This window comes from Pyrus communis, chromosome 2, assembly GCF_041283825.1.
Source record: "Pyrus communis isolate YQ-2024b chromosome 2, ASM4128382v1, whole genome shotgun sequence".
Taxonomy (NCBI): Eukaryota; Viridiplantae; Streptophyta; class Magnoliopsida; order Rosales; family Rosaceae; genus Pyrus; species Pyrus communis.
In genome coordinates this window covers 19,555,636-19,627,724 of record NC_142566.1, presented here as the reverse complement: position 1 = coordinate 19,627,724, position 72,089 = coordinate 19,555,636, and the positions used below count along the sequence as shown (strand labels likewise).

General features: G+C 37.0%; 4 protein-coding genes and 1 long non-coding RNA gene across 10 annotated transcripts; 3 read left to right on the top strand and 2 right to left on the bottom strand.

Moving 5' to 3' along the window:
• The first annotated feature begins 18,002 nt into the window (after nt 1-18,002).
• LOC137748765 (methyl jasmonate esterase 1) lies at nt 18,003-19,558 on the top strand. The gene is made up of 3 exons (XM_068488945.2): nt 18,003-18,549; nt 18,849-18,977; nt 19,058-19,558. Exons 1-3 carry the CDS (start codon nt 18,070-18,072, stop codon nt 19,343-19,345), a joined length of 897 nt encoding a protein of 298 aa, XP_068345046.2. The 5' UTR covers nt 18,003-18,069; the 3' UTR covers nt 19,346-19,558.
• A 13,005-nt stretch (nt 19,559-32,563) lies between these two features.
• LOC137748446 (methyl jasmonate esterase 1-like) lies at nt 32,564-34,415 on the top strand. Its single transcript, XM_068488596.2, has 3 exons — nt 32,564-33,065; nt 33,619-33,747; nt 33,973-34,415. Exons 1-3 carry the CDS (start codon nt 32,625-32,627, stop codon nt 34,243-34,245), a joined length of 843 nt encoding a protein of 280 aa, XP_068344697.2. The 5' UTR covers nt 32,564-32,624; the 3' UTR covers nt 34,246-34,415.
• A 7,718-nt stretch (nt 34,416-42,133) lies between these two features.
• On the top strand, nt 42,134-45,590 carry LOC137748405 (uncharacterized). 6 transcript variants are annotated; one of them, XR_015956707.1, is made up of 8 exons: nt 42,280-42,534; nt 42,699-42,806; nt 42,962-43,060; nt 43,195-43,301; nt 43,486-43,615; nt 43,723-43,790; nt 44,875-45,382; nt 45,558-45,590. It is a non-coding gene; the product is annotated as an uncharacterized LOC137748405 (long non-coding RNA). The 6 variants fall into 6 exon arrangements; XR_015956710.1 differs by having other exon boundaries at nt 42,284-42,534; nt 45,325-45,382; XR_015956706.1 differs by lacking the exons at nt 42,280-42,534; nt 45,558-45,590 and adding an exon at nt 42,134-42,272 and having other exon boundaries at nt 44,875-45,196.
• Nucleotides 45,591-47,549: 1,959 nt separating this feature from the next.
• Nucleotides 47,550-48,863, bottom strand: MES10 (methylesterase). The gene is made up of 3 exons (XM_068488501.2): nt 48,388-48,863; nt 48,049-48,189; nt 47,550-47,961 (listed from the first exon to the last, which is right to left on the bottom strand). Exons 1-3 carry the CDS (start codon nt 48,787-48,789, stop codon nt 47,680-47,682), a joined length of 825 nt encoding a protein of 274 aa, XP_068344602.2. The 5' UTR covers nt 48,790-48,863; the 3' UTR covers nt 47,550-47,679.
• A 6,406-nt stretch (nt 48,864-55,269) lies between these two features.
• On the bottom strand, nt 55,270-59,199 carry LOC137748175 (autophagy-related protein 101). Its single transcript, XM_068488282.2, has 7 exons — nt 58,980-59,199; nt 58,844-58,880; nt 58,005-58,090; nt 57,388-57,483; nt 57,054-57,219; nt 56,790-56,955; nt 55,270-55,678 (listed from the first exon to the last, which is right to left on the bottom strand). The coding sequence occupies exons 1-7, from the start codon at nt 59,010-59,012 to the stop codon at nt 55,603-55,605; spliced, it is 660 nt and encodes a 219-aa protein (XP_068344383.2). The 5' UTR covers nt 59,013-59,199; the 3' UTR covers nt 55,270-55,602.
• Nucleotides 59,200-72,089: the final 12,890 nt, after the last annotated feature.

The following is a 72,089-nucleotide window of genomic DNA, read 5'->3' as shown; positions in this document are numbered from 1 at the left end:
CAGTGCTTCGAAATCTTTGTCGTATGAAGAGTAAGTGCACATGATTAGTATAAAAGTATGAACAAAGGAATATCATAGCATGTAATTGAGAAATTGAAATTCTAAACGCAAAATTTATACGACAAATGAGACAAAATATTTCCTTTACTAAAATTTCGATTTATCAGAAATATCAAAGCAAAGAGAAAAGTAATACCCAGCAAAGATGAGAAAGTTAGGCTGCCCCAACCCCAAATGTGTATGTACGAAAATCCCACTCTCTAATTACAAACTAGACAAAAAAATTTCCAATACATGGCCATGTCTTCCCAAGTTTTACAACCCGGACACTTGCAACCACGCACGGATCTACGTGGTAAACTGGATGGAATGGCCCAGCCCTTCTCTCTAGCTATTTGTTCTCCTGTCGGGCAAATTCTTGCAGTTGTGGGCAATGCACTAGTAAAGGGGCTTTATAAAGGAAATTGATATTACAAAGGAAGTAGCAGAGCTATAAATACAAGGGAATGTCCAAAGTAATAAGGGAATAATTAAAAAGTAGGCTACAAAGCTTTTAAGAAGTTTCTTTTTTGCTAGAGCTGAGTGTAATTTTCTCCAATTCCTCTGCTGCCTTTTATAGAAGCTTTCTTTCTTCATAATTAAACCTTTCAAATTCAGTTCATTCCCCTTCATCCAAATTATTAATGTGGCGTTTTTCATAGGATGAGCTTCCACTTGGATACTTGAGCTTTGATCTTCTCAAATTTACAAATTTGGCTATGGAAAAGTGCATTTCACTGCAAAATTTGAATGAGCAAGACTTCATCAGTGTGAAACAGGTCATTTTCGCCCTTGTTGTGAACTTTGAATGAGCAAGAACTTTGAATGAACATGAATGTGCCCATCTTTGCCCCGCCAAAAGCACTTTCAAATCATTTGGGTCGCCACTGTTCATTCTTGTATAAAACATATACCCAACAACAATTTACGTTTTAAATATGACGTTCGGCTTTGGCCAGCCCGAACTATTTAATTTGGGTCCAAACCTTTATTTTAAAAAAAAAAAATTTTGGTCAAATGGCAAAATTCATTACCAAAGAAAACAAGTACAATAAAGGCTCACACACAGGTTAACTACAACAAAAGAAAAGGCCACAAACACACAAAAGACAAAGCCACAAGGCAAGCTTTGGAGCCCAGCCCACAAAAAACAACAATACAAGAGAACCTAAAAAAACTATTATTCCTACAGCTACAACCGTTGTCGCCATCACTATAAACTGCAAAACGAACTTCACGATCTGATGCCTCCCATGAGCACCTTGGATCACGCCATCAAGAACTCCAAAAGTGGTGAAGAACAAAGTCGCCACATCCTCCAAGGACCATCTCAAGTACCGCCACCACGAAACCAAAGAAGCACGCAGAAAGATAGAACCCACGCGCAACAACACCAATAAAGGCGAACATCGGGAAAGACCAACAAGGGCCAGCAAGGGTGGTGGTGCGAACACCCGAGCTAAAACTTTACACACCTTCTCGTAGATCCGTGACAAATCACGGAAAATAAAGACGGTCCCCGAACAAAATTGAGGATTGAACGAGAAAAGATGGAAGGGGATGATGGAGATGTTGAAGGGGAATGGGTTGGGGAGGATGGAAGAAAAGGAGGATTGGGAATTAGAGCTCAAAATGGTAAGATTAAAGGTCAAAAGAGAAAAGGGAGGAGATGATCTTGAAAGGCAGGGACGGGAAAAATTGCAAGCTACTAGAAAAGCAAAGAAAGGAAGAAGAAACAAGAGAGGCATGGGATTGCCACCGACTCTAGCAACACCTAGGGACGGCGGCGACGTATAATGATGGAATTGAGGACTACTCACACAAGACAGTGAGAAATACTCTCACAAAAGGAGAGAGTGGTTTATCAAAACTGACACATTGGTTTATCAAAACTGATACACGGGTCCAAACCTTTATTGGTATCGAGAATTAGGAAATTTTTTACATTGAAAACGTTTGGATGTTTTTCACATACAAAAAATTTAACCGATAGTCAACATACAAAAAATCGTACCTCAACATAATCCAACTTTTGAGCAAAGTTTACACTAAACCAAAAACCAAATACATGAAAATCGAAACTTGAGAACTTTATCTTTTGGGCAGATAAAGTAACATTCAACCCAATTCTCTTCCCGATCTCCAAAATAAAACTCAACCAACTATTACACTGAAGAATTAATTATATCAAAATTAGCTAGGATCAATTCAAACAACCAATGCCCTCACACCAAACATCATAAAAATCAAACATGCCCAGGAATAGAACCTTTTCCAACGTACAAAATTCAGAAGGCAGCTGCGGTGGAGATGAGGTAGAGCAGCAGCATTCCAACCTTATTCCAGCCGTTAAACTTGCAGATCCAATGAAACAACCAAAAAAAGTTCAACTGAACTTTTTCATTTGGCAAATTATTAGGATTTGTAGGCAAATACATAGTATGGACCACCAACTTGTTTCGATTTACACTTTTACCAAAAACAAGTAAACTTATTCTTGTTTTTTCTATTTTGTGTGCTTCTAATGCGCCGGGTCTTGAAGCAATGTCAGAAAATATCAGTTTTATCCCTCAAAGTTGTTCTTTATTTTGATCTTTAACCAATCTTCTTAATAATTTTTTTTTTTACCAAAACTCCTTCTAGAATATGTTGTTATACTCGATCAATCTCATTCACTATTTTATTTGCTCTAAATAAAAAATTAAATATAAATTCAATAATAATTTTGGTTAATAAAAAAAAAAAAAAAAAAAAAAACCAACTACATTACCTATGAAGTATTATTACTATCTTGTTTTTTGTTCTTGGCTATTAAGTTTGTCTCATAGTCACAGTTCATTTTTGCTTTCAGCATTAATTCCTTGAAATATATAAACACACTGATAGTTTTTACATTTCCTATATATACATAAACCTGAGATACAATCAGATAATACATGTCTTTCATTGTGATGTACCTATCGACTCTTAAACCAGGTAACAATATGAAGTTATCTAAACATCAACTATAACTATCATGGGATATGCAGCACGGAAAGGATTCTGATATTTTCAAAGTAAATTGTAAATTCCATGAGGGAATGAAGAAAAACTTTGGCAAGGAAGAGCCGCTTTGTATTTCACTGCATAAAAATATCCACTTTGTGCAACAACAAATGACACAACATTCAGTGTTTGGCTTTCAGGCGTTCGACTTGTCTTTAACTCCGGCATCCCTGCTGTGAGTTTATTTATTTGCTCTGGTATCTTACTGTGAGTATTTGTGTGGTTTCCTTCTCTTTTGATATGGATATCGGGGAAGAAATGATGGATGGCCTCAACATTACATTTGAAGATAGCTTGGACTTGGAGGAGAGATTTGACAATAACATCCATTTGGTTGGGAGGCTAATTGCAGATAACGAACCATCCCAAATGGTAGTCAAGGATGTCCTCAAGGCAGCATGGAATAAAATGGGGGTGGTCAGGGTTCAAAGGGCGAAAGCAAATATTTATGCCATCACAGTGGGGGAGGAACAAGTCGCCAGGAAAATTTTGGAGGGCAACCCGTGGTTCATCAGGGGTTATTCTTTCTCCGTGAAGTTCTGGCCATCTTTTCACTCGCTTGATGACATTACTGTAGATCAGGCCGTTTACTGGATACAAGCTCATGGGATACCCAAGAATTATTGTACAGTGAAGAATGCCACAAGTCTGGGGGCAAAAATTGGGGCAGTCCTTGAAGTGAAAGATCCAGCAGAGGTGGGATTTTGAGGTTTCCTGAGATTAAGGGTAGATTTCGACGCATTTTGATTGTTAATTACATATTGTTCGGTGCCATGTCCAACTTGGGGCTCCTATAAGATTTGATTCAAATATGAAGGATTGAGAACTTTCTCCTACCGATGTGGGAGGTTAGGCCACACGAGTGTGTGTAATAGTCCGACGCCACTGTTACCATCCGGAGAAACTCGATTTAATGGTGAACTCAGGACGAAATCTGCATCCAGGGAAAATTCCATGTTTTCCCCACAAAGAAGAGGAGCTGCGACGACCGGGGCCTATGAAAACCATTGGAGAAGAAAATGGGAACAAAGTGACGGTGGATTCTACGGTTTGCCGGACACGGATATGGATATTCCGACGAATAATTACTTGCAGCGCTGTCGGAATAAGGGTTTGGTCAGCATGGCAAGTACGTCTTGAATATCCATATCCGTATCCGGCAAGTACGTACAGCCTTGAGGACGGAATACATAGATGTGGCAAGTACGTCTGCAGGGTTGGTCTCCCATAGCAACCAGGAAAGGACGAGACACCTGGCAGAGACAAATTCTGAGGCAAAACATATCGCCACCTCACGAATGGGTACTCGACTTGACTTTGGCCATATGTGGCACCCTGACAGTTTTGGGACCCAGTATACCAACGAAACACTTACCATTGCTGTCAATGGACTCTCCCTAGAGAAAAATTGGTGTGATCCAAAACGAACCCCCCTTGGGCTTTTGAAAATGTAGGTGGGCTAATCTAGGCTTGGAGGAGGTGCGGGCCAGGCCCACAAGGTTTAACATGGTGGATTGTTTCCCCGTGGTACTAATATCTCGGAAGTGGACGCCCAAAGCTTGGTATTGGCGGCCCAAGTGGTCCAGGCCTCAAATCGGAACGTGAATGATAATGGGGGGCCTAGAGAGGAAGTGTTGGGTTGCGGGGAAAAGAGGCGAGTTACAGTGGATGGTGATAATACTCAGACGTTGACCCTAACAAGAAGAAATGAAGTGACGTGGAGCTCCCTACTCCACCAAGCAAGAAGCAGAAAACGGTGAAGTATCCTAATTGTGGACGCCCTCTATGGTTGAGCAATCTGAAAAAGAAAAGCTCCATAGTCAGGGGAGGTGGTCGAAAAGAGAGATCCACAGTATCCACTTATGTTGATCCCGGGCAACTGGAGGGCCAATTGTGCAAGGTGGTGGTCAACCCTTCAAAAGAATTAGAGGAAGCATAAAAGGTTTGGGTTGTTGGGCAAAGGACGTGGAGAAACAAAACTTGTATCATTGGTGAAGGCTGATGATGTTCAGCCCCGCCGAAAGCCATGAATATTTTAATTTGGAACTGCCGAAGGATTGGGAACCCTCAGAAAGTTCAGGCTTTGCAGGATCTTATCCGACAAAAAGTTCCTAAACTGGTGTTCTTATGTGAAACAAAGTGTAAGGCAGAGGTACTAAATGGCTTGAAGAGAGAACAGGGATTTAGAAGAGTTTTTTAGGTTAGTTCGAATGGACAATCAGGAGGTCTTGGTTTGTTCTGGACGGGTGATATTGACCTGAGAATTATCTCTTCATCAGATTGATATATTGACTCTGAAATATGAGCAATTAGTGATGCAGTTCGTTGGCGCTTCACAGGATTTTATGGGCACCTGGTAACTGAGGTACGGCATAATTCTTGGGATATCATGAGACGACTTGCCGCGAGTGATTCCCTTCCATGGCTCATAGGAGGGGATTTTAATGAGCTATTGGGCATCCACGAGAATGAAGGAGGACCCGTCCGTCCAATAAACCAGATAATGGCGTTTCAGAAAGCAATGTCTGACTGCCAACTACATGATCTAGGATTCTCAGGGACTCTTTACACTTGGATTACTACTAGGTCAGGGGTATCAAAGAACAACTAGACAAGATGCTTGCGACAGATAAGTGGAGGGATCTGTTCAGCAACGCTAAGGTCTCACATCTCGACCCTACCAAGTCTGACCATGTGCTCATTCTGTTGGAAATTGATGGACCACAGAACCATGTTAGGCACAGGGGTAAAGCGTTTCGGTTTGAAAACTTATGGGTTAATCATGAGGAGTGTGAAGGTATTATGCGTAATGCTTGCAACCAGCAGAGTACCGGTGTACCAATGTTTCAGATTGTAAACAAGATCAGGGCCACAAGAGTAGCTTTATTAAAGTGGCAGCAAACAGTTTTTAAAGGCAGGCAGGAGGAAATTAATGTTGTGCGACAAAAGTTGGGTTTCATCCTTGCCCAACCATTCACGGAAGATGCAGTGGCTGAACGAAATCGGTTAATGCAGCGGTTTGATCAATTATTGGGTCAGGAAGAAATATACTGAAGGCAAAGATTGTGTGCGTTATGGATCAAGGCTGGTGACCGTAATACACGATTTTTTTCATCAACGAACCAGGAATAGAAGGGCCAAGAATTCTAAAAAACGGTTGAAAAAGGAAAAAGGAGCCTGGGTCTGTGATGATGCAAGAATTGAATGCATGGTGATTTCATACTTTTAGGAAATATTTCAAACGGCGGGGAACAATCAGGATGATTATTGAGGCCGTGGACACTAAGGTAACGACAGAGATAACTAGCACGCTAGAAGCGGCAATCACTGATGAGGAGGTTCGAGATGCAGTATTCCAGATGCAACCGTCTAAAGCGCCGGGGCCCGACGGAATGAATCCTTTCTTTTTCCAAAAATTTTGTAATATCGTAGTGGGGATATAACGACTGCGATTAAAAACTTCCAAGCCACAGGGAGACTATTGAAGCAAATAAACTTCACACACGCGACCCTTATTCCCAAAACAAAGGAACCGGATGAGGTAGCTCAATTTAGGCCCATTAGTTTATGCAACGTATTGTTCCAAATCATCTCTAAAGTACTTGCGAATCGCCTTAAAGGGCATAGTTCGAATAATGCGCATTTGTGCCGGGTCGTCATATTGCAGATAATACCATTTTGGCGTCAGAGATAGCTAACTACCTGTTTAGACGGCGCTGTGGAAAAAAAGGTTTTGCCTCGATAAAGCTGTATATAAGTAAGGTGTAAGACCGAATTGAGTGGGGGTTCCTACATTGAATCCTTACTAAGATGGTTTTTTCTCAGCATTGGATCAAACTCATCATGCTTTGCGTGACTACGGTCTCTTATTCTGTTTTGGTGAATGGATGCCCACAGTGTTATATACTCCCATCGCGTGGATTACACCAGAGAGACCCTCTTTCACCGTACTTGTTTATTCTCTGTGTGGAGGGATTGTCAGCACTAATAGCTTAGAGGGTATGGCAGGGAATGATACAAGACGTCTCCATATGCAAGGAAGCATCGATGATTAGTCATTTGTTATTTGCAGATGACAATTTACTATTTTGTTGAGCGACGAAATCAGACTGCAGGCAAGTACAGGAGGTCTTAAAGATGTATGAACATGCTTTCGGGCAGAAGGTGAACCTCGAGAAAAATGAGTCTTGTTTTAGCAGAAATGTAAAGCGACCGGTACAACAAAAACTTGCTGGGATACTTGGTGTGAACCGTGTGGAGCGGCATGAGAAAGACCTTGGTATGCCAAAATTTATGGGAAGGAACAGAAGCTTGTGTTTTGGGTATCTAAAGGATCGTGTATGGAAGACATTAAAGAGTTGGAAGGGTTATATGCTAAGTGCGGCCGGGAAAGAGGTGTTGGTGAAGGCAGTGGCGCAAGCAATCCCAAACTACTCCATGAGCTGTTTTCTTCTTCCCAAAACCTTCTATGATGACTTAAACAAGTTAATTGCTTCCTATTGGTGGAGTGGTGACAAAGGAGAAAAGAAACTACATTGGTGCTCTTGGGAACACCTTTCTAATCCAAAAAATGAGGATGGTCTTGGGTTTTGACTCTTATATGTATTCAATTTGAGTATGCTAGCAAAGCAGGGATGGCGATTAATGGCAGACCATAGCTTTCTGGTTGCTACAGTTTTAAAGGTTCTGGAAAAGCATTTGCACGACAAGGAAAGTTCTAAGCTTGTAAGATGGCAGGTGGGCACTGGGTAATCCATCCGTATCTGGGATAACCCTTGGATCCCTATCCCATCTCGATTTCACCCATATCCGTCCAAACCAACGGGGTGCACGATGGCAACGGTAAATGAGTTGATTAATCCAAGTGCAAAAAGTTGGAAGATTAATATGCTAGAAAACCTCTTCTCTACTGAGGAGGTAAATTTGATCCGGACAATTCCATTAAGTGCTCGAAATCCGCCGGATCACTCGTTGTGGCATCACGAGAGACATGGAAGGTTTACGGTCTGGTCGGCCTACCATGTGGCGAGGAATTGGCTTCGGCCCACAAACCAGGCAGCATCATCCTCTAACGCTAATGGTTCTAAGATTTGGGCAAAAGTGTGGAACGCAAACGTGCCACCGAAAGTTAAAATCTGCATACGGCGACTGACTAATGAGTTGGTTCCTACTAGGGCTAACTTGGTGGCAAGACATATTACCAAGGATGTGGAGTGCGTACTGTGTGGTGGGTATGGGGAATCTACCATCCACCTAATGAAGGAATGCCATTATGCGAAATGTGTGTGGATAAGCTCGCAGGTGGGTCCACTTTTAAGGAACACTCACCTTCTATCCTTCCTGATATGGCTCAATGAGATTGTGGATCTGATACCTAAGGCAAGCTTTGATGTGTTTCTGATGGTTTGTTGGGCATTATGGGGGGCACGGAACAAGAAACTCTGGGACGATAAGCTGGTGTCTCCTGAGATATGCACTGCTAGTGCTATTCAATGGTGGTTGGAGTTTACCAAAATCACAAATCCAGGTGTGGAACAAGACAACAGATTGAGAAACACCCCCAGATGGACTGTCCCACCCCAGAGATGACTCAAGTTGAACATTGATGGGTCCTAGAATGCAGAGAGCTTAGTTGCTGGTTTCGGTGCCATTATCAGGGATGGTGATGGTCTATTTGTGGCTGCTAGTATTGGAAGTTTTGAAGACATAGCCTCCCTACTGCTCTCGGAAGCTATGGCAATGAGGGCAGGTTTGCTATAGGTGATTGACAGGGGTTATCAATTTCTTATTATTGAAACCGACTCGCTTCAGATTATAGTGGTGTTAAGGGATCTTATCCTCAATTTGTCACCCATAGGACAAGTTGTGGAGGATTGCAAAGCGTTACTCAATACAATCACTGAAGCAAATATCACCCACAGTCGCCGAAATGCAAACACTGCTGCTCACCACCTTGCAAAAGTCGGCCTGTCTTTGATGCAAAGCTGTGAATGGATCGATTCTCCACCTAGTATCATAACTGATATTATTGTTGAGGACTGTATGTAGTTCTACGTTTAGAGATAGATCAACCTTTGTAATGCAGTTAATGATGAAATAAATCCACTATTATATCTTTTAAAAAAAAAAAAAAATTTTGACACAACATTGCACTTTTCTATAGGTTGACCTTTTTATCATTTGAGAGTTGGGTCAATTAAGCTTCATTACAATTTACATAATATCAAAGTTGTGGATCAATGAATATTTTCTATTTGCCAAACAAATCGTGGATCAATCACCCGAAAACCTGAAAACTTTATTAAAAGAGCTAGCTAGCATCTCCAATTATAAAAAAAATTAAAAATTAAAAAAACAGTACCTGGTATTGCAAGTTAATCCCACTTTTCTTATATTCCAGATAGAGACACTTAGAAAACTAATCGATATAGCCGAAAACAATCACCTCAACAATAAGCACAGATGGATCCAAAACAAAAGAAACAACAATCCACGAAATACCACGAAAAAGCTTGTATCTCAGTTAGTCGAGAGGGAAAAAATAAAAAATAAAATAAAATAAAATAAAAAGGAAACCAATTATCGTTGCTATAAATATAAAATCAAAATTCAAGAGAAACCCACAATTCAAGAAATAATGACTTGCCTGATGTCATTTACATGCCCGAAATATAATTAAGAAACATAGGGTGTCAAAACAGACTTCCCTTTCATGTTCTCATAGTTTCCCTTTCATTTCAATCAATTCGGACGTACTCATCGCTTGATATACTTGTTTTATAACAAAATTTTCAGTATCATATGATTTTCTTCGTGTTCATGAGTTGATATTACATTTCATCACGCAGTAGTGCAGAAAGTGCTAACAGTTGGCCGTGCTTACTAATAGTAGCAATTGCATGGTTACCCAATACTTAACCATTATCTTATGACATCATAGCCAGTGATGGATCCAGGATTCTCACATTGGATAGTCCTAACCACCCAATGTAAAACGTCCAAAAAAAAAAAGAAATAAACAATAAACTTACAAAAATTAAATAATAGTATTTTTCATTCATAAATCTTGGTAAAAACAAAGCTAGGTCATCATGAATAAAATCCCTTCTTCTAATTTGTAAATATTTGCCACTTAGTACTACGGTTTAGTGGTATTCCTCTTCACTTGTAAGTGAGAGGTTTTAGATTCGATTCTCGCCAAAGGCTAATTTGAACCACATTATTGCTAGCCCATTGTGAGGCTAAGTCCACCCTCTCCCCCTTAGTGTATATAATATCGATTGTTCAAAAAAAAAATTTGTACATACTTTGATAACTTTTCACAATTTTACGGAAAAAGAAAAAAAAAAGGTTTTCTTTTGTTAAATATAAATAAAGGTAATGGTTCCTATTAAGATCATGTAGTATTATTGTATTAGTAGAGATAGAGTATACAATTCAAGTAAATCTTATTTCTATGAGAAAAAATGATTTAGATGTGATTACAAAATACAGGATTCTTAGCTCATAAAATAGGATTCACAATAAAAACTGGGACTTTGACCATTTCACCCAATAGAGATTTAACGAAAAAACAAAAACAAAAAACAAAATAGAGATTATAAAAATTAAAATTAAATAATAAGAAATAGAATAGTAGATGAGAAAGTGCTCTTCAAAAGCAATATTTTAGTAGCAATGGTAAGCCCATGTAGCAAATAAAATAAGAAAAAAAAGGAGTTTCAGCCTTCTTCCTCGCGGGAAAGCTGCAACTCCTCTACCTCCTCCAGGGATGCACTGCACCAGAATTTTGATTGTACCACGATCCATCCATAACTATGTCATTTAACAAAATAAATTTCCTAGGCATATCCCATATAGTCCTAAGCTTGAATCTGATCTCCCTATTGTAATATTTGGAAGGTCCCCGAAGGATCTTCATAGGTGTTTTTCTAGCATCCGGGTGGTTCTAGGACCACCTTGGTCCCTATATGAATCCACCCCTGATCATAACTACACTCATTGCTCTTAATTACTTAAATCGAGTGGTGCATGAGTATTACAAAAACATGCATGAGGGATTTACAAATGACTACTTGGAAGTAATCATTTACAAATCCAAGTAGTCATTTGTAAATCCCTCTTGCATACCTTGCAACATAGTTAATGCTCATATTGTGCATTTTTAATCCTTCCTATCTAACTTCTTGTGATCCTTGTCTTCATTTGCCTAAATTTCTTGAAATTTAAAAGTCTCTCACCCAAATGTACTCTTAGTGAAAGTGACAAAAGCGCATGGTTCTTTTTTATTTTTTGGTCAGAAGGTAGAGAAATTTCATAAAATAAGTCCAAATGGACATATCAAATAAGGATTGGCATACAGAAAGAAAACGCCACTTATGTAAGCAAAGCATGAGTAAATGTTCTTCCCTATAGCAAATTACAAATAGTACATAAAGAAAATAAACATGAAACGGTCTCAACCCAAAACAGATCCTCCACGAGGGCTTAAATAGTAGAGGCCCAAAGATGGCTAATAGAGAAAACCCTAAAAGCCTAGGTGAGGAATCAACTGCCACGGTTGCTTGAAAACCAGAAATGGTAGACATTTCACACTGCCAGATTTGCACCACAAAAGTAATAATTATTCACCCTTACTTCGGGCCATATACATACATTCACAATTGACAGATGAGGTAGACCATAATCTTTCAAAAGATTGGGCATGCTACCATCAATTGAAATATGGAGCAAAACCAGGCAGTGAAGGGGAAAAATAGGAAGAAAAAAAAAGGAAAGGTAAGGAGGGATGAGAGACGCTGGGTAAAGGAGAATGAGTGGAGGAAATAGGATGCAAGGGTATTGAGGAAGGGAACGAGGGTAGGGGGAGGTGAGGGGGATGGGTAGTGTGGTATTTGTAAGAGAGAAGAGATGACGGGAAGGGGTAAGGGGTAAGGAGGAGAACAAGACAAAGTGGGCAGAAAGTGAGGGGGAGGACTAGAGGAAAAGTGCAGTGGGGCTACCACCAAGCCGAAGTAAGAGGCAACGATTGAGTTGATTCAGAGCTTTAGGTTTTCGATGAGAGGGAAAAGGTTGTGATTGTTATCTATTTATTTATTTAATTTTGTTTGAGAAACTGGAAATGATATTACCAAGGAAAGAAGCCAAAGGAAACAAACAAAAGCCAACGCATGGTAAACATAAATGCAAAGATGTGGGGGCAGGGAACAAACGACACCACCACGTATGGCAAAAGTGTCACCCAACCCACACACAAAAATAGGCTAATTCGGAGGACAAGGTAATCCATCTTTGTTTAGAATTCTTACACGAAGATGGAAGTCGATCAACCCAAATAGAATCGCACATCTTCATAAATTGGTACAACGCAACAAAATCCACCGCTTCATTCCCCGATCTTGGGACCCAAGACCAGCTGCAAGTTTGTAATGAGGCACCAATATCCAACGCCCAAGACAGTGCAGGGAAGGCCTCCCAAAAAACGTTGTCAATAGAGTCCCGCAAGCAAGAAATGACATGCTTAGTCAAACTTCACAATGACATGGGCCAAGTGCACATGCTGGGCAAGGAGACAACCTTCGAGCATAGCAAGAGCCTCAGCCACAGTAGCACTTGATGCACTGACCTTCTTCTGCTTGACCGCAAGACATTTGCCTGTTGAATCTCGGAGCACCACACCAACGACTCCCTTAGAAATCCCTAGTTTCCAGCTTGCATCAACATTGATTTTGGCCATGTGAGTGAGTAGGGGAGTCTATGGAGGCCGCGACATTTGGGACCGCATAAAAGGGACAGTGGGCTTACTTAATAGGGTACCAAGCATCACGAACAACCCCACCTCCAAAGATATGGCATTGATCGTCTGAATAGGGGACAAAGGCTTGTGATTAAACACAGCCTTACAACGACTGTTGCATATGTTCCAGCAAGTGAAACAGCCGTCGTGAGGAAAAAGCCTTCTCTCTTCCTTACTTCTATAGCATTCATTTCCCACTTCAGTAATCCAAGCATCTAGGGTCATAACTGAGAAGCAGTCGACCCTATAGTTGAGAGGTCCCCCAAACCAAACACGTTCTACCCAAAGGCACATAAGTAGAAAATGTTTGATTGATTCTTCTTCCCCGTTGCAGATGAGGCAGATGGGGAAGGGTGCACATTAACGTTTGAAAAGATTAAGTTATGTTGCTAAGGCTCCACGAAGTCCCCGCCACATGAAATTCCGAACCTTAGGTGGGGCATCGATACTCCATATCCATTCCCAAACCCCGGGATCCACTTCCCAAGAAGACGAAGGGCCGCGTGACCTGAAGCGTTAAGCATTAGCATAAAGCCATCGATAACCGAATTTAACGGTATATTAACCCTGCGGTTTTACCGGCCAAATCAATCAATCATGATGATTGAGATTACTAACTTGAGTAACGAAAATGGCAAAGCACTCCCCATCAGGAATAATGGAGCAAATATTGTCCAACTGCCACTCCCGAGTCTCATGGTTGATAATGGTGGAAACTTTTTGGTTGACATCAAGAGTAGCCTCGAGGGTTGGCGTAGGGTGGCCTAGAGGGATGCCCGGGACCCATCTATCAAACCACAGCTTAGTTTGATCACCACTCATTATTTGCCAATGGGCTCCCTTTAAAAGTAAGTCTCTACCTTCCAGTAAACTTGACCATGCCCAAAAAGCCCGGCCACCCTTTTTAGCTTCTAAAAATGAGACATGGGGGAAGTATTGGTCTTTAAGAACCTATGCTCAAAGTGAGGTAGGATCATGGATCATACGCCAATTTTGTTTGGCAAGTAAGGCCAGGTTGAAGTCCTTCAAGTTTCGAAACCCCATACTTCCATCATGTTTTGCAAACCCCAAAGCATCCCAACTAACCTAATGGATATGTCTCTCATTTTCCTTTTGCCCCCACCAAAACCAAGCAATAGCAGCATCGATATCTTTGCATAGGTTATCGGGAAGCTTGAAGACATTCATCAGGTAGGCCAGGACTGCCTCCGTCACTACCTTAATTAATGTTTCTCTACCGGCCTATGATAGGAACTGTTGCTTCCAACATTGAATTTTTGCCATAACATGGTCTTTCACGAAGGCTAGCGCATCTCACTTCGAGCTACCCCAGATAGTAAGAATGCCAAGATACTTCCCGGGGTCATTAACTCTAGGCATATACAAGATGGTGCAAAGTTCCTCGCACACCAATGCCAGAGTGTTTGCACTAAAATACATGATGGATTTTTGGAGGCTTACCTCCTGACCCGAGGCGTGGCAGTATGCCTCAAGAAGTTTGACAATGTTGATGCAAATGGTCTTAGACGCATTTAGGAAAATGAGGGTGTCGTCAGCGAAAAGAAGATGGGACAAGCATGGCCCATTACTACAGACTTTGATGCCCTCCAGGAAACCAAGGTCCGTAACATTCTGAATAAGCAAAGACAAGACCTCACTAATTATGAGAAATAAGTAAGGTGATGAGGGATCTCCTTGGCGTAGACCTCGCGTTGGCTTGAAATTTTTCCCGGGCTTGCCATTGATTAAACCAGCGAAATTCGCCGTCAAAACACATTTCAACACCGGATCAATCCACTTCTCATCAAAACCCATTTTTGCCATTGTAGCTTGGAGGAAGTCCCACTCCACCCGGTCATAAGCTTTGTTCATATCAAGTTTAATGCCCAACTTGAAATTCCTCTTCGTCTTCCTAGGCTTCAAAAAATGGAACACCTCATGTGCGCTTATAATATTATCTTGGATCTACCTTCCTTCCACAAAGGCGTTTTGACATGGGGAGATACTATTTGGGAAAAGTGGTTTTAGGGCTCATTTGGATGTGCTTTTAAAATAATTGAAAGCACTTTTAGAGAAAATATTTATGGGATCCAAAAGCACTGAAAGTGCTTTATGCAAAAAGCACCAGTTATGTGCTTCTTTCGGGAATCACTTTTAAGTGTTTTTCCATGACTTACTTGCATCTTTACTGAATATTGGTTCTAAAAATATTTTCACTAAAAACACTTTCAATTATTTTAAAAGTACATCTAAACGAGCTCTTAATCGATATGTCAGAATTTTTGATAAAACCTTGTAGGAGTAATTGCAAAGATTGATGGGGGCAAATTGGTTCACGGACTCCTATAGAAAACAAAATTAGTAAATTAGTCTTGGTAACAAATTATCTAGAAGGATTAACCAGACCTTGCTTATGGATCCCATTTTAAGTAATAGTACACAAGGATCCTATCATCTTACCTAGATATGTATGTCAGACTTATTAGTGATAAGTTCTCTTTGCTTGCATAAGTTTTTGAAAATTTTATATTGATCGGAGTCATTTATAATCTGAAAATTCTAATTGTTAAATTTTACACAGTGTATCTTTAATCAATAATTTAACAAATTAAAATTTTCAAAAATAAGATATACTAAAATACAATGGAAATTCCGCCTTAAAGCTCATCTATCACTTATTGTTGTAAGTTCTTCTGCTATCCAGTAACCACCAATTTCACATGCCTGCATAGCTTTATCAAGGGACATGATCTATGCTACGTACCTCTGCACCAAGGATTTTGTCCATCCTAGCAATTGTCAGGTTTGAAGGAAAGAGATCCTCTCCGGATTTCTTCCACCAAGGTCATCGGATCAAGTGATCTGAGCCTTTGAAATTTCATCCAACGGGTAAAACTTATTATAGCTTTTAAAGAATCAAAGCAGATGGGTCGTTGGATGAAATTTCAAAAGCCCAGATCACTTGATCCGATGACCTTGGTGGAAGAGATCCGGAAAAGATCTCTTTCCAGGTTTGAAACCCTAGGTCCCTTGCTACCCTCCTTCCCTCTAGGTTTTGCTGGAGCATGACCTAGGTATTTGGTTATTTCATTTCAGTTTGCATACAATTAAATGTAGGTTGACCCACGTAAGAGGAATGTTGTAAGGATTAAGAGCATAAAAAAACAAAAAACAAAAAACAAATTACAACTTATATTGTTTTAATTTTAAACATCTAAGGGTTTTTGTTTGGGTTAATATTTGAACATTGGGCTACAAATGTTTGGAAGCCCAAAGATACCAATTAAAGGGAGACTTGCCCGAGGCCTAAGAATCAAGCCCAGAGACAAATTAGCACCTTCCCATTAATGCATAGGCCATGTGCCTATGATTTGAACGTCAAGTGATGAGGACTAACTCACAATCAGCCAAAAAGCAATTTTCAGTGGCAATACAAGTAAAAAGTTGATGACTCACTACCCTCCAAGTGCTTTCGGGGCAAGAGCAAAGTCACTGCAGTCGGGCTAATCTACTTATAAAAGGAGGAAGGGGCCCCAGAGACAAGGACACTTAACCAATCAAACAAACAAATATACAAACTTTGCTCTCAAGCCAAATTTGCATCCAAAAGCTGTAATCAGCCTAGATCTCAGTCATTCTTAGGATATCTCCCTCACAAAAGCTATATTTTGTCTAGTTTAAAGCTCTACTATCACCCTAGTGGCGTAGTATTGATTCTTTTGTGTAAGCCAGTTTACCATCCATCCATTTTTTAGCATAGAAACCTCTGTAAACTCAAAGAGAAGTGATTGCAAGAAGTTCAACCTTGCCCAACAAGGTGAAATCTTGCTTAAAGTTCTTTGTGTGTTTTCTAAGATAATAGATCTACTGCTTAATGTATTCTCCAGCATGTATTCAAGTCATATCCATATGTTTTCCTACTTTAAGAGTCTCATTTGCATCTGGATCTGGTCAACTTAATGGATATGCTTTCATTTAAAAACAATCAAGAACCAAACAAATGACTTAAGGGATCTGGACTCCACTAATTTGAAATATACAAGACTATGAACTGAAAGTCCTTGGTCACAAGGCAAGAAAAAGAACTTAATGTGGACTTAACACATCCATGACAATCCTTTGATAATAATAAGTCCGAGTAACTTGGGGCGCAAGTAATTGATTAAACACAATCTTGTTCTACATCTGCTATATTGAGATAACAGTGGCACGCCTAGCACTTGATTAGTTTTGATTGCGAGCCTCAAGGCCTACACCTAAGGCCCCATAAAGGCACCCTTTCAAAACTAACCATGTCCTCTTCCTGCAGCACATCAACATGCAGAAGCCCGACTACACCTTCAAAATGCCAATCCCTTGGAGAGCTGTGCTGAGAGCCGAGGAGCCCTCTTCGAAGAAATCTTTGCCCAAACAGTTTTTGTATAATAAGTCCACATTACACGAGGATTTAGTGACAAGAATATTAATACGATAATGTTAAACCTCAGTCTGTCTCTCCGAAACTTAAACAAACCTTAATCATCGTTTCACGTATGTCGTGGGTTTGTTCTTGTCCAAATATGTGGCTTTAAGTTAGCAAATTACTTATCTAGCAAATTAGAGTTGGGAATACTTTTCAACTTTAAATACACATAGACTTTGACTTTTGTTCCCCACCATATAGACGTTTGAGCCAATTATTTGTTCTCTGGTTGATTTATACATATAAAAGTAAAGACTTTGACTTTTGTATGTGGCTTTAAGTTAGCAAATTGCTTATCTAGCAAATTAGAGTTGGGAATACTTTTCAACTTTAAATACATATAGACTTTGACTTTTGTTCTTGACCACATAGACGTTCGAGCCAATTATTTGTGGAGGTAAATTCTCTGTCCTCTCACTTTCCGTGTCCTTCCGTACCCTTATGTTTGTGTGATCACGGTTAAGCCACATTAACATTTTATATTACTATTCCTGTTTGACTTATTATCTCTATAAAAAAATAATATAAAATGTTGACGTGACTTAACCGTGATCACACAAAACAGGAGAGCACGGGAAGTGGGAGGGTAAAGAATTTGCCTCCATTATTTGTTCTCTAATCGAGACTCCTGACTTTTGAGTCCATGCTTTGTTCTCTGGTTGATTTATACATATAAAAGTAAAGACGAGATGAGAGATGCGAACCAAATCAAAGAAATTGAGAGTTAATGATGCAGAAAATGGAGAACATGACAGAGAAGCTCCTTTTGTTTTTCCTTTTATTTATTTGCTTAGCAAAAGCTAGTACCTCAACGCCATCCCCGCTCCCCAACATTCACAACCAAACTCAAAGTCCAAAACATTTTGTGTTGATACATGGAGGTTGTCATGGAGCATGGAGCTGGTATAAGGTGGCCACTCTCTTGAAGTACTCAGGTCACCGTGTCACAGCTCTAGACTTGGGAGCATCCGGGATCAACCCGATTCAGGTAGAGCAACTCCCTTCGTTATCGGAATTTGTCGAGCCTTTGACAAAGCTCATGGTTTCTCTACCACCAAATGAAAAGGTTATCCTTGTGGCTCACAGCTATGGTGGTGCCGTCATATCTATCTTCATGGAGAGGTTCTCTCAGAAAATTTCTGCTGCGGTGTATGTGACAGCTATCATGTCTGGTCCTACTCTTAATTTCTCAACTATATTTGCAGAGGTAATGAACTTCACACCGACATAGATTGGGTTGTGCTATATGTCTTCTTTGTAGTGCTTTACTACTATGAATTGAAATTGACCATATGCCGTACCTTGTTCATCGTATCTTGTGAATCAAGAAATGTGATGAATAAGTATGGTATAACTATATCGCTGTGTTGAGGGTTTCCCCCACGAACTTATTTGAGAGACACCTTGTTTGTACACATGTCGTACATCTTGTTCATTGTTGTCCGCATTCTACCGATCAATGAGATAAGAGTAACTAACAACTAATTTTCTTGAAAAAATGTATAGGCTACCAAAAGATTTGACTTTAAGGACTCTCAATTCAGATATGACAACGGAACCAACAACCCTGCAACCTCCTTTATCTTTGGGCCTAAAGCCTTGGCGACAAGCTTGTACCAGCTCTCACCACCATATGTAAGTCTTAGTAGTTAATTGAATCGGAACCGTATTCTGCTCTATTAACCCTATTGGCTGGTGATTGATATAATGTGCAGGATTTAACCTTAGGGTTATTGTTGGTGAGATTTGTTCCTCTGTACAATTATGATGTAATAAAGCTCACGAAAGAGAAATATGGATCAGTTCCTAGAGTATTCATTGTGTCCCGCCAAGACCATGCGATTGTGTTGGATGTGCAAAAGTTTACGATCAAGAACAATCCGCCAAATGAAGTGAAAGTGATAAACGGTTCTGATCACATGGTCATGCTCTCTAAACCCGTGGAGTTGTTCTTCCATCTCCAAAATATCGCTGAGAAATATCATAAACACAGACATGGTTAATTCCGGCATACTAGCTTGCGTCCAATGCACCACATGTAACATATGTATGTATAATTAGATGAATAAAATAAAGAAAGTTACTATTTTCAACCCGCAGCCACTGTAACCAAAAAGAAAAAAAGTGTACCACAAGTGTTATACTATTATCCAAATAAGTGAGATTGTTTTTTTAAAGTAATAAGTACTAATAATTATTGGGAATTTTATCGAAAAGCTCACGGTACTGCTCATTTTAACGAAAAACCACATTTTTACATTAAAAAGTCAATCCTGGTACTATTCACTTAACCCTTTATTTTGTCCTTATAGTTAAAACACAAAGTTTTCAAGTCATTTTCATTAGTTTTCCTGTAATTATATGGGTCCATGAACATTAGCTCAAGAGGCATGAAGTACTTTATGTAAATCTGCCTATGCACTCTAGTATAAGTTCAAACTCTACTGATGTCACTTTCTCATAATAACTAACTATTTAATCCATTAATGCTATCACTCTATTAAAAAAGCATAAAGTATTACATGTAAATCTCATATCAATTTTATATGTGAACTCATAACAGTGTAAAGAATAATGAAAAGTTTGAAGGATTTCTGAAAATTGTTAGAGAGAGAAGAGAAAAACTCAATTGAATACAATGAATGAATTATAAGATGATTCCCAAATGCCTAACCATTTTACTTTTATAGTAAACTAACTAATGACAAAATTACTAAACTACCCTTTCTTACAATCCTACCTATTTCTAACTAACTTGACCTATGCAACCACCTTATAACAACCAATTGCCACATGTACATTATAGTTAAACCAAGGTGTCTACAATGCTTGAGAAATACTGGACTGTGTAGACCTATGGTAAAAACATTTGCAACTTGATCTTTTGTTGGAATGTAGTGCACACTTATATCTCCCTTTTGTACTTTTTCTCGAACGAAATGGTAATCCGTGTCAAGATGTTCACAAGCTTGGAACTTAATGCCAAAGCTGACAAATTGTCACAATGAAGTGTGGTTTTGATAAGAACTTATGAATGTCTTTGACCACAGATCGGATCCAAAATACAGCAGCTGCACAATAAGCTAATGCTTTGTATTCAGCTTCTGTTGAACTCCTAGAGACAGTTGTTTGTTTCTTTGACTACCATGACATTAGATTGGATCTCAAATACACTACAAAACCTGAAATAGACCTTCCACTGTTGATATATGATGCCCAATCAGAGTCTGAATAGGCAGTGACTTGAAATTTGTGCTCTTTGTATAGTGTAAACCATAGTTTATGGTCCTTTGCACATATCTGAGTATTATTTTCACTAAGTGAAAATGAGCATCTGTAGGTTGTGTCATATATTGACACACCATATTGACCAAGTGTGCAAGATTTGGTCTTGTAAACGTGAGGTATTGGAGAGCTCCCACAATACTCCTAAAGTGACTTGGATCAAATAATAAACTTCTTTTATATGCAAGTATTTGATTGTGAGGTTTGGATGAAGTTAATGCTAGTTTGCAGGTTTCCATACCAGTTTTCTTCAATAATTCTTTAGCATACTTAAACTGATGTGTGAACATAGATCCATCAACATTGTATTGAACATGTAACCAAGAAAATAAGTGAGTTTACCCATGTCTTTAAGGTCAAACACCTCTGCCAGGTTATTGATCACTTACTAAATTTTAGTTAGACTTGACCCAGTGAGGATTATATCATCAACATAGAGCAGAAGTAGAACAATATCACTGTTATCAACTTTAACAAACAAACTTGTGTCTGAAAGTGATGGTTGAAAAACCAAAAGCTAGAAGATAATTAGTGAACTTTGAAATCCATGCCCTTGGGGCTTGTTTTAACCCATAAAGTGACTTCACCAACCTGCAAACATGATTAGGATGTTCAGAATCCACAAATCCTTGAGGCTGCTTCATATAAACTGATTCCTCAAGGTCCCCATGTAGAAATGCATTCTTAATGTCAAATTGTCTCAAAGACTGACAAAAATGTGCTACCAATGCAAGGATAATTCTAACTGTGGTATGCCCGACCACTAGGTTAAATGTCTTAGAATAATCAAGACCTTGTTCCTGAGTATACCCTTATGCAACTAATCGAGCTTTAAATCTTGATATAGAACCATTCGAGTTCTTTTTAAACTTATAAACCCACTTACTCCAATTACAGTCAAATTGGATAGAGGTGGTACCAAAAGCCATGTTCCCTGAGCTTTTAAAGCATTGAATTCCTCCTGCATAGTTATTTTCCATTCAACTTTATTGGAAGCACATTTGAAAGTTTTAGGCTCATCTACATTAGTTATATCATCCAAGAAGGAAAAACCAGCATGAGATTGATCAGATACTTGAGTATCAGAAAATGTATCGATGAGTTGGAATGATGATAACTCAGGTAGTAATGCCAGAAAGCTAGCATAGTTTTTTCTTGTAATTGCACTAGTTTGTAGTCTAGTTTAGATACCATGATCTCTTAACCCAAAATGTACTGAATCAATATTACAAGAAGAAGCAGAGAATGGAAGAACTATCTGTAGCTGTGCAGGATTTAAGACAAGGAGCAACAAAGTTGTATCATTTGGAGTGGAAAAAGTATAGCCAAAATCTGATGTTGAGTCTTGAATTTGAGAACTAGATGTTGATTAACTATCATGAACATGAGAACTTGATGTTGATGAACTGTCAAAACCTTAAGTGCAATTTTGATGCTGATCATTTACCCCAGACAAATGTGAGCCAGATTGATTTGAACCAGAAATCTCAGATGATGGTATTGTAGAGTTAGACAAAGGAACTAGCTGATCTACATGCCTTGTGCTTAATTGACTTTGAGGAATGGGAATTATAACAAAAACTGGTAGGGAATGTTGAGGTTCTTGGCTATTTGATACTGTCACAAATTGTGATTTAAACAATTTACTAGGGAAACTAGATTAATCAAATACTAGATGTCTAGAAATAATACATTTTCTAGTTTGTATGTTGAAGCAGATAACACCTTTATACCCCATCGAATATCCCAGAAAAATACACATAACAGACCTAGGTTATAGCTTATTTGCATGATAGGGTCTTAATCAAGGAAATACCGCAGAACCAAAAGTCTTCAATGATTGCAAGTTTGGAGCCTTTTTGTACATCAACATATAAGGAAAACTCATTGAAAGTGTTTTGCAAGGCATCCTATTACACAAGCAAAATACCAAAATTCAAATGACAAACTAGCAACATTAAGCAACATGATTGCAGCTCCAACTATGTCTATGTTTTCTCTCTGACAATCCATTATGTTGTAAAGTGTAAAGGCATAAGATTAACTGAACAATACCTTTGCTTGCAAGAAAGGAAGTAAAGCTTTTACTAATGTACTCCCTTCCCCCATCTGTTTGTAAAGACTTAATATGTATCCTAAACTGTGTAAGAACAAAATTACAGAATCTCACAAAAATTGCAAATACATCTGATTTATTGCTCATGGAAAAAATCCATACATATCTGGTATATTCATCAATCAATGTTACATAATACCAATATCATTCTAAGGATCTCACAAGAGAATGACCCCAAATATTAGTGTGTACTTTTTCAAATGGAGATGTACATTTAACCGATCTAGATGGAAATGGGATTCTAGACATCTTTCCTTAGATACATGGAATACAGACATTATTTTTGTTTTCTACACAAGGTGTAACACTAGATTGTTGTAACATTGATGACAAAATTTCAGGAGAAGAGTGCCTCAACCTCTGGTGCCAGACATCAAACTTTATTACTTTTCCTACATAAGCTACTGGATTACTCGCAGTACACTTCAACCCTCTTGTATGCTTGATCACTAAAATTTGGAACAATTTTATAGAATATCTCTTTCCTTGATACACTATTTCCCTTGTCCTTTTGTCCTACACAAAAAATTCAGACTCATATATAAACCAGCTTTTATTGTCATTACAAAGTTGTTTCACGGATAATAAACTCCTAGCAATATATGGGACATGTAAGACTTTACTCAGGACAAGAGAATGAAAGTTGGTTTGTAATGTATTGGAACCAACATTATGTATTGGTAAACCAATACCATTTCCAATTGTTATTTTCTCAGAGCCCTCAAATGGTGTTACTTGAGGCAAAGAAGTAATGTCAACAGTCATATGATAGGATGCACCAAAATCAACATTCCAAGAGTCTTAAGGAATGAATTGTGTAGTATGTTGAGCATTCATAGCAGTCAATGATGAAGGTGAAGGCTGACCTTGAAAGGAATAGTTACTTCTTTGATAACAGTCAAGAGCTGAGTGCCCCATTTTTCCACAAATCTGGTATTCAACAATAAACCCAGTAGTTGAAGAAGTATTGTTCTTGTGGTAACAATTAGCTGCAGTATGTCCTATTTTGTTGCAAATTTGACATTCAATTACTACAGTAGTTTTGGTATTAGTATTACCAGACCAAGTGTTATTCCCATTTTGCCTTGAACCCCCTGAGTAGTAGTTAGATGAACTACCAGAATTATAGCATTTTCCCCTAAAATTATTGTTGTTTATGAAGTTATTTCCGCTATATTGATTTTCATTTAAAGGTCTGGACCCAAACTGAGTTCCCACATTAGACTGTGAACTTAATCCATTATGATCACTTGAATTTCCAACAAACCCAAAGTCATAAGATTCACTAGGAAATTGATTAGATAAAGGGAAATATGGTGCATGAAGTTGAGGATGAGCAAGATAAAATTGTTGTGGAACATGTTGAGCCAGTTGAGAAGGAACATAAGAGTCGTCTTGAAACTGAGATGAAGATCCATATGGCACAACAATGATTGTACCACCAGTACTATCAGGTATATGGTTGTGATTCTCAAAGTTAGAACATGATGCATAACTAGATTTAAAACTAGAGCCTTGAACAAACATTGCAACCATGCTTTGTGACAGCACATTCATTTCTCCCTCAATTTCTTTCTCAGCCCCTAAAAGTTATGCTCTAAATTCCTTCATGGTAATAGACGACTCCCTAGCCAAGATTACAGTTCGAATGACTACATATTCTTTAGGTAGACCAGCAAGTCCAACAATCATGATGTCTTTATCAGATACAGATTCACTTGCTGCAGTTAATTGCTTTATAATTCCTTTTAATTTCAGCAGATACTTGTTAATAGAATCAGTTCCTTTCTTAATTGTGTGCAACTCTGTCTTAAGATGATTAACCTTAGACTTTGAAACAGAAGCATATCTATCAACAAGATTTGTCCATGCTTCATGAGCAGTCATACACCCAATAACATATTCTATTGCCTCATCAGTCAAAGTGGCAAGTAAAAGACTTAACTATACTATGTCTATAGAGTCCCAATCAATGAAAGCCCCAATGATTTCTTTTGTAACACCAGCTTCAGTGCTAACAACATATTTTGGTGGACACACAGTTGTGCCATCAAAGTGACCAAACAATTTGTAACCTCTTAGAATAGAATGAAACTGAAATGCCCATTTGGCAAAATTATCATCTCTTAGCTTTATAGTAAGCATACTCAATACTCCTTCCACTTTAAAATTTGGAGTAGTCATGACTATTTTCTCAAACAACAACTAATCACTTATTCCAATTATATGCAGAGAATGACGATATGATTTTAAGAAGAAAGAATGACACTTTCTTGAAGGAAGATGACTTTCTTGATTTAGAAAGAATGACACTTTCTTGACTAAAAAACTTCTTATCTCAACACATCCATATCAATATATGCAGATTATCAGAATCATCTAAATCAACAGAAATATCACAGATCAATCAAAAACATCCTAAATCAACATCTTGAGAAACCAACTATAATCTTCGAATTCAAGTAATGAATTAGAATAAAGAAACGAGAACACCTAAGATGATTGTAGAAATAGCTGACAACCCAGAAAAAGCTTTGCAACCAATAATTCCCAGCAATCTTCACTTTAATCAACCAACACAGCAGCAGAAATCGCACCACTCCATTGTACCAATTTTGCTCCTCTGCAGCACCCCTCGATATCAATAGCAGCGGAAGAATCAGGATCGAAACTGGTGTTGAACCATTTCCGACGATGATACCATCATAACAATGTAATGAACAATGAAAAGTTTGAAGGATTTTTGAGAAATGTTAAGAGAAAGAGAAGAGAAAAACTCAATACAAGATGATTCCCAAATGTCTAACCACTTTACTTTTATAGTAAACTAACTAATGACAAAATTACTAAACTATCATTTCTTACAATCCCACATATTTCTAACTAACTTGATCCATACAACCACCTTATAACAACCAATTGCTACATGTCAACCAATCGCCACATGTACATTATAGTTATTAAGAACAAGAATAGTTAGTATCAATCATTTTTGTCCAATAATAGTACATAAAGCTCCTCTGTATACCCTTCGAAATCTCAGTACATACATATATATATATATATATATATGAAGAAGTGTTATTGACACTCCAAAAATCACATTCTACACTCCTCACAATTATATTTTTCTTTCATAAGATAGAAAGTTTGGAGTGTAGAAAGAGAGTTTTTGAGTGCTAATAATTCTCATCTCATTCTACACTCCTCACAAGTATATTTTTCTTTCCTAATATAGAAAGTTTGGAGTGTAAAATGAAATTTTTGGAGTGCTAATAACAATTCCCTATATATATATATATATTGAGTACGTAGATAATTATTTTCATATCTACTTTCAGTTGAAAATATATGGTTTAAGGGGTATTAGAAAATAAATCAAAATAATCATTAGCTCACAAGGAGAATGAAACCTAAATTTTAAAGTAATAATACAAAATCCATGTTCATATCTATCCAAAAAGGAATTTGGTTGAATTTTTTTATTTTGTGTGGTGATATTGTACTTTCAATGTGATTCTCGTGATGAAAAGTTGTTACTTATGAAGTAATAAATGATTCATATGAGATGCATATGAGACAAGAGGCATGACTATAGAAAATGAGATATTGATTCACATTGAAGAGATACAATAAATATACCAAGAGATATAACTCTTAAATAAAGGGTCACGAACATTTAACAAGGGAGTGATCCCCTTTAGTTGTCTATAAATAAGATTGCAGTCAACCCATTTCCTTCTATTTCCAGTTCACTTGCCTAAGAGAGAGTCAAAATATATCTTCTTGCGCCCAGTCTAACAGCAGCCATCACTGGAGATCATAATTTCTTTATTAGTATGGAGAGTTAGGTTTTATGCCAGGGAGATTTAATAATTTTTCTAGAACCGTCTACGTACAAGCTACACTAAAACTAATAGTCCAACGGAGGCTAAAAGTTATCCAAGAAACAAAGAAGTTTGTGGTGGAAAGGGTATTAAAGTTGATTCCTCATCCTAACAATATCGCCAAGTGAAGTTGGCAGCACCGTACGTCTAAAGAAGGGCAAGTTTCCAACGTCTGAAAAGAAATCGATTTGGTTGGTGGGCCAAGTTGGCGTGAGAACAAGTTTCCAACCTCTGAAAAGTCAAGTCAATATTAAATAAAATTGGAAATCAATTATAAACCAACAAAATACCTTGCAAGGAAATTCAAAATCGGATATGAGTTCGGATAACTTCAGTGTGAATAAAAAAATAGTATGAAACGATCAGGTATCATCTCACGACATACCATTTACAAATTGAAAAAAAACTAACTGAAACGGAAAAAAATGAACCATGAAAAAACCTAACAAAATTAGGGAAACCAAATCGAATCAAATTCTATTAATTAATTCGGTTTCGAATTCAAAAGTTAAGACAGTAAACCGAACTGAATACCTAAACCTTGAAACAACATCGTTTTATGCTTTACACTAACCCTAACTAATACATCCATCGTCTAACCTTGTCTCCAGACTCCAAATCCATACCCTACCTCCAGTCTCCATATCACGCCCTATCCCGATATACATCTAGAATCAATGTGATGTTCGACTCTAGGGGGTGCCAAGAAATACAAATAAGAAATACTGAACTGAAATTGACAATATTAGGTAAGGTGGTGTGGTCTGTCATAGTATTTACAACAGCTGTACAACAAAGCACAACCCTCACTAGGGTGACACGACCGTAGGCTCTCAAAAGAAAGTCCTAAAAGAAATATAAGTAAAAGTACAAGAGTAACATAATCGCTACAAGCTCTTTGAACTCTAAACTGATATCCCACTAATTCCTCGTATCTACTGACACCAGTCCAAATAATCATTAGCTCACAAGGAGAAGGAAACCTAAATTTTAAAGTAATAATATAAAATGCCTGTTTATAACTACCCAAAAGAGAATTTGGTTGAATTTTGTTTTTGAACAATATTTGGCTGCTGAAAATTCAGCAATCAATCATGCTTTCATTCAATTAGATTTGGACACGTGTCCAATTTGAGTTTACAATTCAATTATTTGGACACACATCCATATCTAATTGGATCCAAGTATTGTTTTTGGTTTTTTTGTGGTTCATGTGGTGATACGATACTATCAATGTGACTCTTGTATTGAAAAAACTGTTACTTATGAATGATTAAATAATCGATGTGATACGCCTATTAGTCAAAAAGCATGACTCTAGAAAAAGAGGCATTAGCTCACAATAAAGAATTACACATCTTATAAGGGTTACACCTATTAACCTGAGTGATACCCTTTGGTTGTTGTAAATAAGATTGCAGTCAACCCATTTCATTCTATTTCCAATTCACTTGCCTAAGAGAGTAAAAAAAAAATAAAAAATAAAAAATAAAAAATCTTCTTGTGTGATCCCAGTAACAATAGACATCACTAGAGATCATAATTTCTTTATTGATATGGAGAGTTAAGTTTTATGTCGGGGAGATCTAATAATTTTTCTAGAAGTCTCGACGTACAAGCTACACTAGGATTTAGTAGTCCAACCAAATCAAGTTGGCACCACCTTTTTAAGGACGCAAAATTATCTTTTTAAAAAATATTTATTATTATTAAAGAGAGGAAGAGAGTAAGAAATTATTATAATAATTTAAGAGTTAGAAGTTTCAAACTCAAAATGCATGGATAGAAACCTAACATCCTATCTACCAAGATATTAGACCATATGCAAGAAGAACGTAGAAATTGATTTGGTTGGTGGCTTAAGTTGGCGTAAGGAGGATAGCAATTTCGAAGCAAGGAATCTAATTATTTATGCAGCTACGTGCCACCAATCGCAAAGTCCTATAGAGAACAAAATCAGCAAACATCAGTCTTGGTAGCATAAATATTTGGGTTATTTACTATCCTGAAGTTTTGTGGTTTTTAACATTTGGTACATGAAGTTTTTTTCATCCCATAGTCATATCTCAAGTCTTAATTTTGGGACAATTTCATACATTTGTTAAGTTTTCCGTTAAGACTTCTGTTAGATGATCACGTGGCGCCCACGTGAACAATAACTAAGTGCCACATGTCAATATGGGCCCACTTCAATATTTAAAAAAAAAAAAAAAAAAAAAAACACCATCCCTCTTCTACCTCCCCCAACCCCCCTCCCTTCCTTTTTCCCTCTGCAACCTGCACCCTCTCCTGCAACCTTCCTTCACCACCAAAACCAGTCTTACTCCCACACTTCAATTTTCCAGTTTGATTTATTTGATCGATAGCATTCAATTTTCCAGAGGTTTGACCAGTTGTACTTTTTACAGACTCGGACACACCACACCCCACCCCCCTAAATTTTATCTCTCTTCTGTTCCCTCCCTCGCTTCTTAGTCCGATCCGCTTCCCCTCCTATCCCATTCTCCGACATCGTTTCGTGTCTTCTCCTTTCTCTTTCACTCCCTAAATTCCTCTCCGAGCCCCTCTTTGTTTTTAAACTCGACGTCGGTCTCACCGCAACCAGCTTCCCAACAATCCAAGGCTTTGAGCTCAATTTCTTCTTTGCTTGGAGTCAAAGATCAGAACTGGAAGTCTTAGGGTTTCGGTAGATCTGCGCTGCGTAGTGTAGATAGGGATGAGAGAGAAGGAGGGTGAGATCTGGGTTGGGGATGGTCGACAGTTTCAAAGGGGATCCCTCCGGCGAGCTTGCAACACCGACGTCTCAGCAGCAACCCAGTGGTGGTAGCAATAAATCAAAGAACCAAGAATGTTGAAGCCATGACTTCAAAACATGGTTGTCTCTCCTTCGAGGTTCTGCAGTCCCCTAAAGGTCACGACATGGTTAAGAAATTTGAGGAATCCAGTCCTCAGGAACCCTCATTCTGCAAAGTCAAATAAACAAACCCTCGAGCAACTCACAACTTCGTCGCAATCCCAACACTTGCAGCTACTAACCCGTAACCTTCAGCATCTCGTCTCTCTCGCCACTTTAAAATTGAACAACAACTGCACCTCTTTTGCAAACCCGCGACTCCTAGATCCACACTTGCAGCCACTACAAATTCTAGCCTCAACCCACGACCTTCAATGTGCGGATGGGGATGAGAGAGAGGGAGGGTGGGATTTAGGTTGGGGAAGATGAAAGCAGGGAAGAAAGGTGAGGGAGAAAAGGGGTGGGTCCCTCATGCAAAAAAAATATTAAATGATTTTATTTTTTTAGTTTTTAATATTTAATTAAATAATTTTAATTTCCACGTGGACCTCTTAATGACATGTGGCCCAGTCATTGTCCACATGGACGTTACGTCATCAGTTAACGGAAGACTTAACAGCTAGACTAATAGATGTATGAGACTGTCCCAAAATTAACATTTTGAGTATAACTCTGGGATGAAAAAAACTTTATGTACTAAATGTTGAAAACCACGAAACTTGAGGGTAGTAAATTGAGATTTACCGTATATATTTAGAGGGATTAACGAGACCTTGGTCATGGACCCCATTTTATGTAATAGTACACAAGGATTCCATCATATTACCAAGATATGTACGTCATACTTGTTAGTGATAAATTTTCTTGGGTAAATTACACTTTCATACCTCAAGTTTGGGGTCTATTTCAATTCCTTACAACATCTTCAAAACATTTTACTTTCATACCTTAAGTACTATTTTATTTCAAAATAATACCTCCGTTACATTTTCCATCTATTAATCTGCTAAATGCTAACGTGACTACCAAATGTCTGCCACGTGGCAAATGAAATTATTTTTTAATTTTTTTTAAAAAACTTGAATTTTCTCAAAAAAAGAAAAAAAAATTGAAAAAAAAGGGGGTAAATAACACTTTCATACCTCAGGTTTGAGGTCTATTTCAATTCCTTACAACATCTTTAAAACATTTCACTTTCATACCTGAAGTACTATTTTATTTCAAAATGATACCTCTGTTACATTTTCCATCCATTGATCTATTAAATGCTGACGTGGCTGCCACATATATGTCACGTGGCTGTCAAATGTTTGTCATGTGGTAAATAAAATATTTTTTAAATTTTTTTTTTTTTAAAAACCTGAATTTTCTCAGAAAAAGAAAAAAAATATTGAAACCAGTGCCTCCCCCCCCCCCCAAAAAAAAAGCCCTAGTTCGTCCCACTCAAGCCACCCATTTCCCCCATCCCCCATCACCCATCACCCCTCCCAAAAATCCCCCATCACCCACAAAAATTCCACTCGAGATTACGTGGATCTACCACAAAACCAGTCCAAAAATTATCTCAAACTCAAAGTATTTTCAAAACCCACCCATACTGAAAATCACCAGATCCTAACCCGAGGGGGGCGGGGAGGGGGGTAAGGTCGCGCGACACTGGTGGGGAGGTGGGTCGCGCGGGGGGGGGGGGGGGGGGGTGGTGGTGACGAATTGGGTTTGGGTTTTTTTTTTTTCCTTCTTCTTCTTCCTCTCTCTTTTCTTCTTCTTCCTCCTGCTGCAGGTTTTTTTTTTTTTTCCTTCCTTCCTTCTTCCTCCCTCTTCTTCTTGTCTGCTGCAGCAGGTTTTTTGGGTTTTGGGTTAGGGATAGGGATGTGGGTGGCTGGGGGCGCAGGGGGGTGTGGAGGGGGTAGTGGGTTTCATTTTTTTTTTTTATCAATTTTTTTTTCTTTTTTTTTGAGAAAATTCAGGTTTTTAAAACAAAAATTAAAAAATTATTTTATTTGCCACGTGGCAGACATTTGGCAGTCACGTCGACATTTAACAGATCAATGGATGGAAAATGTAACGGAGGTATTATTTTGAAATAAAATAGTACTTAAGGTATGAAAGTGAATTGTTTTGAAGATATAGTAAGGAATTGAAATAGACCCTAAACCTGAGGTATGAAAGTGTAATTTACCCAATTTTCTTTGCTTGCCTAAACTTTGAAAACTTTTTACGGTTTCCGAGTATTTTATAGTTTGAAATTTTTAATCAGGGTATAAAATATCCGAAAGTACAATAGAAATTCCGCCTAAATGCTCATTTATCACTCACTGTTGGAAATTCTTGTGCTATCCAATAGCCAAGGATTTTGTCCATCCCAGCAATTGACAGGTTTGAAACCCTAAGTCCCAAGCTACCCTCTCTCCCTTTAGGTTTTGCTGAGCATGCCCTATTTGGCTGTTTCATTTCATTTCCGTTACATATGATTCAATGTAGGCGGACCCATGTACGAGGAATGTTATAGGATTAAGAACAAGCAAAACAATTACAACTTATTTTACTTTCATTTTAAATTACATTCAAGTTTTTTATACAAAATGTTCACACTTACTAATTACACGAGTATTTAAGTGAAGACAATATTAATGTAATGATAAACAACAATCCTTCTCTCTGAAACTCAAACAAACCATACGCATCGTTTCACATACGTCGTCGTTTGGTTCTTCACAAAATAGAATCAAGATCCTTGCCATATCCTCTTTGTCAGGATTCCAATGATCCGTGAATCGTGTCCATTCATCCTACATTGTGCGGTCATAAATCATTTTAAATATTTTATTTAAAATTAAACACAAACAGTAACTAACAAAACTAATTGCACTATGTAAGATAAATGGACATGATTCACGTATCTCCAAGATCTTCACCAAAAAGATCCGGAGAGGATGCTGTTGGCACCAAATATGTGGCTCTACATAGGAAACTACTTCTCTACCAAATTTGAGTTGGGAATACTTTTCAACTTTTGACGAGAAAGAAAGATTACTTTTCAACTTTAATACAATGACTTTTGACTTTTGAGCAAATTATTAGTTCTCTGATCGAGACTTTTGACTTCTGAGTCAATTATTAATTCTATGATCGTGTCTACATATGAAACTAAGACGAGAGATGCAAACCATCAAGGAAATTGAGCGTTAATGATAGATTAGATGGAGAACATAACAGAGAAGCTTTGCTTAGCAAAAGCTAGTACCTCAACCCCATCCTCGCCCCCCATTCACAACCAAACTCAAAGTCCAAAACATTTTGTGTTGATACATGGAGCTTGTCATGGAGCATGGAGCTGGTATAAGGTGGCAACTCTCCTGAAGGACTCAGGTCATCATGTCACAGCTCTAGACTTGGTAGCATCAGGGATCAACCCGATTCAGGTACAGCAACTGCCTTCGTTATCGGAATACGTCGAGCCTTTGACAAAGCTCATGGTGTCTCTACCACCAAATGAAAAGGTTATCCTTGTGGCTCACAGCTTTGGTGGAGCCGTCATATCTATTTTCATGGAGAGGTTTCCTCATAAAATTGCTGCTGCAGTATATGTTACGGCTGTCATGTCTGGTCCTACTCTCAATTTCTCAACTATACAATCAGAGGTAATGAATTTCATACACACAAAGATTGAGTTGCACTATATGTCTTCTTTATAGTGCTCTACTGTGAGTTGAAATTGATCATATGTCGTACCTTATTCATCGTATCTTGTGAATCAAAAAAATAAGTATGGCATAACCATATCTCTCCGTTGAGGATTCCCTCAAATAAACTTATTTGAGGCACTTTGTATTGCCAATTTTATAACTTTTACAATGATCTGAATCGTCTTATTGTAGTTCATTCATAGATCATCTTTATAAAAAAAAAATTCACTCCAAAACTATTAAGCATAAATCAAATTAGAGGGGAAAAAAAAAGACAAATACGATTCTTCACGGAAACAATAAAATGGCTATTAATTAATTCAACCATTATATATATTGAGAATTAGACCTACAAGAGATCCCTTCAATAAACTCATTTGAGAGATCTCTAAATTAAATTGGACCATGTATGTGTGCGTATGTCTGATCTCTTGTTCATTGTTGTCTGAATCCTACTGAATGAGATATATAAGGGTAACTAACAAATAATTTTCTGAAAAATGCATAGATTAAGAAAAGATTGGATTATATGGACTCTCAATTCAGATATGATAACGGGACCAATAACCCTGCAACATCCTTTCTCTTTGGGCCTAAGGACTTGGCGACAAGCTTGTACCAGCTCTCACCACCACAGGTAAGTCTCAGACTTTAAGTGTGTCTATTGCAATAGATAGGAACCCTATTCGTGCTCTCTTAACACGCACTGGAAAGATAATAAATACTTAGCTAAATATACTTTTTTTTCTTTTTGGTTGGTGATTTATATATTCGTGCTCTCTTAACACGCACTGGAAAGATAATAAATACTTAGCTAAATATACTTTTTTTCTTTTTGGTTGGTGATTTATAAAATGTGCAGGATTTAACCCTAGCGTTATCGTTGGTGAGATTTATTCCTCGCTACAATTATGATGTTATAAAACTCACGAAAGAGAAGTATGGATCAGTTCCTAGAGTATTCATCGTGTCCGGCGAAGACCATGCGATAGTAATGGATGTGCAAAATTACATGATAAAAAGCAATCCACCAAATGAAGTGAAAGTGATAAACGGTTCTGATCACATGGTCATGCTCTCTAAACCCGTAGAGTTGTTCTTCCATCTCCAAAACATTGCTGAGAAATATTCATAAACACAGTTATACAGAGATGGTTAGATCAGGCAAACAAGTATTATACTATTATCCAAATAAGTGAGATTGTTTTATAAGGATTAAGTACTAAGAATTATACGTGTCCATGAACTTTAGCTAAAGAGGTATGAAGTACTCAACAATCTCAGAATTCTCAAATACAATTTCAATATTTTTTTTGTTCACCGTAAGGAGGTATTTATATAATACAAATAAGGAGTATTAGAAAATAAATCAAAATAATCATTAGCTCACAAGGACAAGGAAACCTAAATTTAAAGTAATAACATAAAATATCTATTTATTCTACCCCAAAAAAGAATTTGGTCGAAATTTTTTGTGGTCTATGTGGTGATATGGTAATTTTATGTCTCTCATGGTGAAAAAGTTGTTACTTATAAAGAAATAATGCATCTATGTAATACGTATATTGGTCAAGAAGTGTAACTCAAGAAAAAAAAGCATTAGTTCACAATAAAGAGATACATCTCTTTAATATGTGAACCGAGTACAACAAATGTACCAAGAAATATAACTCTAAAATAAAGGATTACACCTCTGACAAGGGTTACAACAATTTGACAAGACTTATACCCATTGACTTGAGTGATACCCTTTGGTTGTCTATAAATAAGATTGCAATCAACCCATTTCATTCTATTTCCAATTCACTTGCCTAAGAGAGAGTCAAAATGTAAATTATCTTGTGTGATGCCCAGTCTAACAACAGCCATCACTGGCGATGATACTTCCTTTATTAGTAAGGGTTGGGTTTTAAGTCAGGGAGATTTAATATTTTTCTAGAAGCATCTAAGTACAAGCACACTAGAACTAATAGTCCAACAGAGGCCAAAAGTTACCGATGAAACAAAGAAGTCTGTTGGAAAGAATATTCAGTTGACTCCTCATCCTAACAATATCACCAAGTCAAGTTGGTAGCACCGTTTCAAGAAGGAAATCGATTTGGTTGGTGGGTCAAGTTGGTAGCACCGTTTCAAGAAGGAAATCGATTTGGTTGGTGGGTCAAGTTGGCGTAAGGACAAGTTTCCAACTTCTGAAAAGTCGAGTCAATATTAAATGTAATTGGAAATCACTTATAAACCAACAAATTGCCTTGCAAGGAAATTCAAAACCGGAACGAGTTCGGATAACTTCAGTGTGAATAAAAATAAATGTTAAATATTCCAATGGTATGAAATGATAAGGTATCATCTCATGGCATATACCGTTTGCAAATTGATTTATAAGGAGTATACCATGAGATGTAGGGTAGATTCGAAAAATAAAAAATAAAATCGAACTGAATCAAATCAGAAAAAACTGAATCGAGAAAAATCAAACAAAATTAGAGAAACCAAACTGAACTAAATTCTATTAATTCGGTTCCGCGTTCAAAGCTTAGGACAGCAAACCAAACTGAATATCTAAACCTTAAAACAACGTCGTTTTATATTTTACACTAACCCAAACTAATACACCCCTCGTCCCATCATGCCTCCAGAGTCTAAACTCGTACCCTACCTCCAGTCCCTAGACTCCAAAGTTCAAACTTGATACCTCAACCTTATCGATCACTTTCCAAACTAGAATCTTCTCCTCTCGACGTCGAACATCTGACACCTTACTCGTCGTCGTGCTGGCCCCTTGGTTTGATTGGCCTCGATACACCTCCCTTTTCTCACGTGCTCCACGAGCACCTCCTTCATTGTGATCTCTTTGACTTGCCAAACTTCGTCTCTGACTCGACTAGGCTCACCATCTTGACCTCACCATCAAGGTAAGCCCTCCTAACACACCCTGACCCTGATGTCTACTGAACACCAAAATTGAGGCGCATTGGCCATCACCTAGATAGGTGAGGAAGCCTTGATATGCATGAAGTCATAACTAAAGTTTTCAACTATTAAAATCTATCGAAATTTTGGTAGAGCTTCCCTTAAAATAGGAATGAGCCCAATTAAAATACCTGCAAACAACCACCTTTATTCCAACAAATCCTCGAAGGGCCACACCTAATGGATCTCATACCCTTTACTACATGCAAAACAATGGGTTCAGAGCATAATTACCCAAATATAAGTCTTATGAATAAGTTGAGTAATTACCATAATTCGTAGGAATATGTCAGAGCTGCTAGAATGTACCTCGACGTCTGATGTGATTACTGTTACGACTACTAAATCTGGTGCTCAATGAAGTCTTCCTCTAGTTGGGCTTGTTCTCTAGAGCCTCTGGAACTGCTCACATCTACTCCTTGAATAAGAAAACCTCATCAAAATTTTGTGAGCATTGTCGAAGTCGAGGGTTCGAGGCTCGGCTTCATGTTTTCTAGCAAGAATGAGGTCTTTGAACTTGTGGTGAGCTAGAGATGATGAAGATAATGGTTTTTATGGGGTTAAAACTCGTTAGACTGTGATGGTTGTGTGTGGCTCTAGGGAGGAAAAAAACATGTGAAGGAAAGAAGAAAGGGAGAGAAAGTTTTGGAAAATGGGAGAGGGACGTGAGTCCCATTGGACCCAAACAAACCAAAAGAATTCTCCATAAATGGAGTGAATTAATGAAAATGCCTTTGCATTCATTGTCCCGTAAAAACTTTGTTTTAAGTCTGATTCTCTGAAGGAAAGAAGAAAGGGAGAGAGAGTTTTGGAAAATGGGAGAGGGACGTGAGTCCCATTGGAACCCAAACAAACCAAAAGAATTCTCCATAAATGGAGTGAATTTATGAAAATGCCTTTGCATTCATTGTCCTGTAAAAACTTTGTTTCAAGTCTGATTCTCTGAAGGAAAGAAGAAAGGGAGAGAGAGTTTTGGAAAATGGGAGAGGAACGTGAGTCCCATTGGAACCCAAACAAACCAAAAGAATTGTCACATCCCGGCCTAGGGCTTACCACATCCCGGGCCTGCTTCACCACCGTAGCACGATATTGTCCGCTTTGGGCCTCGACCACGCCTTCACGACTTTGTTTCTGGGAACTCTCACGAGAACTTCCCAGTGGGTCAACCCATCATGGGATTGCTCTTGCGCGTTACTCGCTTAACTTCGGAGTTCCGATGAAACCCGAAGCCAGTGAGCTCCCAAAAGACCTCGTGCTAGGTAGGGATGAGAATATACATATAAGGATCACTCCCCTGAGTGATGTGGGATCTTACAATCCACCCCCCTTAGGGGGCCGACGTCCTCGTTGGCACACCATGACCAGGGTTAGGCTCTAATACCAAATTGTCACATCCCGACTCGGGGCCCACCATATGCCGGGCCCGCTCCACCACTGCAACACTATATTGTTTGCTTTGGGCCCCGACCACGCCCTCATGGTTTTGTTTTTGGGAACTCTCACAAGAACTTCCTAGTGGGTCACCCATCATAGGATTGCTCTCTCGCGCTACTTGCTTAACTTCAGAGTTCCGATGCAACTCGAAGCCAGTGAGCTCCCAAAAGGCAAGTTTTTGGGCTTGGCAGGAACAACCCGAAGGCCTGGAAGGTTTCTTGGGCTGAGTTTCACGCTGGAGAAGAAGGCCGGAATTCGGCTGGAATTTAGACAAATTTTGAACGTCCATAACTTTGTCAATACTCAACGAAATCGAGTGATTCAAAAATGAAAATCGTAGCTCTCGAAGAGACGAAGAGAATGGTTCCTACATGACATCTAACTCACCGTGGTTTGGCCGGAAAACGCCTCGAAAGCCTCGGAGGTCACCGAAAACTGGGTAAGATTCAAATAGATATAACTTCTTCAATACTCAACGAAATTAGGTGAAACAAAAAGGAAAGTTGTAGTACTCGACGAGATGAAGATATACCTTGCATGCCGGTCAACTCGCCATGGTTTGGCCGGAAGTTGGCTCGAAAGCCGTCGTACTCACTGGTAAAACTGGGAAAACACCCTCCGAGTTGTTCCTGACTACAAACCTTCACCAAAGCACCTAAAATGAGTCCTAACTAGAGTTTGATCGATCTAAGAGAAAGATTAGAGAGAGTCTTGAAGTTTACCAAGGTCGAGGGTTCATCGTTGTGGTTCCCCGAGCTTACGAGTTTGAAGACTGGTATCAGTTCCTTCCTTCGCTGAGATGGCGACTAGGTGTAACCATGTGAGTATGTATGTGTAGGTATGTGTGTGTTGTTTTCAAAGAGGAGGGGGACAGCGCAGAGAAGGGAGAGAGAGTTGCAGAGAAACCACCGTAACATGATATTGTCCGTTTTGAGCCCCGACCACACCCTCAAGGTTTTATTTTTGGGAACTCTCACGAGAACTTCCTAGAGGGTTATCCATCATAGGATGGCTCTCACGCGCTACTCGCTTAACTTCGGAGTTCCGATGGAACCAGAAGCCAGTGAGCTCCCAAAAGGTCTCGTGCTAGGTAGGGATGAGAATATACATATAGGGATCACTCCCGTGGGTGATGTGGGATCTTATAATCCACCCCCCTTAGGGGCTCGACGTCCTCGTCGGCACACACCATGGCCAGGGTTAGGCTTTGATACCAAATTATCACATCCAGCCCGAGCCCCCACCACATCTCGGGCTCACCGTAACACGATATTTTCCGCTTTGGGCCCCTAGGTTTTGTTGCTGGGAACTCCCACGAGAACTTCCCAGTGGGTCACCCATCATAGGAGTGCTCTCGCGCGCTATTCGCTTAACTTCGTAGTTCCTATGAAACCCGAAGCCAGTAAGCTCCCAAAAGGCCTCGTGCTAGATAGAGATAGGAATATACATATAAGGCATAGAGGATCCATTCTCCTGGGCGATGTGGGATGTTACAAGAATTCTCCATAAATAGAGTGAATTTACGAAAATGCCCTTGCATTCATTGTCCCGTAAAAACTTTGTTTGAAGTCTGATTCTCATTCCGCTTGTACCTACGCGTTCGTAACAACGATTACTATGAAAATACGCTAAAAAAATAGTTTATATGTGTCACAAATACCAGTCAACGAAAGTCAACACGTACCGTTCTAGGGGCATTTTGGTCATTTTACACCTTCAAGATTAAAATAGCTTAAAATCAGGGACGGGTCGTAACACCTCCCAACTTGGTCCCCGATGTCATCGTTTTCTATAGATTTATCACCTGATCTCCGACTTGACTTGGCTCTTCATTTTGTTTCATACAATCGCATGATTGTGGATTAAGAACTGCAATTACAATGGTATTTAAGTATTGGGTCTCCTGAATTAGGGTTTCTTCCTCATAAAGGGGAAAATTTCACATGTTGAGCTCTTTGTTTGTAAATTAAAGTGTGATACAGCTTCTTTCTAGGCTGAACTCTAAGTGATATTAAGTGTGTGTTTCTTAGTTGAAATCCATGGTTGGGCTGGAAATAACATGGGAGTTGAGGATATGGATTGATATGTGTCAATTTGCTTTTTCTCCTTCTCGACAAATTGCGTTGAAGGTAGACAGCCATAGTGTGCATCAACCCGCACCATCTTATCCTTCAGTTCTAAATTTATCCAGACCTTGATAGGAAACGAGTGAGCTAGCTCACGTAATATTTTTCCATCCCCTGTCACCAAATTGAGACACCGCCAATCTATTTAAAAATACTTTTATAAAAGGGGAAAAATAATAGTTAAGGTTTCAGTTTAGCATGCGAACAATATCAGACTTAACAAAACATGATCCCTGCATATTGCATAACAAGAAAAGAAAGCAGTGCATCTAAAACGTTGTCATAGAACAAAGGAATACCATAGCATCTAATTGGGAATTGAAATATCAAGGCGAAGGGAAAAATAATTCCTACGAAAGATGAGAAAGTTAGGTTGCGCCAACCCTAAATGTATGTATATAAGAAATTTCCACTCTAATTACAAACTAATAAGTTTCCACTACACGGCCATGTCTTCCCATGTTTTACAACCTAAACATCAACCAGGCACGGATCTACGTGGGAGACTGGATAGGTTGGCCCAGCCCAGTCATTTTTGTTTTCGACCACTTTAGGATCTATACTCAAATTCAAAATTCTATTCACACACTCATTTTTATCTTTTATACATTTTTGTTATTTTTTGTTCAGTCCCACCAAATTCATCTTCCACCTCTGGCTTGCACAGACTCTCTTTCTTTCTCGACCTTCTACCATCCATTCCTCTATTGATTTAACATCGGTCACCTCTCTCTCGTCCGCCTATAGCTCAATGAAAACCCCTTTCATTTCAGTCGTCGACGTAGAACTCCGTCAATTCTCACGATTCGATCGTCAATGTCCGTCTCTTTCTCTCTCTATCTTGTCTATATCTCTCTGCAACTCACTCCCCCTCTATTTTAAGATTCAGGGTTTTTAATTTTCGAATTAGGGATAAAATTTCAAGTTTTTTTTATTTTCGATTTTGGGGATGAATTACAGAATTGGGGAATGATTTTAGAATTTGGCCTAAGAGATCTTGGTTTACAAATCCAAAAAAAACCTAGAAAAAAATTTCAGGATTACCAATTTTCGATTTGGGATCGTTTTTGTTCCTCATATTCCAACATTTTTGTTCAATTTTTTATAACCACTTTTAGGTTCGGTTGCTGAACCTAAACCAGCCCTCCTAGAAACCCAACATCAATTTTGTGGATTTCGATGTTGCCATACCTTATAAAGTTAAACCAGCCCTCATTTTTATCTTTTCCCGATGCTCCGCGCGAATTACTACAGTGCAAGTCCCATAATTTTTCAAAAATCTTCGACCATGAACAAGCGTAAATGTTAATCACAACATGTATATACACATTTCCAAAACCATCTTTCTCATAAGTTCTTCATAGATTTTACATAATTAGAAATCATTCTAATTCACTTTTTCCACAAACTAAATAGTGACATCTAGTAATGGCTTTCGAGGTAGCCAGATTAATCAAAATATGTTTGAATTCATACAACATATATTTTGAACCTTAGTTATGGTTACAATGTAATTTTGTTCTTCTGTCTACTATATTCAGATCATGTAATTTAGAGCATGGAACTAATTGTTAAACTCTACATATATAGACATGATCGCTCCTATGTATCTCAAGTATATTGCTTTGGGCAAAGATTTATGGAGGTAGATTTTCGATGGGCTCCAGGAATATCTACCTTTATGATTACCTAGAAGATGGCAGGTTCCTTGTTGTGCATTCATGTATCTTCATATTATGGTTGGGAACATCATTAGGACTTAAGATCCGCAATGTGCGTATGCCAGAATTGAAACCTCGGTCTCGTCCCTATAACTTAAGGTATTCCTTGGAATCGGCCCAAACACTAATGAACCTTCCTAATCTGCTGTAAAGTCATGTGTTTGACCCACATACGCTCTCACGTTCCTTTGTCATTGACGACTCGACATTAGGTTGCCATGAATAACTAATTATGTGTTGTAGCGTCAATTACTTTTTTAGTATACTCCAACAGTTTCGTTGCTGAGATGGGTGGGTGCGTTTTTTTTTTAAGTTTTCTATAACAATGAACGGAATTGACCTTTTAACCCATTTATGGGGATAGAGTTTTGAAAGAAATTATAATTCGGCCTACGATTTCTAAAGGACTTGACCATTGGGCCATGATTAATAGTTTTTTCACTTTAGGGTCAGATTAAAACTAAGGTCTCACCACAATGATCATGAAAAAAATTTGGCCTATTTTTCTTTAATATTTTCCAACACCCTCAAACTCATTATGTGGAATCGTGAGTTTACCAAGAAAAAAATTATAGATACTAAAACTCAGTTGATGAACACTGTTTATTAACAGTGATTTTACATTTTTAGCCCCTGTATTGCTGTTTGTTTGCCCTTTTATTTTTCAATCTTAACGGTAAAATGGCAGTTTTATCCCTGTGTACACTTGTGGGTATAATGGTCCTTGAGTTCCAGCTGTCGTTATCCCTTTTCGAAAGCATAAGGCCACGTGTTGGTCATCGCGGTAAGCTTTTCTATTGCTTCCAGTACAGGTTTCTTGATCTCTCCAGCTCTCTCTCTCAAGAACCAAAAATCTCTTCAGTTCTCTCTCATTTCCAGCGTCCACCGCCACCACTCAGATGTCCCCAAAGGTAGATTTCTTTTCTCTTCCTTAGATTCGGAATCTTGAAAATCCTCGCCGATATCGTTTGATTTCTGCACAACTATTGGCCAACCAAGCTCGCCCATTTGGGCTTCCACGCCCACCCAACAAAGCCCCCATTAACATTCACAACAATCCACAGAGGGGTTATGGACACCACCATCGTGGGTCGTCTTAGAATCCGAGCAGAAAAACTCAGAAGTTTAAAAAACGAAAAAAAAGACAAAAACCCTCGATTGAATCGGATACTGGTATGGTCCCTTACAGGAGGAAAAAACATCATTTTTCTTGCTTGAAATTTTAGTTTTTGTTAATTTTTTTCACAGATTGTAGTTTTTCTTTGTTGCATTTGTCAATTGCCCTCAACAATGAACCACTTGCTAAACGTAATGTTTGTTTATTTGGGCATGTGTAGAGGTTTTGCTGCACTGTTTTTGTCATGAGCGCAAACGAGTCTTTCCATCAGGATGGCGTCCACTAAAAGTCTGCAACTTGAACACAAACGGGCAGAAAACAAGTAGAGGTTGGTTGCCTGCAATCTAAATTCCCAACAGTTAGGGTTTAAATTTTATAAGTTTTGGATTTTTTAATTAAGCCGACCCCAAGTGGATAAAGCTTGGTTGTTGTTGTTTTTGTTGATGGTTTTTTTAGTTAATTGTTTGGTTTGGTTGGTACTAGATAATGTGTGATTCTGATGAAGGGATTAACAAGTTACCAGATGAGGTTGTCGAGAAGGCTGCTCCGATTTCAATACTCACCATGTTCTCCTCTTGCAAGGTTATAATTGCATTATTTGTTATGGCAATTGGGTTTTCAAATTTGTGTTTTCAATATTATTTCTGTTGGAATATAATTTTTTTTCAACTGAATTTGTTGAGATATCTGAATACATCATAAATCTCATTGCTTAGTCTGCAATTCATAAGACTCACCTGAAGGCTGCTTTTAACGATGTTCACAATTTTGGTTCCATCAGCACTAGGCGGGTCATAAAGTGAATCCTCTGCGAATTCTGTTGGTAACGACTTCCAGTATATTCTATATCTTCTTGAACCTGAGTTTGATTTTAGTACATTTACGCACAATCGCACATACACACAATTAGAAGTACTGCTCATATGAATTTGACACAAATATCAAATATGTAACTCATTATAAAGTGAATTACTAAAGTCTTTGAATGCATTATCCCTCCTATGCAGTCTCCAGGTAGGATTTGTATATCCATGTACCTTGGGAAGACCTGGCTCTAAAACCAACGGAGCACTCCTTGAGTTCCAACCAACATATCCTCGCACCAGTACGTCAGCCATTATGCCCATAAAGATTACGGTCAGTAATGCCATTAACATGGAACTTTATCTAGGACATGAAAATGTATGGCCTATTTTATAAGCATTTCATATCTTTAGTTTTTATTTTTCATTTTTGCGTTACAGAGGAAGTAGAAATGCATTGGAGAAATCTAGAAAAAGAAATCTAATAGAAGGACTGCACAAAATGAAGGGTAAAAACATTTTATTTAAGTTGTTTTCATTCCTTTATTTCTTGCTCCCATCATCCTTCTTCATCCCTTATTTTAGACGACCATAGTAGATATGCTTAAAAGGATTGAATATACCACATGGTTTGAGCCAACAAGGAGATTAGCATTAGAAGTGCTTTTCATCATGGATAAAAGACAATTACAGTAAAAAGTTAACCATGAAAGTAAAGAGACCCTTGAAGGAGGAGAAGGGAAAAGTAAATATAAATTGGGAAGAAGAAAAGGAGATATGTATAGTATGTTCGTTCTTCCAAATAATATTGTTGCTTTTTTGCTTCTGCCATCTCTCTCTCTCTCTCTCTCTCTCTCTCTCTCTCTCTCTCTCTCTCTCTCTCTCTCTCTCTCTCTCTCTCTCTCTCTCTCTATATATATATATATATATATGTGTGTGTGTGTGTGTGTATATATATATATTTATATATAATTTCTGTTTTTTCTCACTGTTTTTAGTATAATTTGCATTCATTTTGCTGACAGTGTTTGACTTTTAGTTTTCATACATAGAAAAAGAAGCATGTAAGAAAACCCTCACATGAATATCTCAAAATCTGGGTCATAATTCATGAATTTTGATGAATCGTGGGTCCGGAACCAATTATTATTTTAGTGTGAATTTGAACATGTCTTGATTAATTAAGGAGTTCTGGTAATTATTAGGCTACAATTTATTCATCAGATTTTAATAGGACAGAGAGGAAGCATACGAGTTTTTCCACCATCTTCTACTGCATTGATAAACCCACAATCCTCAATACAAAACTTTCTAGGTTTAACTAGAATTTTCTTTTGAATATGTTCATGTGCCTATTACAACAAACTATGTATTAATTGAAGTTGTTATTGATTGACTCTTACAAGTTTTAACAGCCTCTTCACAGCATATACTATTCCTTTGTTTAAGTTTTGTTACTCTGTCATTGTGCTGAAGTTAGTGGTTCACCACTTTTAGTTGGTGTTATAAGTTGTGTGAACAAAGAATATATCAACTGTTGAGTTTGTGACATTATTTGCGCGTATTGAAATTTCTTTTTTGTGGACAATTTAGGAATACAAATACTGGATTTGAGGTGTAAGACGAGGAATTGGGGACAGAAGAATTTGGTACAGTGTTTCTAAGAAACGACCAAATGCATATTCCTCACTCACATAAAAACTTTGAACTTATATAATTAGTATTGATTTACACGTGTGCTAAACATAATTTATAACTTTTTCTTTTTCTTTCGTATTACACATAATCAGTTTGAGCATGATTGAACTGATTGGTTTGAGTTTGAGTGGCAACTTGGATTCATATAGGCTGTAAAGTTTAGGAGCTTTTTTTTGCTTAAATAAGGCAATACTATTCCAACTTATTTTCATTGTTATCATCTATTGTTCAAACCACACCCATATTTGTTCTCTCATTTGCACTAAGACTGTTATTCACGTACATTAACAACTTTCTGTTTTTTCCAATTATGTAACTGACAAAACAAAACCTACATGTGAGAAGAAAGGAGAAAGCTCTACCTAATGCAGAACCCTGCCCATGGACACATTTTGTTACTCATGTAAATATTACTCCACCCCCGGTCAATTATGTTCCTCATTGTAAATAAGATTATAAATAAATTTTCACATTTATATAAAAAGTACTCCATCCCTAGAAACCTATGTTGTTCCTCATTACTAGTATATGTTTCATTTAGGATTTTGACACGTTTTATACAGCTTTAAAACCTGCAGCATCGCGCGGGCAATCTTGCTAGTAAAACCTAATTCAAACTAAGTAAATTCAAAACCCCCCTCAAGTGGTACCATGCATTTAGTGAGTCACACGTGCATGAAATCTTCATTGATATCCTGAATTTTTTATTGATATGCTGACGTTGATCTTTTCGAAAGCTTAACAAATCATAATATGTCAGTAATAATGCCTCTTTTCGAGCCCAACTAGGACTAGCGCTAATCATTTTGAAATACCAACTAGACAAAACCTCTTTTCCAAAGCCTGACTAACAAACCATAATTCTCGAAATTAATGTCTCTTTTTGAAAATCCAACTAAAACTAATGCCTCTCTTCAAAAACCGCAACCAAATATCATCTTCAAATTACATAGTCAATAAATACCCAAGCATTATCTGATTTTCTTTGAAATTTTCTTTTGATAAGTTGAGGCCGGTGTCCCAAAGGAAAAATATCCAAATCACAATTCTTTTGACGACAAGATTTTCTATCACTTTATCATTGTCCATTTTGCTGGCGGCTAAATAATGGTTAGGAGTGTGATATTCACACATCTTATTTTACTTCTCACACATTTTTTTAATTTTTGGCCGTCGGATCGGATGAATTGAAGAAGATCAACAGACATAAATTATCAAGAAGCATGTGAGAAGTAAAATGGGATGTGTGGTGTGGATAACACACTCCTAACGATTACTGTGCTGGCGGCTAGATAATGGTTACGACATCATGTTATTACTGGACACCACCTAGTGACTACTTCAACCCATCAACGATCACAGAGAAGAGACGCACTTCCAAATAAAACTACACGTTTTAATTTTTCTTCCAACTTTGACAATCCTTCACTAAAAAGTTAAAAACATTATTTGACTTGCAACGCTAATATTAAAATGTGAGCATTTAACTCCAATCAGTTAACAGCGATTAAAATAATAATTCATTTTTTGACGTAGAATAATATTCTCAACTCTAAATTGGAATAATAAACACTCTTAAGTCACATGCTTATATATGTGACAGTTGCTTTTTATACATGTGACAATTGTTGGATCCATTAATAGAACTAAAGAGCTTTTCGTAGACCCAATATGTTTTACCATTTCCGTTTATTAAAATTATACGACTTATACTCCATATGACCTGTATGTGCGTGACACATGTATTTGTCACTATTTTTTTTTTTTTTTCTGGGATGTTATCCATATAAAATCAGTGGCCTCAATGCAACCTAGCTATTTAGTGCATGCACCAACACTGGAAAGAGACTAGGATGAAAATAGCATTTTGTCACATGATCATGCTCTTGTTCTGTATCCATCAACTGCCAAATTTTCATAATTTCATTATATGTACCTAAACAACACACTACATAGTAGAGATTACATTATATATTGAAGGGAAAATCATATTCACACTACTCTCTTCTCTTTCTACACACCATTATTTAATTTTATGCGTTATCTTCTTTTAGTTTATTCAATTTGATGATCAAAATAAAAATAAGTGTGTAAGTGAGCTAAAAAGCGTGTAGCTGTTATTTCCCCTATCCACACAAAAAGGGAGATATGTGAAACCGTACTCCATGTTTTACATGATTTTTGAAAATGTCCATGACTTGAATTTTTCCTATTGCTACACAATTTTGATATGTTACCAATTTCATCCTATTGTGTGTTTAGCTGGATGTTCCGTTGACTGCCTTACCTATAAATCGAAAGACAATGAGAACACGCTTCAACATCTCGTTAAGGGCATTTTCGGCAGAATATTTTCCCCTCGTTTTTTTTTTTTATCTGATAAGAGTAATGTTCGGTTAGACCTTCGTTAGGGTTAGCTAGGTAATTGCCTTGACAATGACTCTCTGTGTTAGACCCAAATTGTGCAGGGGAAATAAATTTCTTTCAAAAAATCCCCTTAACGAGATGTTGTGGTGTTTGATTGCCTTTTGGAAGTGAGTCAAGTAAGTAGTTAACGGAAAAACATACAATCAAAAACGTCAGAAGGTTGAAATTGATAACATTGTAGAACATTGAGTAGCAATGTGAAAAAACTTGAAAGGACAAAAGTGTGCCCTTTACAATAGTTAGAAAAGAGAACAGATAAGATTTGAAAACATCTTATGGTGTTTTCATAGCCACTTCACATAAGCATTGGCAAAGTTCTATAGGCTTTGTTAGCATGACCATATGGCCAGCTTCTCTAATCAATCTCACTTCTGCATTCGGACCATTCTCAATCATCCACCGTTGAAATTCTTCTTTCATCACCTCATCTTCTTCACACAATACAAAAACCCTAGTTACCGACCCGAATTTCGCTTCTGTAAGCAACCCTTGCTTGTTCATGTCTTCCAAGAACATCCCAGATGGCCTTGTCAGCATTTTAGCTAATTCGAGATCCTGCATGCAAAGACAACCAATACGACTGTGTTTTAATCAACCATTGGGACACTAGGATTTAATCTGGGGTAAGGTAAGAAAACTAGCCTCTGGGTTGCAGTGCTTGTACAATTTGGCTGCCATATATTGTGAACCAAACAGGACTGAAGTCAACTGATTTTCCGGGTTATTTTGTTCAAATGTAAACTGGCAATCCAATAACGACTCCGCTGGGGTCCTTTTCAAGAACTTTGATTTCCATCACATAAACAAAAAAGTTAGCGAAAAGAAAATTAGAGCTTGTTTGACAACCATTTCAATTTTGAGCTAGTTTAACCTCAAAACAAGATGGTTATCAAAACGACACCAAATACATCGATCAGCATTTTTGAAGCAGAAATGTAACAAATGAATCAAAATATAAACATAAATGCAAAAATCATATACTTCTTGTATGAGGACTCCGGGGGGGAAAGTGTAATGAGGCAAATAGGCTGTGACAAAAACTGCAACCGAAATCTTCTGAGGAAACATCTCCATGGCTAAAGACATAGGAAGGCCGCCATAACTATGACCTACCAATATCACCTTCTCATCTTCAGGAATAGAACCCAAGAACTCCATCAATGGCTGGACATAATCCCAAATGGAAGTGACCTCATGAATCTGGTTGGAATGGATCCCAGAACCACCGAGGTCCAACGCGGTGACGCGGTGGCCGGCGTGTCGGAGTAGGGCAACAAGCTTGTACCAACACCATGCTCCATGGCAAGTGCCGTGAACCAAAACGAAGTGCTTTGCATTCTCCATATTCCTTGATAGTAGCTTATGAGAAAGCAGTGCGAACATGTATACAACAATGAGGAGAAAAGGAAACAAACAGAAGCAGACGCCAAAGGATATGGATGGCAGGCGCGTCTTCTTTCCAAATGAGGTATTGTATTCTCACTTCAAATTACTTTTCACGTATATTTTTAATTTTTAATTTTTAATTTTTTTTTTTACTAAATGTTAGTAGTGTGTCAAAAAATATTAAAAAAATAAAAAGGTATTTACAAATAATTTGAAGTATTTGAATATAATTTCTCTTTCCATATTTGTTAACTGTATTCTCAATCTTTCTGCTAGAATCCACTTTGTGTCAATTGAAGGAAAATTTGTCACGTCTTGGAAACTTTCAAATTGTTGAAGAATCACCCCTTTATTTAATTACGAGTTGTCATTTTCTTTTTTTTTTTCTTTCAAATTGAATAAATTGAACAAAAATAATTGATATAATCACACGTGATGGAAACAATTGTATGGTACAAAATCTCGGTCTCACGTATATCCCAAAAGATACAAATTATGTGCCAATCTTATTAGACTGTTCGTATAACTGATAAAGCTGGCGTCTTAAATCTCAAATATTTTCAGTGGTGGGGGAGGAAACATTCAAATACCTGTCAAGAAACTTTAAAAATTTGAAATTATTTGGAAATTTGTCTTGGTGCGATGGAATTATTATACCCGACATCTGACTTGACATCAAGATAGAAGCTTGTACAGGTATTGAAGTAATTGAACATATAGCTGGCACGATTGAATTTATAGTGGAGAAATACTAAAAAAAACTCTTTTAAAAGGGAATTACTCTTAGTCACCTTATCTTTTGACACAATATTTTATAATGTTGACATAAAAAATATGCAGAGAAATAAGGTGGCAGAGAGTCCATAAAATTACAGAAACCATAAGACCATCTCCAATTGTGACCTAAAACCTAAAAATATTTAGCCCATAAAATTTAGCTTTTAGCCCAGAAATAGTTTTTCTGCTCCAACCCTTCTGACCTAAAATTTTAGCTCGAGGTTATCAAATAATGAATTAAGGCTAATTTTTTTTAAATTAACTTTAAAAAAAAATTAGATAGACTATCCTAAATTAATTATATGAACATTTTAACCTAAAAATATTTAAATTCCGATAAATTTTGAAAAATCACTAAATTAATACATGAAAATCATGATAAACCACATAAACTTAATACAAACGACATTTAATAAACCACATAAACTTAATACAAATGACAATTAATGAATCACATAAACATTAAAAAAACAAAAAAAAAGACAATTAATAAACCACATAAACTTAATACAAACGACATTTAATAAACCACATAAACTTAATACAAATGACAATTAATGAACCACATAAACATAAAAATAAAATAAAAATAAAAATAATAAATAAAAAGACAATTAATAAACCACATAAACTTAAAAAATAAAAAATAAAAAATAAAAAAGACAATTAATAAACCACATAAACTTAATAATGATATCCACCATCTTGACTTGGTGATGGACTTGGGTGATAGTCTTGAGATGAATCGTCATCTTAAAATATACTCATTGTGGCATCCCTTCGTAAAATGTCATTTTGCTTACCACGTAAGTATTTCTTCCTCTCTGGAGTGTATTTGTCAAGGTCCTCCATCATCAAATTAATTTCGAACCTTTCTTGCTCCCTATCCCCTTGTTCCTTCATGGCCAAACGCATTTTGGCCGATTCTTCTTGCTGAGAGATATGGTTTTCATTCATTCTTACCATTTTGCTAGCAAATTGTGCATGTATTAGATCTTGGGACTTCCCTTTTCTCTTTACTTCCTTTTGCTTATCTCTACCTAGGGGCCTTGCAAAAGAAGTTGGGGTCATTTGTTCGACACCTTCATTGTCGGCAAAATTCACACCTTCATTGACATCATTTGGGGATGGGGCTTCACTATGAAATAATATTCCCCATTGTTGGTTCGCATCGGTTCTCCAATTTGGACAATCCTTGAGGATGTTCCAAGCATGATGCAATAAAAGCTTAATTTTTTGGTGTAGTTCTTGTCATGTAAATTGACATTGCTTTGTCACCCTATGCAACAAATACATAAAAATAATTAGTTGTAAAATACTATTATGTACCTGACAAATAAAATATCAATAAAGAAACTCACAATTTTTTAGGCGCCCCTTCCACTAGACATGTCATCCATGGCTCTCTCCAAGCTTTTCTTCCACAAGGTGCACGCTTTGTTGATAATCTTCCACCGATCATAAACACCACCAACTTCCCTTTGACCGGCGTTGGAGTTTTCATGGAACTTATCAACGATTTTACCCCACAAAACTTTTCTATTTTGATTCGTACCAACGGCACCATCTTCGCTAATAGAAATCCATGCCAAACATAAAACAATATCTTCGTCAAAGGTCCAATTAAGACCTCTAACATGCTCTTTTGCCATCTTGAAAATTTTGGAAATGAGAAGAAATGGTAGAAAGAAAAATTGGAAGAATTGTAGGAGAAAAGTGAGTTTTGTGTGGATGTTTGAACAAATACATACGTATTTATAGAGTTTTTGGTTGAATTTTAAGTTAAATAATTTTTTTTTAATATTTTAGCCGTTGGATTTAAATTTGGACCGTTAGATCTTTTTTTATCATTAGATTTGATTATATTCGATTTGAGCCGTTGGATTCAATAAATATATAAATATAAAACAAAAAAATAATAATTTGAACCTGGACCGTTGGATTAACAATGGCCCATTTAAATGGAGCCATTGGATGAAGAAAAGTAGATGTTGGGCTACTTATGGATCTGACACCGGGGAAACAACCCCACATGGGTATGTTTTTGTGGTGGGAAAGACCTAGCGTTTGGGCGCGTAAGCGAGTCATGAATTGGGCAGTGGGCTTCACAGCCCGGTTTCAATCTCATTTGCTGGGGTCCACTTTGCTTTGTGGCCTAAATTTGGGCTGGTATTTGGGTTAGTTTTAGGTTTTAGGTTTTAGGTTAGTTTTAGGTCTTGGGTTAGAGTGCGTTTTTGAGACAGCCCGTCCCAAATTATTTGTATCGTAGGTGTAAAAGAAGATTTTGCCCCTAAACATTAATTGGCGTTGTAATTGTTTGTTTTGTTTTGGTTGGTGGGCTGCCATCTAGACCACACACTCACACACACCCATCTCCTTCTTTCCCATGACTCTCTCTCCCTTCTCTCTTTCTTGGATTTCTTCCATTCCTTTGCAAGTGTACGGACAAACTTCGAAGCCAACTTTCCACGCACGGATTGAAGGTTTGAATCCTTGCAAGCCCAGGAACTTATCCATACCATTTTTAGGACATGAAACCTTCGAAAACCCGAGAACCCAGTTTTGGTGCACTGTTCATGCACTCGTGATCGCGGAGGTTTCATTGAGTTTTGAGGTTGTAGGAAGCTTTAGGACGTCTTCACGAAGCTTAGGGAGTAATTTTGAAGTGATGTTGGGAAGCTCGAGTTCATCGAGTTGCAGGGTTGACCGGATTATCGAGGTTCATCTGGCGAGATTTCATTGGATTTAGGTTCCAAAAGTGGTAAGGTTTTGTTCTACTCATTGTAAGCTTCATTTTGGTACAAATTTCATGGAATTTGGTTGAGAAATTAAGAAGATATTAAGCTTTGAAGTTTTTCCGGAAACCGACGAAATTTCGAGTTGCAGACGGTGGCAACCGGCGTGGCTCACCGGAGAAGGAGGCAAATATTCCGTTAGAGTTAACGGAATATTCTAACGGCGTCAGGTAATGGCCGTTAACTTATGTTATGGTTTTAACGAAATATTCCTTACGGCGTTAGGGTTTCCACACGCGTGCCCGCACGTCTGGCCATGCCTTAGCCGGCGCGTGGCGACGCGTAGGAGGTCAGAAAATTATTTTAAAAATATGAGGATGTTCGTGAGGTTGAGTAAAGCCTGTTGGTATATTCAAACACCCTAATTGAGCAATGTATGAGAAGTTATTACCTAAGGTTGGTTATGTGCGTTAAATTGATGGTTTTATAATTGTTTTGCATATAGGTGAGGACTATCCGGAGAACGAGCGCAACCATACAAGGCTCAGGGCTTACGATCCTTCTACGTATCAGTGACTGGGCTTTCATTTTCAGTATATATATATATATATTGGTATCTTTCCAGAAATTACGTTTTAATGGTTTTATAATTGAAATGCCATGTCGAATATCGTTGATATTATTATTATGATTGTGTTGGTTATGTTTTGGTGCCGTGGACGCTCAGGTAAGTCAAGTGTGTATGTTGTTAGTGATAGATGTGGTGTTGATGAGATTGAGTTATAGCTTATATTCCTGCACCTCGATGATTGTGCTCCGCCAGAGTAGGGCCTAGCCTTCACGTGATCGTTCACCTCTCGCACCATATACTCACCTTGGATCCAAGGCAGGTGCCAGCCTGTCGTACAGACCACTTTAGGTGGTTTCGACTCATAGGTGACTTGCGATACATCGCACAGCCTTCACGTGATCGTAATGTTGAGCGTATTTATATACACTAGCCTGTCGTACAGACCACTATAGGTGGTTCCGACTCGTCTGCAGGATAGTGGTTGAGGAGCTATGGTTTCAACCATACAGGTCACTTTAGGTGACTCCGGCTGACGTACTGATATTATCGGCATATTTTGATTGTTTTATCTCACCTACTTGATGCTTATACTATTTGTTTGAATATTCTGACAAGACATATTCTGGCATGGCATATTTGAGCTTTATCGTTTTAGCATGATTTAATATACAAGTACGTATAATATTTTCTAGAAAGTATACGGGTTTTAAAGAGGTTTGAAAAACAAACTTTGTTTTTGCCCACTCACGTTTTCTGTTTTGCGTCCCTCCAGGTTTTAGGTAGCGAGGACGTGGGTGACGAAAGAGGCATCGAGGCATTTCTGACAGAGCACCCTCCATGTAGGACTTTCTAGTTAACGCTTGTGTAGTATTGTTTATTCTGGACTGCACCTAGGATACTTGAACTTTTACTTTGCATTTCTCCTTCCATGTTTGTCGCTATCACTCACTAATCTTTTTATTGTAAATTATCTTGTCAACTTTATTTTTCTCGTATTTTCACTCTTATACTTCCGCATTGCGCACTTGGCTACGTCACCCTCATGTGACGGCCAGCACGCCCTAATTTTTGGATCAGGGTGTGTCAGTTTTTGGGGGGAAAAAAAGGGAATTTTAGATTAAAAGTCATTGTTGGAGTTGGTCTAAAGATTGTACAACTTTTAAAGAAATTGTTCAGTAGCTCGAAACACAAATCAACACATGTCATAATATAAGAGGACACTGAAAATATATATAATTTTTTTACTTATATTATGTCACGTAATGTATCATCTTATGTTCTAAGTGCATTAAAAACTCTCCAAATTTTGTGTGCTAACTGTATCGATTTTCTACTTCGCATACTTGTCCCACTCACACATTGACCGATATAAAGGCTATTTAATTGTCACACACACACATTGATCGATATAAAGGCTATTAAATTGGCCAAGGTGAATTTTTTTTCTTTTGCTTTGGACAAGTTTTTTGGTTCAGAACTTAATAAATTTAATAGGATGCCCTGTTACAGTTCTAATAAAATTGCTATCGTTTATGAATCATGATCACCAATTAACAAGTTTTTTTTTCTAGCAGAAAATGCGTGGGACTTTCTCTCTTTGATTTCTCAACATTGCAAACTTTTTTGCCGCTGGCCCCAGCTTTTGGCTTGGGTGCCAGTGGAAGTTCCTTGTTCTCCTTTTTCTCTCTTTCTCTTGATCTTCTTCTCAATTTCCCTCTGAAATTTTTCTTAGTGTCCTTGAGCCAAATATGGTTGCCAACTTTATTTCCCTCCCACCCCACCACCCCACCCCAACCCGCCCCCCCCCCCCCCCGGCGCAAAAAAAAAATAAATAAAAGACGACTTGCCGGATTTCCATCGATGCCAAGTGTATTGCAACTTCGCCCAAAATAAGGGTATTTTATATATCCCCTTAGCCTCAGCTTCTATCCAAGTATTACTATGTTTATATATATTTGCTGGGATTCGTGAATGAGATTTGTATTTGATGACTATCTTTTGGTTCTGCATCTTTGGTGAAGAAATATGGATGCGGTGTCCTTGTTCCGGGTTTGGTACTTTTGTGTTGAGATGTCTTTTTCACCACTTGGTCATTTTCACTAGTATTGCTGCTTCGGTAGCTACTGGCAAGACTTTCATGGCAATGACAACAGCGAACGCTGCTTTCTGCAGTTGAAAATTAGGAATATGAGTTTCCGTTTTGGTTTATTTAATTGGGTTTAGCTTTTATGTATCTGTTTTCCCCCAATGTATTTGGGTTATTTTGACTTCCTTTAAGTTGGCCTGTAACCTACTATTAGATTAATGCATTTATCTTTGCAGACCAAAAATTGCTATCGTTTCACCTAAAAAGCAAAAAAATAAAGGGAAAAACTAAAATTGTACACATAGCTATGAGTGATAGTGTACCACAAATGTCCTTCAATCAAAATACTAAAATATACAAAGTTTCAACTTAAACTTTTAAGCTGCCATGCACCGGGATTGAAAAATCTCCAAAAAGGATGAACACACATGAATGGAGATAGAATGTGAAGGAAGGGAATATTTACATAAAGAAAATAACAATCTATGCACTTCGAGTTTACTTTACATAGAAACAAACCTTGCTCATAAAAGATTATCGGTTTAACACATTCGTGGACCTTTCGAGTCATCATGAACATGGAAATTGACTTACTTTTGGAGCAGATTAAAAACGCGTTATATGCTCACAAAAGCAGATAATCAGCTAAGCATGGTTGGATGGCCAGTATGCAGCATCCTCTTGATCATGTCCATCCCAAATGCAGAATCCGAGGAACTGACCAAGGCAACACAAATATCAAATCAGCAGTCTAATCATGAGATTCAGAGAAACTTCTTAAAACAATCATAACAATCACAGCAGCACCAATAACAATAACAACTTCTTGTTAAGAAACTAGGACGCAGACATAGGCTTCACCTGTACATTAACTAGAATCGCATTCCAACCTATATCAGCACGCTGGTTTTGGTAGATGGATGGAACGTGTAAAGTGGTTTGACAAAGTCACATTTATGTAAGTCATAATAAATTGGATCCACATCAGGGTTGAGGTTCAGAACGTACAGTTTTTCAACCGATTCATACAACACTAATTCCTAAATCCTATGTTTTAATCAAACTCAGTCCACAACTGTGTTAACCTTTCTTTTATGTGAAGCACGTCGCCAATTCAACTTGTCAATATGGCCAATGAATGCTCTGATCATGTGTTTATTTGGACTGTCTATATGACTCTATGGTATTGACATTCATTTTGACTTTTTTGCGTACCTTTTCATGCAGACAGACATACAACCCTGCGTAACATGCTAAGAAATGTACATCTGCTCACGTGTGTAGTGTACAGACATGACAAAATACAACCTAAATGAGCGTAGTGAACCAATCTGGCTCTCTCACTGAGCATACTATCGACCAAACAGAACTCCTTTTCCAACACCATGAACAAAAACAACTGGCATATATAACCAAGGAAAGTTTAGTTGAGGTAAGGCAATTAAAAGAAAAATAAAATTGTCAGTGCATATATTAAACTACCATAAAATTCTATTTCCACGAACAGAAAAATCTTTTCTGGCAGCAAGGCATTTCCCAGTAAAATTATTGCATTGCAATAGATGGCATCAGATAACTGCCAACCTCATTCTGCCTTGACAAAATTCTACAAAGATAACTACATTATATAAGATCAACAATTATCTTTAGCGTCAATGATACCAAACGCATTCCGCCTTGACAAAATTCTACAAAGATAATTACATTATATAATATCAACAATTATTCTTAGCGTCAATGATTATATATTCCTTTTATTCACTCAAAGACAAGATGTAAGATATATGTACCAAGTTTCAAAAGATAAATGCATAAATGCAGAACCAACCTTGGGATAGCAATTTCATGAGGGAAATAGACTACACCCTCAGTATGTGGTATCGGGGGAACATGATCTTTCTTCTCATTCACAAATTTTATTATTTGGAACAAAACCTCATGAAGAGATGCTTCAAGTGCTGATCTGCGAGCCATTCTCTCGTCCAATGCACTCTCTGCACTCATAGGTCAAACAAATATGAAGGTCAGTGTCAGCATAGCTTCCAGAAAGTGAAGTATCAGAGAATACACATTCAGTACACGATAATTGTACCTCCTGGATCAACTACAACTTTAGAATTATGAGATTTGCCCGAATGTGCTTTCGGGTGTTGGGTCACATTCAAATTTATATACCATTGTTCCCAGTATAACCTTTCTCTTTTGTGCGTAAACCAATTTGGCTGTTTGTTTTTCACTTCAAAGAAAGACAAGCAGACCTGCATCACAAATCATGGCAGTTAATTTAGGACACTTTCTCAGAAAAATATTTATTGAGAAATCAAACAAGTGATTCAAAATGATGATTGTAAAAGAATTATCTTTCCTAGAATTGATAAATTTACTTGTGATTGGATGATTACTTAAAACCAACGGCAAGCACAAACCTGACTTTTCTTGTTTGGGTGTTTCTCTACCCAACTAATGAATTGCTCAATCTTCTCATCTATTTTTTTCTCAAGTTCAATATCTCCGCATTGCACCTACACAAAAAGGAAGATTTACACACAATACACACATATCAGAGGCTAAAGATCAGAATGTACACATCAGCTCAATCCCACTCCCACATTGAGGATGATTAGAATCCGCAAGCATTATAATCATAAATATTGATCTCAAAATATAAATACACAGGATCTGATGCCAAAATTTCGACAAACAAACAAACATGATGAAAAAACTAATTTCCGGCTGAAGTTTCATTGTGATTGTAAGAATTTTCAGTTGGCATTCGTGCTCCAAGAAAAGCATGCTGGTAAATGTATAATTCAGTTGGGCATGTCAAAACACAGTACTATTTGGTTAAAGGGAAAAGTCATGCAATACAACAATGTTGATCCCTATAATCATTCTCACTCATCCAATAAGCTGGGACAAATAAACTGAGAAGAAAAAATCATTCCAAGTTAACTGCTGCTAACTAAGATGCATGTACATGAATGATATTTTGAAAAGGTCTGAATCAAAAGAAACCAATATATAGAGCATAGAAAGTACTTACATATGTAATTTCGAAAAGTTCTAAATCAACATCTTTGGGCCGCACAAGACCCAAAGCCCGATGAAACACAATTGTGTGAAGTATGCCTACATTCAAGCATAAAGTTCTGTAAGTTGACGTGAAAAACAAATATACTGAAAGCACAGTGAGTGCAGGAACATGCATCCTATATGCAACTAGAGGAGAACTGAGAAGAATAATATAATTGTTTAGAAACCAATCTGAAAACCTAATAGACCTGAACTGAGATGGCTTTAAAGACCAAAAAAAATACCCATTTGTTATGTTGATCATGCTATACTAAACATTAAGAAATGACCAGCAACAAAATTTTCACACTTGCAAGCTCAATTCCTTGAACATGTATTCTTTTTTTAACTTCTCGATGGCAGAGAACACAATAAAGTATGTAAAAGAAAAGTTCAAAGTTCTTCAATTCCATTACAACCATAGATTTTTGAAGTACAGTTTACATTATTCAATATCGCTATTGAATCATAAAAAGATGACTGAAGACCACTGCAAACCCGAAAACTAAAAATACAAATATGAATGAAAACACACACTCCCTCACTTAAGCAAACATTACTTTACATAAAGATACATACTTTAACATCAATTATACTAAAACACGTATCGAAGTTGAATTGTTCAAACAATCTCTACGTACTAAAATCCTTAAGCTCCAGAGTTTTCGATATCAGTAGTACAGAGACATAAGCTAATACATATACACAGACAAAGTTGACAAAAACCAAACAAATTAAATTACTTGAAATTCAATTGATTAACTTGAAATTCAATGTAAAAGAGAGTATGATTTTTTATTGCTAACTTACAGCGCAGAACTTCCCGTATCTCAAAGTGCTCGACTTCCTGAAACAGCAGTAAAACTCCAATTTTCAAATACAAATTTATTTATTTAAATTAGAAAAAAAAAAACAGAGAGAGAGAGAGAGAGAGAGAGAATCATACCAATTCTTTGAGCTGGCAAACTTCACAGTTCATGGTGCGCTCGGCGATGGCAGTGAATTGGGATTCAGAGCGATTAAGGAAACCCTAGATTTCTGCGAGGAATTGGAGTGGAAATTTCGCAGTGGTGAGGGGAGCGATTGGCGTAAGTTAAACGCTTTTACGTTTTTGATCGGAGTGTGTGTTTGTGTTAAGTTTTGAAGTAATCGAAGTCTTCTACTGTAAGTTCTATCTTAATCGGATTTTAACTTGGCGATGTTGGAGGAGGAGGTGCAAACTTTATTTTAAATTTGGGCTTTTCTTTTAGCCTTTTTGGTGGTTTTTGGGCTTGATTAATGGGGCCAAGACTCAAGATGAAGCTTGTAGTTTTTTCCTCCAATTGGGAGTAGGCCCAATGTTGTTTCTATGGGTTCTATTTGAACCACAAATTTATTCATTCGGCTCTCCATATTTCTTTTCCATTTGAAATGACAATATTCTACATTAAATTAGTCTAAATTATTTATGGGGATGGAGATTCGAATTCAGATTTAGGCAGAACACATACACTCTAACTAATGTGGTTATACTCACACCTGCAATAGCAAGTTAGCAACTGCAAAAACAAATGTTGTAAGGTAAATTGTGGGCGCTCTAATTCAACCAAAATAATCCTCTTACACTCATATCATTTCAATTTTTTTCAAACAAAATAATGATGACTATTTAAGAGTGTCAATAATCATAGAAATAATGGACATACTTATTAATTTTTCTTGGGCTTTAAAAAACAAGGAACACATGTCATTTTTTGATGGGGTCAAATTGAAAAATGAGTACATAGAATAGAGAAGAGATCCTCTCCGGATCTTTTCCATCAAGGCCACCGGATCAAGTGATGCGGACCTTTCAAATTTCATCCAACGGTAAAAAATTATTACAGTTTTTAAGGGATCAAAACAGGTGGGCCGTTGGATGAAATTTGAAAAGCCCGAATTACTTGACCCGGTGGTCTTGGTGGAAGAGATCCGAACACTCACTAATGAGTACTAAGTATTATCTAATTCTTCTCATCTCAAGATGGGGTGGTCAGAAGTATCATAGTTTCAGTGATAAAGTACTTTTAATTGTCATGCTTGTTACAAGCGTTCAACTCTCAACTTCCGCCCTCCCTAGACCTTGGACCTTTGTCTTGAACTGTAGTAATGAAGGCCTTGCAAACTGGCTCATTGTGTAAGGGTCTATAAGATGGTTTTTAAACAAATTAAAGACAATATCCCTCTTACAACCAAAACCCCAACGAGAAGCTAAACAAGTAAAACAATGACACCAAAAGAGTGACTTAAATCTGTTAAGCATCCACTAAAAAATTAGCTCAAGGGCAGCAAAGCGGCAAGACAAATAAGGCATACGCCTTGCACCTCACTTTAAATCCTTAATTAGAAAGAAGGAGGAAAAAAAATTAAAAAAACTCTAATTCTCATAAATCTCATATGATGTACCTGAAATTCATATTGCTTTGAAAAAAAATTATATTAACGTACTAAATTAGAAAACCCTCATTCCATTTTCGTCTTAAGCCTCATTTTGTAGTGGGACAGCTAGTAGATTCGAAAAGAACCCATTGAAAATTGATGCTTGAGAATTGGTAGTAACTGCCTGCATCTAAAAAGGTACTAACTTTCGTTGATATTTGGGCTCCCATACCTTGCTAAGGACTATAAATACATCTTTCCAATGTATGCTAAATTGTGAAAAGGTATCTTAGACAATCCCTTGAAGAGTGCAAACACAGATAATAGATTGGCGTGAGATAATATTATTAGACTCATATCATTGTGGAGTCCTATTCTAATTAATGTGCTCATTTTGTTAGAGTTAAGAAATTAGATAAGTAATACAGTAGTCACAGTCAAATTGAGCAACACAAAATTGGACTCATCATTGCGCACGTTAAGAGACTAAATGTCATATAGTAACATCAATATGTACGAACAAGTCAGTATTATGTTGTCGTTGACAAGGGAAAAAATTTAAACAGTAATGTCGCCATCAAATAATAAAGTTGGAAATGAATCATGATAAAAAGACAGAATTAGATGAAGAAACCAACCACATATATCCTTCATATTTGTGCCTCTAGTAATTAGTTGAAAGTGATACATGCAATACCAATCTTGAATATTGTAACCCACAATATTGTAATCATATATATCCTTTAGTTTTTCTTATCATCTTGGTTTACTGCAGAGATGAACAATTCAAGATTTTATATTCATTGCGTCATCTAATAAATTCGATAAGTATATACTAAGGTAGGTTCAAGTCCAAATGACACCTCTTCTGATGTATGTCACATCTATTGTTTACTCTCGTATCTTAGTTTCTCTAGGACCTAATAGTTGTCTCAAAATGTAGGGTATTGTTGGTGTTTTGAGACTCCATGTCCCACATCGGGGAACATAGGTTTCCCAAGGGCATTTATATATGTTTTGTCTTTTATACTAGTAGTTACGATTTGGACCATTTGGTAATGGATTGAAGGCTTGAGCTTTATGGTTGTGTGGATTAAGCTTGTGTAATATAGCTTAATATAATTAATTTAAATTAATCAAGACAAGGGCCTTGGGCCTTGGAAGTTAAAATTAATCAGAGTTCATTAATTTTAATTTCAAATTAACTTTTTAATTAACATATTAATTAAAAAATGTTTTGATTAAGAGACACATCTTTGAGAAAGACTTGTGCACTTTCAAATACATTCAGCAGGTATTTGAAAGGGTATGAAACAACCTATATATTTGCAGTCTCAGTTTCCAACAGCTTCATTCTTTTCCTCTTTCTCTTCCAAACAAAATTCCCAGAAAGTAAACATACAAAACAATTTGCCATAATTCTATAATCCAGTGCAGGTTGTAGAATTAGATGGTTGTATCCTGGTCGAGTAGACGTCGTAGAATCACAAGCACAAGAGTGGAACGAAAATGCTGTTCGAAGGACATAACTTTTATGCTAACCTCTATTTGTAATTCAATCAAGTTAGTATCATTTTAATTCATGTAATTATTTCCTTTATTTCATTCAGAATTGTTCTCCAACACTATCAATACATCTTTCCAATGCATGCTAAATTGTGAAAAGGTATCTTAGACAATCCCTTGAAGAGTGCAAACACAGATAATAGATTGGCGTGAGATAATATTATTAGACTCATATCATTGTGGAGTCTTAATGTGCTCATTTTGTTAGAGTTAAGAAATTAGATAAGTGATAAAGTAGTCATAGTCAAATTGAGCAACACAAAATTGGACTCACCAATGTGCACGTTAAGAGACTAAATGTCACATATTAACATCAATATGTACTGAACAAGTCAGTATTATGTTGTTATTGACAAGGGAGAAAATTTAAACAATAATGTCGCCATCAAATAATAAAGTTGGAAATGAATCATAATAAAAAGACAGAATTAGATGAAGAAACCAACCATATATATCCTTCGTATTTGTGCCTCTATTAATTAGTTGAAAGTGATACATGCAATACCAATCTTGAATGTTGTAACCCACAAAGTCTTCTAATCCTCCAAATTTATGCCTCTAACTAGTTGAAAGTTAACGTCCTCAAATATTGATACCAACAAAGTCCTCCAATCCTCCAAATTTATGCCTCTAATTAGTTGAAATTGGTACAGCCTCAAATATTGTCACCCACAAAGTCTTCCAATGATGGAATTATTTGTCTTGTGGAAAAGAAAGATGTAGCAATATTGCAAGCAACTATTTCCATCCTATTAATCAGACAGTAGACCCTTGATGTAATGACTGGCTGCATTTTATTATTATTCTTAATTCACGTTCTTGATTTTATTTTACTCTATTTTAATTTAATTTTTATAAAAATAAATACATATAAAAATGTACAAAGATAAAAAAAAATGTAAGCATAAATCACTTTATTTTATAATATACTTGTGCTTGTTTAATTATTATATTTTTATCAAAGGATAGAAGATTTTATTAAATTCGAATACAGACGATATTAGAAGCCAAACCATTGAAGATTGAACTACCACACAAAATACTAGGCATGTTTAATTATTTACCCACACAAAACCCACGGGGCAGATGAAGATATGCAATCTACGGTGACGATACGGTGTTGGGCAGTTGGAGAAAACAAACGACGTACGATCGATTTATTCCTATCCTATAATTGGAACTTTTTTTGTCTCCTTACGAGGAACTTTGGCATTATATAATACATATTATCCATATATAGAATAATGAGCATAAACATATGCATTGAGAAACTGAGCTGCGTGCTTAAGGTATCTCAGTGGTGCCAGCCTACTGCCGACGTGATTTGGACTGATGCGGAGTACCTAAAACCCATTAATTAATCTTTGAGTCTTGACACAGGTCACAATCTTAATTGCATTAGGTAAGACTAAATTATCTAGTGATTGATGAGATGTGAAAGTGATTATATTTTATAGTTTCTGCAAGGATATATGTAAAAACAAAAAGAAGAATTCATAGCAGGGCTTTTCTGCTAAAATTGCAAAATTATTGGATAGTGGTGCGGTCTTTTTCTCGTGGAGCTTCTAAGGTAGTTTTCGAGATTGCAATGATTTAGTCCTCTTGACTAGAGTTTAGGACTAGAGTTTAGGATTTAGGATTAAAGTTTAGGGTTATATGAATTATGATAGAACCCAAAACACGCATGTCTTAGATAACCTAATTATCCACAACTTGAGGCTCAAGTTTCAAGGTTTGCTCGATTTTTATATATCAATAATCCATAATTTCATATAGAGTAATAATAGGAAGACTAAATTAGTAGATTAAATTTTGTAAACTAAATGACATGAAAGTTGATGAAATTATTATTACTTAAAAGTTTATAAATGTGCTTATTTCTTATTGATGACACATCATTTAGTTTATAAATTTAGTTTACAAATTTATTCTTTCTAATATTACTCTTTCATATATGCAATGTTACCTCAGTTAGCAGCAAGTTGCATGCTCTGAATATGTGATACTATGACGGCTCCATTTTCTCCAATCATGAAATTTTCCACTGTTTTGGAATATTAATTGGAGCTTGTATATATAATATGGGATGTGCTATCCACACTCTTTTTTACTTCTTACACATTCTTTGTTGATTTCTATCTCTTGATCTTCTTCAATTCATCCGATCTGACGATCAAAAATTAGAATGGTGAGTGAGAAGTAAAAATGATGTGTGGATATTACACCCAATATATGTCTTGTAAATGTGGGAGTTGTTGGAGCGTACCTAATCATATAGGTCCAGGGAACACATATATACTTATTTAGTGCAGGCTAATTTAAGTTAATCCCGCGGTAGAACACTGATTTAGATGTTGTATTATTTGTGTGATGGGAGATCAGCAGTAGTCCCATAAGAAAAAAGTATCACATGGGCTCCATCCATCAGCTGTTTTGGTATAGAATAATTCAGGCCTTACAATACAGCTGATCCATACCATTACTTAGCTAGGTTCACTTGCAAATAAATTAGGCACTAAGTCTAATCCTTTACAAAGTATAAATTTAGCGTCCTAATAACTCAGAGCCGTGTTTGAACTAACTATATTTTAGACCTTTCAGATTTAGGGTAATTTTTAAAATGAGTTGTGAGATTTTAATTTTTTTTACATTGCACTCAAGTTTTGAAAATTTTATTAGTTTACCTTTTGTCTTTTTGGACGTCTAATCATCTATAAAAATAATACACTTTTTTGTCAATGAAGTGTAAATATGACTTACATGTTAGCTTATATAAGAGTCTTAAACTTACTATGTCGTCAATTTAATAATTACCATACGATTAATCAAAATAAACGCAAAATTTAATACATTTTCAATACCTCATAATGCAATATAAGAAAATTAAAATCTATGACATTTCGAATTATCCCAATTTATAGGGTGCAAATGAAATTAACCTTGTAGTGACTGTATCTAATTATGTTTTTCTAGAAGAAAAAAAATGTTTATGTTTCGACCAAAAAAATATATATATATTTATGTAGTTACGTGCTACTGATCACAAACTCCTATAGAGAACAAAATAAGCAAATCTCAATCTTGATAACAGAATATTTAAAAGGATTAACGAGACCTTGGTCATGAACCGCGTGTTATATAACAGTACACAAGAATCCCATTATCTTACAGGGATATATGTATGTTAGACTTGTCAGTGATACATTATTTCGCTTGCCTAAGTTCTAAAAAATTTGTACCGTTTTGGAAGTACTATAATTTGAAAATTACAATTGCAAAAATTTAATCAATGTATCTTGTATCTTAGGCCAATAATCTAACAGACTAAAAGCTCATTTATCTCATTTATCTCACTGTTGTAAGTTCTTGATCTGCTATATGTCCAATAACCACCAATCCACATGCATGCATAGATTTGTCAAGGGACATGATCTATGCTTCCTCTGCACCATGGATTTTGTCCATCCTAGCAATTGTCAGGTTTGAAACCCTAAGTCCCTAGCTACACTCTCTTCCCTCTAGGTTTTGCTGAGCATGACCTAGCTATTTGTCTATTTCATTTCATCTCAGTTGTAAATAATTCAACCTAGGGGGGACCCGTGTAAGAGGAATGTTATAGGATTAAGGGCCATCCATTTTTATCCTTTCAAGGAATTTGGTGTCGACCTTTTCTCGGTAGTACTAGATCGCTAGTAGTAGTAACCCAGCTAGCAGGTTAGCTGCAACTCTGATATGATATGATATGCATATCCTTACAAAAACACAAATCTGATGTTTGCATTCAACAGTTTGGAAAGGGATGTAACTGAGGATCCCAAGAGAGTAGTGAGAAAACAAACCCTAATGACAAAATATATCCTTTATGTGACGTTGAAGATTTTGAATAAATCCAGATTAGGGACTAATGTTTTCGTGATTGTAGGTAAGATTGATTAGGACAATCAAGGGCCCTAGGGCATTTACATCAGAAAGTGGCTGAATTATAAGGTTTAATTCAGTACAACCCACTTTCAATGCATCCGGCCCCTTCTATATGACCAAAGAATATTTTATGTACGAGCTAGCAACATTCATATATTTTATTTCAAGTTGCTATTTGCGAAAATAATGGGTACAGTTATATGATAGCATCGGTCCCCTTATAACACTACTGCAAATTATAATTTGCTTGATGAACCAACTTTCGTCGGGCAAATAACTTTATCTGACGGAATACAAATATTCATTGAACAAAATGGTTAACGTCTTGATTTCTTCAAAGGCTTTTACCCAACGAAAGTAGTTCGACAGGCAAAATGTCATTCGTCGCGTAAAGTTTTTATGGCAAGAGAAAAATTTGGCGCGTAATATGCCATCCTTTGCACTACAAACTATTCAAGTTTCGTTGCGCAAGTTTTCACGGCAAAATATACTATTTCCTCAAGCAAAGGTGAGGGACATTTTGGCATATTCAATTTCTTCGATGATTTTTGTAGTCCACAAAATTGATTTGAGCGACCCAACCATCAAATTAATTTGTATATACTCTGAGATGACATACACCAAAAATCACAAAAAACAAACTTTCAAAGATTAGGTAGTGGGACGAAATCCTTCGACGGTTAGACACGAAAAATCACGGTTTAATGATTATTTTAGCTATGATTTTGATGATTTTTACAACTACAGTCTCAACCCCAGGGGAATACAATAAATGAACCCGATCATCAAATTAAAATATTTACACTAGTGGTTAACTACCACAAAATCTTATGTTCTACTTAATGGAAGTATAGAATAAAGTAAATGTTTATTCAATCTATTGGTTTGACGGGATACGCAATCTACGAAACTAATTTCAATGATCCAACCGTCAAACTTGTTTGGAATGCTCTAAGATCACATACACCAAAAATTACCATAAAAAAAGATTTTAGGAATTAGGTAATGTGACAAAATCTTTCAACGGTTAGAAACAAAAAGTTCCGATTTAACGGTTATTTTAGCTTCGGTATGATGATTTTTTTACAATTACACTTATGACCCTAGAAGAATACCATGTACGGACCCGATCATCACTTTAAAATATTTATACTAGTGACTACCACAAAATCTTATATTCTACTTAATGGAAGTATAAAATTAACTCTAAGTGTTTGTTGAAAATATTGTTTTGACGATATACATAGTCTACGAAACTAATTTCAACAATCCAACAGTCAAATTTTTTTGCATATACTCTGAGATCGCATATGCCAAAAATACCAAAAATGAACCTTCGGGAATTAGGTAATGAGACGAAATCCTTTGATGCTTACAAACGGATCATTAGAAGTTAATGGTTATTTTAGCTCCAATTGTGATATTTTCTTTTAAGAACTCTAATTGTGAGTAAAACCAAAGACTAGAGATTTGATAATCAAATTCAATGATCTTACCGTTTGAAATTAAATTTAGAAGTTAATGGTTATTTTAGCTCCAATTTTGATAATTTTTTTTTAAGAACTCTAATTGTGAGTAAAACCAAAGATTAGAGACTTGATAATCAAATTCAATGATCTTACTGTTTGAAATTAAATAAATAAATAAAAATAAATATTTTTTTTTTGGGGTAAAGTACAAAAAACTACCTCAACTATTGGTGTCATGACACTTTCATACCTCATCTTTTAAAATTGACAATGTCATACCTCATCTTACGAATTTATGCTAATGTCAGACCTTCATCAGTTTTTCTGTTACTTTTTCTGTTAAATGCTGATGTGGCCAGAGACAGGACCTATTTTTTATTAAAAAATTAATTAAATATTAAAAATTAAAAACAAAAAAAATAAAAAAAACCCATCAACCTGTGTCCCCCTCCCCAAAAACCCAGATCCCCTTATCTGAGTTCTCTCCCACCCAACCCTCTTTCTCCTCTCTCTCTCTTTCTCTCTCGCATCTCTCTCTTCTCTCTCCCTGCAACATGCATCCCTAAAATCCCAAAACCTAGAAATCCTTCCCACCCGTCCCCCCTAACCTTTGTCTCTGATCTCAGTGACGACTACCTCTGTTGTTGACTCCAACGATGACAGTCACAACCCCCAATCGCCCCCAAACCCTAAATCTGGCCACAACCTCCACAACAATATTCCCTTCTCTTCCTCACCCTCAGAGTCTGCCCCTCCGGCGATTTGCGAGAGAAAAACAATATAATAACAACAACAATTCCAATAAAAAAAACTCTCCGTTTTTCCCAGAAAATTTTGAGATTTTCTGAGAAAATCAGAGGAGGCGCGAGAAACAGAGAGAGAGAGTTGTGAACTGAGAGTGGCTTTCTTTGGTCTAAGTTTTCGATAAATGGTGTATATAAGCGGGTCGAATGATGAGGAGATAATGGAGGTGAAGTCCATAGCAAAGTGTTCTGATAGGGCGAAGCCTCTGCACAATTTCAACTTGCCGTGGTATTTGAAGTGGGGGAACCAGAAGCACTTGTGGTGCCAGAAAGAGAGCTCTGACGCTAGCGGGAGTGGCGGGGAAGGGTCTGGGGTTAATCGGCGATCGTCAGCTCAAAGGATTGAGAGCTCGCCGGCTGTGATAACTCGGGTGGGAATGGTTTATGGGTTCTGGGATTTTAGAGATGCAGGTTGCAGGGAGAGAGAAGAGAGAGAGGAGAAAGAGGGTTGGGTTGGGGATAACTCAGAGAAAGGGATATGGGTTTTTGGAGAGGGGGGACACGGGTTGATGGGTTTTTTTTTTGGTTTATTGTTTATTGTTTATTTTTTAATTTTTTAATATTTAATTATTTTTTAAAATATTTAATGATTTTTTAATAAAAATGGGTCCCCTTTTTTGCCACCTTAGCATTTAACAGAAAAACTGATGGAGGTTTGACATTGGCACAAATTCGTAAGATGAAGTATGACATTGTCAATTTTAAAAGATAAGGTATGAAAGTGTTGTGGCACCAATAGTTGAGGTAGTTTTTTGTACTTTACCCTTTCTTTTTTTTTATGTTTGTCCGACGAAGTAGGTTCAGATCGTTTGGTAAACGTACATAAATTTGTCATGCCACAGTGTTACTTTTGTCGGGCAAACGTATACAATCAACTTTCCCCCCAAATCAAAGGATTTACCGAAGAAATACTCTAAAATTTTGTCAAGCAAACGTAATTTCCAACCAAGGAGTGGAAGTACGCAGTACCTATACTACAAGACCTGAGCATCTTCAGTTGAAGCTCCTTCCGATCCACCCCCGGAGTTTGCAGAGAGGAATGACCATTGAGGGTGGATGTGCGGTCATTTTCAAAGCCCTGAATTTCTAAAAAGTTTTTTTTTTTTTTTTAAATTTAATTCCAGTTTTTTTTTTTTAAATTTAATTATTTTTTTTATTTTATAGCATAAATCGGCGGCAAATAAGGCTAACCGGGAAGCGAAGCCGTACCTTTATCACTCTTGTTCTCAACCCCTCACTTTTCGAGTCCAAGAACGGCGTGATAAGGGTTCGTTTTTCCCAAAAGTTGAGGCTTGGGGGATACGAACGACAGTAATGGTAACCAGGTGGCTGACAACATTTATGTAAGTATTATGCTCAAAATTTTAATTTCAAAATTCATTACACTTCAAAAATTTTAAAATTATGATCGGGAATCATAATTCGTTTCTTTTTTTTTTTTAATTTTTTTTAATTTTTTTTTTAGGCTTTTATGTCTAAAAAGAAGAACAAGTGCCTTACCAACCTCTAATAGCAGCAATTGGACACGCTAATGAAGGAGCTGACACTTGATCTAGAGGTGTCTCTATAGGTGCTGATAGATAGGGTTGTGCGATGGAAAGGCAAAGAACTCCACGACCTAGAAGTAGGTTGGGTTCGGGACCTCGGGAGATCTTTTTCATCTAAGTCTCAGATTCAAGCGGGATGTCTTCCATACTGCAGCAGTTGGAGATTGAGCTAACAGACCTAAAACAATGAGAAGAAAAAGCTTGGGAAAGAGCGCGCCAACGAGAAGAAGCTCGAAAACAGCTGCATGCCAGCGAGAGGAGGCCCCTTCCATGACACATTGCTGAGATGACCCAAGTAATGGCAACCTCTAGCATTCGCCTTCCTGATCCTTCTAGAGATTTTCAGTTGCCAGTAGTCGCACTTAGTTTATGATTTTTATATACATTTGCACGAATAATTATTTTTAATATTGTGATATTTTTAGATTAATATAAGTTAAACTATTTCTTTTTAAAAATAAATTTTAAAGGTTTGCATGACAATTACTTGCGTCTGACAAAATATTTAAAAAAAAAAAATTTGTTAATGGAAACCCGGCGAAATAATGGGATTGGGGAAGATTTGTTCGTCGGGTGAACATGGTCAACTCACTTTACTCGGCGAAATATTCTCGTCGAGAAACTATGGCTTGCCAGACGAATATATAAAATTTGTCGGGTAAAATCTGCAGTGATGATCTTCGCGACGAATTTTGTCGGGCACAAAAGTAGACAACAAAATCCTATTTTACTCGACGAATAAATTTGGTCTAGAAAGGATTCTGTTTTTGTTGTGTAACTTTGTTTATTGATATTGAGTTCAACTTGCACCCACATATTAGAGATTATGATAATTTTTAACTTATATAATAGAGAAATGCTTGTAGTGTTATCAGCCTATAAACTTGTATATACTACAATCAGCTTGATCAATAATCCAAATCGAGTCACAGTCATATCGTCACTAAATTCACAAATTTAATACTTGAATTTTTTTTGCAAGGAAAATGTACTTTTGACCCTCTTGGTTTTAAAATTATCATTTTTTATAGTTAACGGCATGTATAATTCAAATTATCCTTCTTGTAATACAAAATTGATGAAAAGTGATCATAACATCATGGATAATTTTCTTATGGTAATATTATTTGTGACTTGCATTTTGCTGCATAGTCTTTGTTTAAAACAAAAGGAATCATGAATTTATGTGATTTGATGCATCTACTTTTACTCAAGAACTGAGAAAAGCCAAACCTACATAGTTCACAACTTGGAAACTTTGTGTTGTATATTAAACAATAAGGCGTACATCATCAATCGTTAAACTCCTAAACTAGCAGATTTGATACGAGAAACGATTTATGGTTCCACTTGCATGAATGGTACAAAGGAAATGACAGGAATACTTGTTGGGACATGCTGCTAGCGAGAGGAGAAAGAATTATTGACCACTTTAATCAAAAGAGGACGAACGGTGAGGAGCCCTAGAAAAGCTGTACTGCCGCATAAGGAGAGGACACATACACATTAGTCGGGGTCTATTTAGAATATGGAATTTTATCACATCAGGACGTCCCATATTCCCAACCCACATGCATGTGTTCATCATATGTCATATCTAATCCTGTACATTACTTTTTTTTTTTTTTTTTTTTTGACATATAATATTATTTATACTAAGAAGAGGTTAGCTGAACGTCACAATACGTTAGTAATAATGTGATTCAAATTCGTTTTTGGAGAGCATCGAACCTAAAACCTCTCGCTTACAAGTGAAGATAAATACCACTAGACCATAATATTAAATGGGTAATCTGTACATTATATATAGAGAAATACAAAAGGAAACTTTCTCAAAAGTGTAAAGTGAAAATAAATACCATTAGACCATAATATTAAATGGGTAATCTGTACATTATATATAGAGAAATACAAAGGAAACTTTCTCAAAAGTGTAATCTCTATAAATTATTTGTCACCTCATGTTTTTTGCACAATATTTTAATATTGACATAGAAATGAACTTAAATTGTAAGATGACAGAGAGTCCATAGACAATCCCAATTTTAAAGAGTCTCATTAGCATTTATTAAACTTTTCTCATTGTAATTGTGTTGGCTATCCCACATCGGCCAAAGGGAAGAAGAAAGAAGAAAGAAGAGTATAAATATGATTACCCCACTTTAACTAATACCGATATTTTTTGTGATAAAATCTCACACATGTCGTACTTTGCAAATGGTAATTAACAAATTGGGGACAATATTGATATTGTTAGAAGTGGGTTTTTGGCTTGTCTATCTGATAATTTCTACATGGTATCAAAGTCAGGGAGCAGGCCAATACTGCCACTTGATGGGTGGGTCTCTTTGGC

Bases quoted from the DNA above. Each gene is read 5' to 3' on its own strand.
- MES10 (XM_068488501.2), bottom strand. From the start codon at position 48,789: ATGTTCGCACTGCTTTCTCATAAGCTACTATCAAGGAATATGGAGAAT. The intron at 48,190-48,387 runs GTATATGATTTT...TGGAAATCAAAG, and splicing joins CCGGAGTCCTCATACAAGAA to TTCTTGAAAAGGACCCCAGC. The intron at 47,962-48,048 runs GCTAGTTTTCTT...CTTTGCATGCAG, and splicing joins ACAAGCACTGCAACCCAGAG to GATCTCGAATTAGCTAAAAT.
- LOC137748765 (XM_068488945.2), top strand. From the start codon at position 18,070: ATGATGCAGAAAATGGAGAACATGACAGAGAAGCTCCTTTTGTTTTTC. The intron at 18,550-18,848 runs GTAATGAACTTC...AAAAATGTATAG, and splicing joins TCTCAACTATATTTGCAGAG to GCTACCAAAAGATTTGACTT. The intron at 18,978-19,057 runs GTAAGTCTTAGT...TATAATGTGCAG, and splicing joins ACCAGCTCTCACCACCATAT to GATTTAACCTTAGGGTTATT.
- LOC137748175 (XM_068488282.2), bottom strand. From the start codon at position 59,012: ATGAACTGTGAAGTTTGCCAGCTCAAAGAATTG. The intron at 58,881-58,979 runs GTATGATTCTCT...CTGCTGTTTCAG, and splicing joins TTTGCCAGCTCAAAGAATTG to GAAGTCGAGCACTTTGAGAT. The intron at 57,220-57,387 runs GTTTGTGCTTGC...TTTGTGATGCAG, and splicing joins ACCCAAACAAGAAAAGTCAG to GTCTGCTTGTCTTTCTTTGA.
- LOC137748446 (XM_068488596.2), top strand. From the start codon at position 32,625: ATGGAGAACATAACAGAGAAGCTTTGCTTAGCAAAAGCTAGTACCTCA. The intron at 33,066-33,618 runs GTAATGAATTTC...AAAAATGCATAG, and splicing joins TCTCAACTATACAATCAGAG to ATTAAGAAAAGATTGGATTA. The intron at 33,748-33,972 runs GTAAGTCTCAGA...TAAAATGTGCAG, and splicing joins ACCAGCTCTCACCACCACAG to GATTTAACCCTAGCGTTATC.